This window comes from Natator depressus, chromosome 6 (genome assembly GCF_965152275.1).
Source record: "Natator depressus isolate rNatDep1 chromosome 6, rNatDep2.hap1, whole genome shotgun sequence".
NCBI lineage: Eukaryota > Metazoa > Chordata > Testudines > Cheloniidae > Natator > Natator depressus.
In genome coordinates this window covers 12,913,537-12,981,361 of record NC_134239.1, presented here as the reverse complement: position 1 = coordinate 12,981,361, position 67,825 = coordinate 12,913,537, and the positions used below count along the sequence as shown (strand labels likewise).

Here is a 67,825-nt window from a genome sequence, read left to right as displayed (position 1 = left end):
TGCAGAAGCCGAAAGACTATAACTTACCATGGCCGCCTGCAAGCCGAATTCTGTTGCCCGGCACTGCGTGTTTGATCTCTAACACCAAAGCCGTGGGCACTCAATATAAGATGCAAAATGCGACCTTGTACCAAATCAAGGTATGTAATATGAATAGTGTTGTTCACTGTGAAAGAGTATAGCCATTGTTCTGTAAAATGTATCTTCGCTCCCTTTTTTTCCCTCCAGAAGCTGCAAATGTTTCAAGCCTCCCTCCTCCGTCCCAAAGGCTGTCTCAGATAAGGCGGCAAAAAAAACACACGTGCGATGAAATGTTCTCTGAGCTCATGCAGTCATTCGGCACTGACAGAGCTCAGCAGAACGTGTGGAGGGACACAATAGCAGAGTACAGGACAGTGGCCGATGAACGTGAGGAGAGGTGGTGGCAGGAAGATCAGAGGAGGCATGAGGAAACGCTGGGGCTACTGCGGGATCAAACAGACATGCTCCAGCGTCTGGTGGAGGTTCATGAATGGCAGCAGGATCACAGACTGCCACTGCAGCCCCTGTTTAACTGCCCTCCCTCCTCCCCAAATTCCATAGCCTCCTCACCCAGATGCCCAAGAATCCGGGGGGGAGGCTCCGGGCACCCAACCATTCCACCCCAGTGGACAGCCCAAGCAACAGAAGGCTGGCATTCAACAAGTTTAAAGTGGCCTTTTCCTTCCCTCCTCCCACACCCCACCTGGGCTACCTTGTGAGTTATCTCCCTATTTTTATAATCAATTAACAAAAAATACATGTTTTTTAAATGACAGTGACTTTATTTCCTTTGCAAGCAAGCGGTGATCGAAGCGGGGAGGGTGGGTGACTTACAGGGAATTTAGAGGCAACCAAGGGGGCGGGTTTTCATCAAGGAGAAACAAACAGAAGTGTCACACAGTACCCTGGCCAGTCATGAAACTGGTTTTCAAAGCTTCTCTAATGCGCAGCGGTTCCTGCTGTGCTCTTCTAACCGCCCTGGTGTCTGGCTGCGCATATTCAGCAGCCAGGCGATTTGCGTCAGCCTCCCACCCCACCATAAACGTCTCCCCCTTACTCTCAGAGATTGTGGAGCACACAACAAGCAGCAATAACAATGGGAATACTGGTTTCACTGAGGTCTGAGCAAGTCAGTAAACTGCGCCAGCGACCCTTTAAACGTCCAAATGCACACTCTACCACCATTCTGCACTTGCTCAGCCTATAGTTAAACAGCTCCTTACTACTGTCCAGGCTGCCTGGTTATGGCTTCATGAGCCAGGGCATTAAGGGGTAGGCTGGGTCCCCAAGGATAACTATTGGCATTTCAACATCCCCAACACTTGTTTTCTGGTCTGGGAAGTAAATCCCTTCCTGCAGCCGTTTAAACAGACCAGAGTTCCTGAAGACGTGAGTGTCATGAACCTTTCCCGGCCATCCCACATTGATGTTGGTGAAACATCCCTTGTGATCAACCAGTGCTTGCAGCACCACTGAAAAGTACCCCTTGCGGTTTATGTACTGGTTGCCCTGGTGGTCCGGTCCCAAGATAGGGATATGCGTTCCATCTATAGCCCCACCAGTTAGGGAATCCCATTGCAGCAAAGCCATCTAGTATGACCTGCACATTTCCCAGAGTCACTACCTTTGATAGCAGCAGCTCAATGATTGCGTTGGCTACTTGCATCACAGCAACCCCCACAGTAGATTTGCCCACTCCAAATTGATTACCAACTGACCGGTAGCTGTGCCTAGCACAATGGGCTCCTGGTCCATGACTGGGGCGCTCGAGTGCTACCATAATACACCTAATAAATAATAATGCCCGTGACAATGTGGAGGCTGTAAGGCTCAGTTCTGCTCCTGAATGGTTGATGTTTTTAACCTTCAAAGCGAGGTGGGGTGGGGGGAGGAAAGGGCAGCGACCTGTGGGGAAAGGTTTATAAAACCACGGCAGCTTTGCCAGGTGGAACACTCGCTCGCCGCGTTGCTTGGGGATAAGCCAGGCTTCCAGATTTCCTCTTGACTCTTTGAGATTTCAAGGGACAGGGCGATTTCTACCCTCTCCCCCAGCTGAATTTCCCATCTCAAGTCACCAACACGACCCAACGGGGCTCTGCTGAATCCCCGAGGTGGAATTGCTCTGGCAAGCGTTGGGCTGCGTCCACTCTTGACCATAACCACAATGGACTGAATCCCAGGGCCCTTATCCAGCCGGTGACACTGGGGCATTTGCCTGGCTAAGGGATGTGTGAAATCTGAAGGCCCAACCTTACAGCCTCATGTTACAAGGTGCCCCGTATGGAGACTCTTCTTCTGCGGGGAGGCAGCGTTTACTCCACGGCAGAAAAATGAGGGGTTCATCCCCCTCAGCCCATCTGGATCCCCACCTGCATCAGGCCATTGGAAGACTGAGGCTGACTTGATGGCGGCCTTTACATTCTGCCCAGGGGAGAACAGCCCAGGTACCGACGGGCTCTCTAACCTGGTGGAGAAAGGCAGCACAAGAACCAACAGCTGGAAGGTTAAAGCCAGACACACCTGAGTTAGAAACAAGGCATGGATGTTTGCCAGGCTGGGTGAGTAACCCTGGCACAGCCTGCCAAGGGAAGGGGGGGGCCTTCAAACTCAGTCGGGAGGCTTTGGGGGAAGACGCTTCAGCCAGACACTTGTTACTGGGCGCAGGGCAGGGGGAAATGGGTGAACTTTGAGGCCTGTGATATACAGGAATTCAGACTCGATGATCTAATGGTCCCTTCAGGCCTTAAACTCCATGAGTCTCTGCAAGGCACTGCACACATAGGCTCGCCGGGTAGGTCTGCGCTGGATCTTGGGCTCCTATGGCTCTTCTCCAGGCCCCGGACAGCCAGCAGAGGGACACCTCAACCAACATCTGCCCCACAAGGGGCACCTCAGGAAAATCAGTGCGGTCTCTGGAGCAGTCTCCATGAAGCCGGTGGGGGGTGATTTGTGCCCCCTGTGACAAGGTGTGACTCACCACAGTGGCACCTCTTGCTGGCAGGTTGGTGCACCTTCTCCCAACGGTGCTTTCCCTGCTATCACATCTGCTCTCGGGTCCATCTCACGGCAGAAGGACCGGGGTATCCTCTGAGTCATGATCTGTGCTCCCCCCTTCTCGGGGGCCGGCAGGCAGCTGTTCAGTCACTTCCCCAGTGGTGAGTGGGGGGACTCAGACCCTGAATGTAAAGGTGCTGGGGGACCCAGTGGGGCAAGTGAAAGGTAAACTAGCCATTGCAAAGGGCAGAGGGAGACCTAGCATACCAGAGGGGAAAGTTTAGCGATGATGTGCAGGACCAGGAAGATGTGTGTCCCCTGTTGAGGGAGGCAGACAGAGAAAGGGGTGAGCTATGGATGCAGCTTAGGCAGCTGCAGGGTAGGAGACACCCAACCCCTTGAGCGATGCAGTCTTGAGGGGCATGGTTTGTGATGGGGTGTCTACCTCACACACTGTAAAAGGAGTTAATCCTGCATGCGAGCAGTGGATGTGAGTCCTCCAATCAGCCTAGAGAGGCTGCATTGGGCGCAAGCAATCTGGGAAGGGCTGCAGGGAGTGACCAATCAGGGCCCAGCAGGCTCACATAAAAGAAGCCCCTGGGCCAGAGGTGGTCAGTGGCTGTTGGGAGCTTGAGGAGGAAGAAGTGTGTCTCTAGCAGCCAGAGAGCCCTGCGGCACCATAGACAGAGCAGTGCTGGCGGGGACCGAGAGGGAACTCGCAGCTGGCTGCTAGGATGGACGTGCTGAGGCCCTGAGGTAAGGGTGAAGAAGGTGCTGGGGAAGTGGCCCCGGAAAATGTGCTGAGCAGTTGGTTGGGGCGCAGCATATGGTTGCCATCTACAGGGTCCCTGGGCTGGGACCAGGAGTCATGGGTGGGCCTGGGTCTCCCCTCCCTGCCACTGAGGAAGTGACTGGACTGTTAGGCGGGGATACTAACCCCCAGAAGGGGGAACACGGATGGCGACACGGCTGGAGGGCCGAGTCGCGAAGAGGGTGCTGTGGTTCCTGAGGGGGGTTGCAGGCAGATGCAGTGATGGTGTGCAAGCTGCAGATGGGGGGGCTGGCCTTGAGCTCCTCCCCAGCATGACCAGGAGGAGGAGCCAGTCAGGTGATGTGCCCTGTGACACCCCATCCCAGAGACAGCATCCCTCCAAGGGCTTGTTGCTTTGCATCCTTCTACCCTAGTGTGTCGGTAGCTGCGCTGGACACCCGTAGCCTTGTGCTTCACTGTCCTGTTCTGGGTGCCCAGCTGCTGCTGAGGTGTTTGCCTCAGACTGGTTGCCAGCCAGCCTCACCTGGGACTTGGGCCCTTCCTGGCCCTGCAGGATTGGGTGGCCCAGTGTTTGCAGGGCTGGCTCGGTGCTGGGAAATGAATGGCAGTGCTTCCCCCGGGGGCTGTGGCATTCACCACAAAGCATCAGCCCAGAGTGACAGGCCGGTGGCAATGCCCCACTAAAGGCTGTGGCCACAAACTCTCTGGAGGTAGAAACTGCACCACAGGATGTTCATTTTACCAGGGTTGGCCCTTTGGCCCGAGCCATTAGCAGATGTTTGGGGCCTTGTTTCTGTTACCATGGGTCAGTCCATGATGTGAGTCAAGTCTATTCTTTGGCATCTTGTGTATCTCCAAAGAATGTACACACAGTCCTGACAGCAGCAGGCAGCTTCATGGCCATAAATCCCCACACCTGCCTCTCCAACGGGCTCTCTGCCCAAGAAGCCCAGCAGGTCCTTCCTCTCAGGGCCATGCTCACATCTGCTGCTTCTGGCTTTCTCTGTCTCCAGCACACTCAGGCTTCTAAATGAACCCCTTGTCACAGGGACTGATCAGCTGCCTCCTGATTGGGTTTGAGAGGGCACCTGGGCCAGTCCACTGGGAGCTGCCTGAGGAGGAAAGGAGAGGCCCAGGAGCAGCAGGGGAGAGCAGCCAGAGCGAGAGGAGCAACAATACTGAGAACTCTGGGCATTGAAGGTGTAGCATTTTCCAGGCAATCCTGATTTCAGTTTCTGCGCTTCTTCCAGCTGTCAGGCCACTCAGGATCCTTCCCACCAATTGCCTCCAGCTGACCACTGTTGTGCACAGTGATCAAGCACAAGTAAGTGTGGGAAAATGTAAGTATTTTTAAGAAGGCAAAGAGAAAAAAAGGGCTGTTCTGTTATGTGGCCTAGTGGATGGTGCTGTGGACTGGAATTCAGGAGATATGGCTTCTATTTCTGGCTCTGCTGCAACACCTTGGGCAGGTCATATCCCCTCTCTGAGCCTCAGTTTCCCCATCTGTGAAAGGGAGATGCGAATTACTTTGTGAAATGCTTTGAAATCTCCTGATGAAAAGTGCACCAGAAACACTAGGGATGACTAATCTGGTCTCCAGCCCTAACTACAGAGCTCAGTCCCAGCTCTCAGGTGGTAAGGTGATGACCCTGGGATTACAGGCTGTGATGCAATCAGGCAAAGACCCAAGGAATCAGAGTTAAGGTTGTGCATAGTCCCTTAGCTCCGGCATCTGCTGCCTTGCCAGCGCTCAAGCTTAATGCAGTATTTTTTTTTTAATGGAATAAATAAAATACATTCCCCATTAGGCCCATCCTGTGGAACGCTCCCTAGGGATTAGGGCTTGGATAAAACAAATGGTGCTTGTATCCTGAAAGCTTTGGATTTCATCAGATACATTGTTCTGTTTCTGGTCTGGGTCATTGTCATCCAGATCAGACAAGGCTCCCGTTGTATATTTCATCGCTCTTCACGCTTCGCAGCCTTAATTCCCAGCACAGGTTGAGCAGTGACAGCCGCAATCTGAAAAATGAAGAGACTTCTCAGTGCCTCTATCTACGCATCCTGCCCTTATCCTACTTTTAACATTGTTCAGTTGGGACAATTCATAATAACTCCACAATTATGATGACATAAGTAGGGCTCTACCAAATTCACAGCCATGAAAAACATGTCAAGGACCATGAAATCTGGAATCCTCCATGAAATCTGGCTATTGTGGGGTGGCGGGGGGGTCGCAGTATTGCCTCTCTTACTTCTGCACTGCCTTCAGAGCTGGGTAGCCGTAGATCAACAGCTGCTGGCCGGGCACCCAGCTCTGAAGACAGGAAGAAGTAAGGGTGGCATGGTATGCTATTGGGGTTATAACTTCAATTCTTAATTTTAGCAGACAGTTTAACTAGGGCGATTTACAAATGTTAGTTGTACAGTACAATACTTGTGTATGTGCTAAAATAACGAGGAGTCTGGTGGCACCTTAAAGACTAACAGATTTATTTGGGCATAAGCTTTCGTGGGTAAAAAAAATCCTCACTTCTTCAGATGCATGGAGGGAAAATTACAGACACAGGCACAAATATATATCTTCATGTGCCAATATATATTTGTGTCTGTAATTTTCCCTCCAGGCATCTGAAGAAGTGAGGATTTTTTTTACCCATGAAAGCTTATGCCCAAATAAATCTGTTAGTCTTTAAGGTGCCACCGGACTCCTCATTGGTTTTGTGGATACAGACTAACACGGCGACCCCCCTGATACTGTGTATATACTCTATGAACACGGCATAAATAGCAAATTTTATGGACGTGACCAACCCGCAAGAAATGTGTGCTTTCTCCGTGATTTAAGTCGACCCTAATCCTAAGTAAAGCTGTATTGTTACCAGTGTAATGATCTGTACCTGCAGGGCGGTATTCGGACATTAGATGTCTCTATGCACTTTATAGAGTTCCAAATGGGGTGTGGGTCCTGGTAAACAACAGTAACAAAACCGGAATTCACACCAGGTGGAAGCCAATTTGTTTGGCACTAGTTGTGGCTGTTTTCTTTCTGTTTATGAATGGTTAGAAGTCCATGGATCACAACCACCGCTAGAAGGAGCTATTGTACGAATTTAGCATAATCCTGCTTTGTGCGACCAATGACACATCCCTGCACTGGTCTCTCACTTCCGGAGAGCGAAGAAAGGAGCTGCAGCTGGGCTCATGAGGCGGGTTTAGTCCATGCCCTCATTTCTGGACGGGGATTAAAAACCAAGGCGTGGTTCCTGCTGCCTTTGTCTTGCCAGCCCCTGTGTCCTCTAGCACTCTCTTCCAGTCAATGCACAATACAGCTGCTGCAGCTCCCCATGGCCAGTTATGGAGATGGATCTATGCACTTTACATGCAAGACCAGGCTGGGAAATGGCTCCAAGGCCTGCAAGGAACCTACAGGCTCTAGCAGCTGAAGAGCTATGCAGCAAGGGACTTAGACCCACATTTTCACAGAGACTTCAGTGCCCAACTCCCATTGTTTTTAATGTGAGTTAAGTGCCTAAAAATACCTTTGAAGATCTAGGCCTTAAAATATCATCCATGCATATGCCTAGAAGCTGCTGTGACCTTTGCTTAGGAGATCAATGGAGTTTTCTTGTGGTATTTGACTCTGTAGTGTAATCCTGGTTGCAGCTCTTTTTACGTACAGAAGGGCCTGGGTTCAAGCCCCAGTGGAACCAGCTGAGCCCTGCTGCCAGAGCGTAAAAGCCAATGCTGCAACTTTCTGGGCTGATTTTATATCATTGGGGGAGCCTATGTTAGTACCCACCCCTCTTCTCAGCCATCTTGATTCCCAGAGGCTCTTTCCCAGTGAAATGCAAGGGGGTACTGTGGCTGAGGGGATAGGGCACTTGACTGGGGCTGGAGAGACCTGGTTCTATGCTCTTGGCTTCCTGGCCTGGGGTACCTCCACGGCATCTCTTTGTGCCTCAGTTTCCTCACGTGTAGAACAGGGAGAATGATGCTGACCTGCTCTGGAAAGTGCTTTGACATCTGCTGATGGTCCATGCTCTAACTAGGGACCCCTGGCCTGTGCTGCCACCCTGTGGCCACTGCCTGCATTGCCTTTATCCCTCAGGCCAGCTGCAGCCTGGGTTCCTTGATGAGCCCAACGCTTGCTGGGCGGCTCCTGGTGTCCCTTCTGTGCCCCACAGCCTGGAGGGGCTGATCTGAGGTTGCAGGTGCAACCCAGCTGCCTGCAGACTGAGTAGCTCAGCAGTTAGCGCCTGCTCAGGCCTGGCTCCTGGAGGGAGCAGCATCACAGCCGCGCGTGCGGAGAATGACCTAGCGGTGTCGGTTTCAGATGGCTGCCCCAACCCCCTTCCCCCCCACCCCCACGTCTGGAGTGTTTTAGTTCCCTCTTGATACCAATAGTCTGGGCCTGTGGCCAGCAGGGAAGAAGTAAAACTGAGGTTTCTCTCCAAGACTCCCTTCCTGGCCCATTGGTGACACTTCAGCTGTGGGACCCAGGGGGAAGCTGGTGACAGGGGACCAGGGAGTTCTCAGGGTGTGGGCCCTGGGCTGGGACACAGGGCCAGCCTTAGGGGGGGTGATGAGGGCAACTACCGAGGGCACAGTGGTCAGAGGGGCACCATGTGCAGGGCAGAGGGGAGCACCCGGAGCAGTGACAGCAGGGAGCACCGTGCATGGGTGGTGTCTGGGGGAGCCTGCGGGGCACTAACCTCCCAAACTCACAGATGACGCATGGGGGGTGACACCCAGATTTTTCCCAGCTTCCTCCCCATGGAGGAAGATTGGGGAGGGAGTAGTGATGCATGGAGCACCTGGTGTTGCTGCTCTCCCGCCCCCCTCAAATATTCCTCTGGGCCCCCCTAAGGGGCTAGGGGTGGGAAATGAGCAGCAAACCCAGGGGCTCCTTGCATTCAGGTCAGTTTCCCCATGTGGGCACAGGAGGGGTTGGGGTGAAAGGGACACAGGAGAGGTTAGGGGTGAAGGGGAGCAGGAGGGGCTGGGGGAGAAGGGACACAACCTCTGCACTGCCCTCCTGTGTCCCTTCTCCCCAGCCCCTCCTGCTCCCCTTCACCCCTGCATCCCCTCCTATGCTCCTTCTCCCCCAGCCCCTCCTGCCCCTGCACTGCCCTCCTAAGGGAGAAGGGGCACAGGAGGGGTTATTCGTTGTGGTGGTGTGTTACCAATAATTTCAGGCGCACGTCTCCGCTCAGGTGGCTGAAGTGAGGCTCAGTACTCCCCATGACTGCTCCTCGCAGCTTTTCTGCACAAGCTGGGCCCATCTCCCCTCCGCCCGTCTGGGTTCTCGCTCGGTCCCTTGCTTTGCTCTTCGGAGGATGCAGAAACCTATCAGCGGGAGCCAGAGTTGATCCTGAAACCTTTACTTTGCAAGGAGTCCTTACACCCACACTCAATCCCACTGAATTCACAGGGGTTGCAGGATCCGTCCCCAGCTCCTGCTGGAGCTCAGCCGTTCAGCCTTTTGGAGCAGCTCTATATTTGTGTTGATTTTGTCTGCAAACATTTTGATGTTTTTCTGCTGCCCCGAGGAATAAAGAACAATTCAAGGTTCTACCGCACAGTCTTTGTACCCTGAAGTAAAACCACATATGGCAGACTCCTCTTGGCTGTATACAGCACCTATTGTGAGAGAAAGCATGTTTCCTTGCCGATTCGAGACAGACAGTGCAGATGCATAACATTAAAGCTAGAATGCATGGGTCTGCATTGGAGGAATTTCCCTACAAATTAATTCCTAATAACGATAATTCATCATAAGCACTGGAATCAACTTGTGCAATATTGATCAACCTAATCAAATTGTCTTTACAAAAATAATAATCTGTCTGCTATTAAACAATATGTCAAAGTCCATGGTTTTTGCACTAGTTTCCATATTTTGGTTATTGCTTTTTATTTTATAGCTAAGATAGAAGTTGCTACGTGGTCGCTAAGTTATACAATTATAGCAATGAAAGCCTGGTGAAGGAAGCGCTCTTTGTGTTCTCTATTGTGTTTCACTGATTGTTGTGACTCTGTTCTTTTAAGCCTTCATCTCTTGAGACTCCAATTCCACAGCTCTGGACAGTGGAACATCCTGTAGTAGATGAGGCAGGGCCCACCCTCTTTTCCTGGAAGGTGTGAACAGGTGCGCTGCTGTTTTAGGTGACTTACCTCCTACTTGGTTTTTAATTACAAATACAAAAACAAAATGGGTAAAATAAGTCTTTAGCCTGGTTGTTTAATATTTTAAAATATTAACTCTGCAATAACAGCCCAGCAAGAAGGAAAGCCCATCTCTGAACGACCCTTTCTCATTGCATATTAAACCCGCCAGACAGAGCAGATATAAGAGACAAGTTCTAGAAAGTGGCATCTTTGATGATGTCTAGGAAGCTCTGTTGTTCTGTATAGCATTTTGAAGTTGAAATTTATTTATTTTTTGCCCAAATCATGTGATGTGCTATCGTGTGACAACTTTCTTGTAGCTTAGCAGCTCTCTGGTCTTTTGCCTTCGGATGTGGCCAGCCAGAGAGCGGCGGCTGCTGGTCGGGTACCCAGCTCTGACAGCAGTGCAGGGCAGACGTAAGGATGGCAATACATCAGATACCAGGCCCCCCTTACTTCGCCGCTTCTGGGAGCGGTGCTGCCGGCAGAGCTGGGGGCCCGGCCAGCACCTACTGCTCTCCGGCTGCCCTGCCAGCACTTAATTTGTGGCGGGGCTGAGCCCCCGCACCTCTTTCAATACAAATTAAGCATTGGGAGGGGAGCCAGGGGTGAGGTGGGGATCCTGGGGAGCCCAGGGCACCTAAGGGGAACGGGGGTGCCCATGGGGGCCAGGGGCACCAAAATACAAGTTTGCCCAGGGTGCCATTTTCCCTACTCCCAGTCTGAAAGGTAGGCCTGGGCTTAACCTGAATAATGCTGTGATCTTTGGTGTACGGGACCATCTATCACACAGGCAAGCTTGCCTGGGTGACAGGATAGATAGAGCAGCTTAGCCAAGGGGCCTGTCTGTGACTCCCTGGCTAGGCTGTTATAATACCTGAGGACACGTGGTTGGTGACATCAAAGTCTCGGACTCCCAGCCAATTTGAGGTTTTTGACCTGCCCCTTAACAGTCTGCCCGGAGGTTGGTACTCACTCTGCAGCCATCGCAGGACAGCTTGGCAATGACCACGCCCCCTCTGCTAGGACACAGCACCCAGGGGCGCCTGGCACCAAGACATGGCCATGCCCCCTCTGCTAGAACACAGCATCCAGGGGGCCCCTGTCATCCAGACACGGCCAGACCCCCTCTGCTAGGACACAGCACCCAGGGGCACCCGGCACCCAAACACAGCAATTCCCCCTCTGCTAGAGCACAGCACCTGGAGTGTCGGGCTTGAAACACGAGTGAGGCCTCTGCGCCTGTTGCCAGGCCTGACCAGCATTGAGACCCGTATGTGCTACACACCCCCCCGAGATCCCCTGCAATTCAGATGTGACTGCACCTCTCCTGCTCCCATGCAGTCCCCATTCCCCGCTGGCCAGAGCCACAACTGCACGCCCTGCTCTATCGAATTCCCCCAGAGACCTCGGATACTGAGACACGGCCAAGTCCCCTGGGCTCTTGCAGCCCCACAACCCTGCAGCACAGAGCCGCAGCTGTAACCCCCCTTCCCCAGCAGGTCACTGGAGTCTGAGACACCCCATGGCTCCGGGCCCCAGCTCGTCTGCCGTGCGAGGGGTGCACTAGGAGAACCCCCTCACCAAGCCGGGTCCCCCAGCTTTCCACCCCTCTTGGAGCCCGGCTGCGTTCTGCCCTGGGACAGGGCTCGCCTGTTCTCGTCCCAGCCCCCATCACAGCACGAGCTTCTCCAGCCCTGCCTCCCGCCACATCTCATCCTCCCTGTCCCCTGCAGCGCCATCCGGCGCTGCCCCATTTATCTCCCTCTGTCGCCAGCACTGGCAGCTCCAATAAGTCCCTGGCAGGGCCAGCGCGTATTGAGCGCTGAGATGAGCAGGTGTGAGAAGAGGCGCCCCGGCGCTGACAGCAGCTTGGCAGGGGAAGATGGATGAGGACCGTGGCGGTCCTGAGCCTGGGGGCTGCGCACAGCCAGAGCGGGGGAGGGGGAATGATGGCTGTTGGTGGTGCTGCTTAGTGGGACAGCAGGGAGCGTGGGGGGTGAGCACTGGAGCAGGGCTCAGACTGGGCACGGAGGAGGGGGGGCTGTTGTCCTGGCTGGGCCTCAGGGGGAGGGAGCTGGAATGGGGGATCTGGCCTGGCAATTTATCCAGGGGTGGGTGGGTGCCCAGCACCCGAGCTGGGCTCCCGGCTGCACCAGAGTCTGTCTGTGCAATAGCTGGGCCACCTGCCTGGCCTGGTGACACCGGCCCGTGGGGCAGGGTCAGGGGGGGCAGTGACATCTGTTGTGATAACTGGGCCCCTCTAGGCCCCCCAGCACGTGGGCAGTGGCCGCTCGCTGTCCCTCTGTGCCCACAGGGCATGTGCAGTGCCCACCAGCCACACAGGGCACAGTCAGTACGGGTGCTGCCCAGCCCAAGAACAGCAGGGCGCAGCCGACTCCACCCGCAGGATAACCAGCCCCTTCAGCAGCCCCAGTGTCAGCAGCACAGACCCCGTGGGGGCTCTGGGAGTGACGAGGGGCCAGGGCAGGCTGGGGAGTAGCCCAGGGATCCAGGGTAGGCTCCTACTGGGCCGGGGCATCAGGCTGTGACACATCCTGGCTCAGTTTGGCCATGGCAGGAGCCTCCAGCCGGCCCTAACCCCTGCCCTGGTCCCTCAGCCACTTCTGCAATGGCCAGTAGCCATCTGGGGCTGGGGCCCCAGCCAGGCCTGCATGAGGCAGCATCCCCCACAGCCTGGCCAGGCTGGACTTGTCCCAGTGGGGGGCAGGATGAATGGGATGCTCCAGCTCGTGGGTGACCGAGTGCCACTGCCAACGACGTGCGGGCAGAATCCCCCGCTGTGCCCGTCCAGTGCAGCAACCCGCCACCCCAGCTCTGCTCCTGGCCCCTCGTCGCCCCCAAGTCCTGCCCTTTGCCCCCAAGTCCTGCCCTGTGCCTCCCCAGACTGTTGCTGCTGGGGGCTGAGCCTGGGAGTTGTCCACTCTGCTGTGTGTGGGTGGGAGGGGGTCTAGCAGGGCCCCCAGGGACCTGTGCTCAGCCAGACACTTCAGCCCAGAAAAGCTGGAGCCAAACAGGCTTGGCCAAAGGGGTCTGCCGGGCTCCTGGTACAGTCAGGGCTTGGCACGGTGATGAGCTGACAGCCTGGCAATGGGCGGGATGGTTCTGCTGAGATCACTGACTGGCGGGTCGATGGGCAAGTGTTACTGGGGATGACACTCCCCCCCGATGTTTCTGGGGGTCACTCTGTGGGGACGAGGGCTGCGTTGCCAGGAAGGAGTGAGCGTCTCCTGGGATGCTGGGATCCCCTGGGATGCCATTGGGCCTGCCTCCTGGCCTCCTGACTGGCCCAGACGGCACCGCTAACTCCACTGGCTTCAGCTAAACCCTCACCAGCCCTGGGGTGAGAGCCTTGGTGAGGTCCTTTGGTCACCTCTCCCTACCTGATTGCCGGTCTCACGCTCCTCTGTCTAATAAGCATCTGGCTCTGCCAGACAAGCCAACACCACCTTTAGCACCAGGGCTCTGATCCTGTGACCAGCTCTAACAGCCGGATGGTGACACAAACTGCCAAACCGCGGCTCATGAGCAGTAAAAGTGTGGCTCGCTGAGCCTCCCCCCCCCCCCCCCGCATTCTCTGCCTAGCAAACTGCAGGGAGGGGGGAAGCTCGGGACTCCTGCCCTGCTGGGTGGTGGGGCTAGGGGTTTCTGCCAGAGACGACTAGTACCTGCTGAGCGTGGGGGGAGCACAATTTAAAGATCCCCCGTTCCCCCCAGCTCAACAGCTGCTGCCCTGGGGGAGGCAGAGAAGTGGGGATGGGCATCTGATTTCAGATTCGCAGCTTCTCCTGGTTGTCCCAGCAGAGGGCAGAACCCACACAGCGCGGAGGGAGGGTTTTTGCATGAAATGAGTTTCCAGTTTAAATTTCCCAGCTCCAGACAAAGCACAGTGCTGGAGGGGCACCATTTGTCAGTGTTGATGTGGTGACATTTGAGACCAGGCTGGTGTTCAGCATAAACAGGGAATCGTCTAAGCTCCAGGATAAAGTACGTAAGTAGCACCAGGCCAGTGTGAGCTTCAAGCTTAACAGCTGGTTTCAGAGTAACAGCCGTGTTAGTCTGTATTCGCAAAAAGAAAAGGAGGACTTGTGGCACCTTAGAGACTAACCAATTTATTTGAGCATAAGCTTTCGTGAGCTACAACTCACTTCATCGGATGCATACTGTGCATCCGATGAAGTGAGCTGTAGCTCACGAAAGCTCATGCTCAAATAAATTGGTTAGTCTCTAAGGTGCCACAAGCTTAACAGCTGTTAGCAATAGTGCTCAAAGCACTTCACAAAGCAGATCGTAGCATTCTCCTCATTTTACGGATGGAGAAACCGAGTCATGGAGTGGGAAAGTGACTACAGCCTGCCGGCAACAGAGCTGGGAACAGAGCCCATTCCAGTTCTCCAGCCACTAGGCCACTGTCCTCTGATGTCCCCCGGATACTTGGGTGTTGTTTTGTTTCTGAGTGTGATGGAAGCTGCAGATATTAGCGGGGCCAGCTGAAGATTTGTGGTGGTGGTTGAGTGCTGCACAGTGCGTGACACAAGGAGGGACGTCCCAGGATTTTAATGGTTGGGGGGTGGACGTGGGTGTAACTGACTCACCTGCCTTGTTACACAAGGGAGCATTTGCACTGGAGTGTCGTTGCTTTGTAACGCACGGCACTGTGCAGTCCTGGGGATCAGTACTGACCCAGCCACCCCGCTTGGCTTGATTGCTGTTAGTTCATTGGCTTTAGGAATTGAGATCTGCCCATGTAACTTCTTGGGCTGCGGGACGAGCGGCTCACCACGTGCCATCGAATAGTGACAAGTGTCAGAAGTACCAACCTTGCCAAATAACAGCTGATTATAAAATGGCTTTTAGGAAAAAGTCTGGTGGATGGTGGGCAAATGTCCCAGGGGGGTTATTTAATTAGTTCCTTGGCTGATGGGAGATCAGAGGGGGATCAACAGAGCCGGGAAAGGAGAAGCAGGAAGAGCTGGGGAGACTGCAATTGCGATTGAGGTTGGAAGGGGAGGCCAGAGCTAGGCCAGCAGGGGGCAGCAGGCCGGGATCGAGGGGCGGCATAGCTTGGGGGAAGGGAGTCCAGATCTGGAGTAACAGGGTGCAGTGGGTCAGAACTGAGGGGCAAGGGCTGAGTTGTGTGGTTGGGAGGCCAGGACTGGGATAGCAGGGGAGTGGGTCACTGTAGAGAGGGTCTAACATACTCTGTCCCTTCCACTGGGCCTAATTCTGCTCCCGGTGATGCCGGCTCAGTCAGCACAGCCGCTGGCATGGTTACCCTGGGCCCTCTGGCCGCGTGGGGATGGGGAACAGGCAGCCCCTCACCATTCCTCCCACCTCAGGCCAGGGAGCCGGCCGGTCCCCTCATGGCTGGGTTCATGTCCCGTGCTCTGGGGCTGTGCAAGGAAGAATTCATTCAGTTCTGAGCGGCAAAGCTAAGCCCTACCCCCAGCAGGGAGGTCAGCGCCCCTCCGGCTCGGGGGATATTGGCTGAGTCCAGCCCATGCTCCAGGGCAGCTGCCCCCAGTGCCCCCCTTGCGGTACGCTCATCAATAGCTGATGGCGAAGCTGCTGCCCGGGGCGGGGGGTTCTCGGCTCCTCTCGCCCTGGGCCAGCCAGTGCCCCCCAAGGAGCTGCTCAGCTCTGCACCACGCCACGCTCGGTGAATCTCCGCCCCCCGAGCAGGAGAATAAAATCGCCAGGTCCAGCCCGGAGGCTTCAGAAACCGAGTTACAGCCACACTGGGCCGGGGAGACGGGCTCTGGCCAGGGAGCTGGAGCAACGCCCACTGCACTGATGGCAGGTAAATCCGGCTGGGGACTCCTCGGCTGGGAACCCCTCGCTGACATTTCCCGTTGGCCCATTTACCTCCCCGACTCCAATCTAGCTCTTCCCCAGGACGAGCCCCGGCAGCCTCGCGCCCCCACTCCGCCCGGCTCCCTGCACCAGGCTGTGGCATTTTGCACCTGTCCAGCCTGCAGTGAGTTACGGGGTGTTGAGGGACTTGGCTACAAACGGTGGGTGGACAGGGGGAGATCCAGGGGGGATGGGTGTGCAGTGGTGTGAGGGGAGTGTGCACATAGGACCCCGGCTGCAGCGATCTGCAGAGCCTGGCTCGGGGCGGGCTCAGGCCCTGCCCTCTCCATCACTGGCTGAGCTCCAGAGCCTGTTGATCACAAGAGACCCACGTTCCTAACCCCTAGAGCCTAGGTACCGCGTTTAGGGGTCGCTGTGCAGGGTTATGACAAGGTGGCTTCTGTGGTGTGGAGCAGATCGGCTGGGTGTTCTGGGTCCCTCCCACCACTCGGATAGGGCGTGGGAATCATTACAGCTCATAGAATTACTGACAGCGTGTACTGAACACAGGTACATGTTACATACCTGTACGAAGCATGTGCATGTGAGGGGGGAGCAGAGGGAGCTGGTGGGTGAGAACAAAGGGGGAGCTGCGAGCCAGGACTCCTGGGTTCTATTCCCCTGATGAAGGGGCCAACAGGCTAAGGGAACTGGCAGTCTCTGGCCTGGCTGGGGCCGGTGTATAGGGCTGGCTAAAATACCAGCTGGGTATGAGCAGGAGGCCAAGCTGCCAGGGTAGCAGGCTGATGGGGCAGAATCCCAGCATCCTGGCTTGGAGCCTGCGGGGAGCAGCCCTGGCTAACGGCCTCTCCGTGATGTTAAAGTCCAAACACCAGCAGAGCGGGGGTCACCCAGCTCCAGGAGCTGGAGCTCAGTGGCCGGTTACTGACTGCCTGGGGAGAGCAGAAGGGGATGGGGTCTCAGGAAGGAGCAAGCATCCCTGGGAAAGGGGATTTTGCTACAGAGAGGGGCTTGGTGCGAGAGAGTGGGAGGGGCAGGGGCTGGGGCTTCCCGAAAGGGGGATCGGGGTGATGAGAGGTGCTCAAGCCCTTGGACCAGCAATGATGCCGGAGATGAAGCTGATGGTCAGTGAGCGCAGTGGGGGCCACTCCTGTGCATGAGGCACTTTGCAAATCCAGCTGGATGGGGGCCTTGCATCAGCAGAGCATTATGGAAGGAGCCCAGGGCTGGGCTTGTGGAGGGCTGCAGATTTGTACTGAGGGGCACTGGCGGAGCTGGCGGGGGTGGTGGTGGAAGCCCAGGGCCGGGATAGCAGGGGGCTGCAGGGCGGGACTAGGAGGAGCTCAGGGCCAGGACAGCAGGGGGCTGCGGGGAGCTCAGGACCAGGATAGCAGGGGGCTGCGGGGCAGGATTAGGGGGAGCCAAGGGATAGCAGGGGGGTGTGGGTCAGGGATGGGGGGAGCTTCGGGCTGGGATAGCAGGGGGCTGCCAGGCAGGACTCAGGGGAGCCCAGGGCTGGGATAGCAGGGGGCTGTGGGTCGGGGGTGGGGGGAGCTCAGGGCTGGGATAGCAGGGGGCTGCAGGTTGGGACTGGGGGGAGCTCAGGGCCGGGATAGCAGGGGGCTGTGGGGCGGGATTGAGGGGCAGCATGGGGGGGTATCAAGGGGCACTGCCATTTCCCCAGTTCACAGGTGCTTTGGGGCCCACCAGAAGATGCCTCAGCTGGTTTCTGTGTCCATGTCCCAGCCCCCTGATGCCCATAGCCACAGGGGCTTGGCACTGATCCTCTCCCCTCCTTTGCAGCATTCCTCACAGCCAGTCTGAGTGTCCTGACGTCAGACGGGGGCCCCTTCGCCTCTGGCCCCGAGTGGGGCAGTCCCATGGGGGCTCCCTGCCTGCTGGGGCCCCTGCCGGCCTGTGGCAAGTTCGGTGTCCCTGCTGGGGAGGGGGCCGCGGGGCTCGGGGACAGCAGCCAACCGGCCAGGAAGAACCAGCATGTGTCCAACGTGTCAGTGCAGCTGGAGATGCGGAGCCTGTGGGAGGAATTCAACAGTCTGGGCACCGAGATGATTGTCACCAAAGCAGGGAGGTAGGTGGGCATTGCCCAGACACGGCAGCGCAGGGACCCCCTTGTACCCTGCTACTTTACAGCCCCTGGCAGAGGCCATGCCACCACCAACACTACCCCTATGGCAGGAGCTGTGCCCCCATGTCCCAGTCTGGTGTTCTGTGAGACCCCGTCCTGGCTCCATGCAAGGGGATCCGGTGCCATCCCCACCCTCCTGGGGGTCTGATCTGGCCCCTTGCAGCACCAGGCAACGTGGCTCATTCCCTGCCAGAAAAGCCGCTCCCCCGGTGCTAAGGGCTGGCGGCTGGTGCCACACATCACGGCTGCCCAGGGCCCCGTTGCAGGGCCCAGCCCCACAATCCTTGGAAATATGGGGGGAGGTGGGTGGAACAAGGACTGCCAGGAGCCTGGATGGCGCCAGGAGCCAGCACTCCCTGCCTGGTTTGGCTGGGCACTAGAGGGCTGGGCACAGAGGGGGGCACCGGGGCAGACTGTGGGTGTCAATGGGGGCTGGGTGTCTTGGGGCTGCAGAGGTGCCGGGCCTACTGAGAGGGGCTCCGAGGATGGCAGTCGGGGTGGAGTCTGCCCCCACCCCATGCCTGGTCCTCCAGCTTCTCCGTTCCAGTCTGATATTATAGGGGACATGAGCTGCTGCAGCAGCGTGATGTTCCCAGGGGCGGGGGGGCTGCTGGGCAGCTCTGCCCCCCACCAGCAGTGCTGCCCCTCCCACTGAGTGCTTCAAATGCACCTGCCCCCCAGTACCCTCCCACCACCTCCTACTTCCCCCCGACTCTCCCCACTGGCCCTGCCTCAGCCTCCCCACTCCCACTCATTCTCCTGCTCATGCTTGGGTTCATGTTGCCCCACACTCACGTTCACTCCCACCTACACGCTACACGCCCCAGTCCGTGGGGATCTGCACACATCCGCCGGGCTGGGCAGCCTGGCCCCTTTCTCCCAGCCCCCGTGTGTCACCCTGCTGGGCCCCTTGAGCGGGGAAGAGGCCTGAGACAGGGCAACCCCAGTGCCCCATGTGACCAACACCCCCAGCCCCCCACTTGCAACAGGTTGACCCCCAACCCTTTGTGTGACCAGGGACCCCAGCGCCCCTCACTCTGTGACCTATAACCCCAGCCTCTCCCCCTGTGACCAATGACACCAGGCCCTGTGCGATGGGGAGACCCTAGTGCCCCACCCCCGTACAACAAGGGCAACCCCAGCGCCCCATGCCCTCCCCTCTCCTCTGCCACAGGAGGATGTTCCCCACCTTCCAGGTGAAGCTCTCAGGGCTGGACCCGCTGGCCGACTACGTGCTGCTCATGGACTTCATGCCCCTGGACGACAAGCGATACAGGTGGGGGGTATACAGCTTGGGGGGGGGGGGGAAACAGGTCCTGCCCAGCCCACCACCACCAGAGCCTGGAGCAGAGCAGCCTGCGTGGGGGGCGGAGGGCAGCCCTGTGCTGGGTGTGGTGCCCATAGATCTGGCAGCTCTGCCCACCCCCACCTGCCTCCTGTACTCCAGCTGCCCCAGCCATGGCCTGCGTCGGCCTCCCCCCACTGCTCAGTCACATACCTCCACTCACCACTGTCTCTCCCGGCCCCACAGAGCAGGATCCCAGCCCCCACGGAAATGTGCTAGAGCCCAGAACAGGAACTGGCTCCCCATGGCTAGAGGGCTCTGTAGGGGTCAGGAGGAAGCTCTGGGGCCCAGACTACCCTCGTCCATGCAATGAGGCCTCTATCTGAGCGGGGGGACCCCGGTGCTCAGGTCCTGCCTCTCCCTGCAGATACGCCTTCCACAGCTCCTCGTGGCTGGTGGCTGGCAGAGCGGATCCGGCCGCGCCCGGCCGCGTCCACTTCCACCCCGACTCGCCCGCCAAGGGCGGCCAGTGGATGAGGCAGATCGTCTCCTTCGACAAGCTCAAACTCACCAACAACCTGCTGGACGACAACGGCCACGTGAGCCACCGTGCCAGACCTGGGCAGCGGGCGCGGCCTCTGATCCAAGGCCACGATAGGGGACTGGTTGGTTCACGGGGTGGGGAATGGGCACAGGGCCATTCCCCTCTAGGGGCGCCGCTGCCGGATCCAATCCAGCCCCAGGGCGGCTGGTGGGGCGGCCTGGCTCAGAGGGGGCAGGGATATGGCACCGTTGGCAGGGGCAGGAGGCTGCTGAGATAACATGCATGGGACACGGCCCTACAGAGTGGAGGATGGGGCAGGATGCCATGGGCTGTGAGGGACGGGGAAAGGTGGGCTGTTGGACTGGGGGTGGGGTGGGGGTTGCAGAGCTATGCCATAGGGTGAAGGAGGGGGTGGGATATGTTGCTATGGGCGATGGCTGTCCCAGTGCCCATCTCAAGCATGGCTCTTCTCTGGCACACACAGATCATCCTGAACTCCATGCACCGGTACCAGCCCCGCTTCCATGTGGTGTACGTGGACCCACGCCGGGACAGCGAGCGCTTTGCCCACGAGAACTTCAAATCCTTCACTTTCGCAGAGACCCAGTTCATGGCGGTGACAGCCTACCAGAACCACCGGGTGTGTGTGCAGCCCAGAAACTGGCCCCACCCTTCAGGGCACTGAGCCACCCAGCCCTGGGCCCCAGGGCTGGACATTATAGTCCCCTCCCTGTGATCCCTGCTTGCAGGGGTCCCTCCCCCAACACCATCTCTGTGCCACAGTGCCCTCTGCTGGGGAGGGCAGGGCCAGGCAGTGCAGGCTCTGCCCCCTCCTGGGGGGTCACAGTGCCCCCTGCTGGGGAGGGTGGGGCTGAGTGGTGCAGGCTCCTCCCCGTCACTGCTGTCACAGCACCCCCTGCTGGGTGGTGGCCTTATGGCTGTTTCTGATTTCATGCAGGGGGTGCAGCGTCTCTCTGCAGGATTCCTGTCCCACTGTGCCTAGGGAGCTGCTGATCTGGGTGGGTGTCCCTGAACTGCTGCCAGCCCCCTGGGGTAGTGGGGGTCTCTGGCGCTGGTTTTGGAGGGCTGCTTCCCTCACCCCGCCCCCTCTCTCTCTGCAGATCACGCAGCTGAAAATCGCCAGTAACCCCTTTGCCAAGGGTTTCCGCGACTGCAAGCCAGACGACTGGTAACTGCCCCTCCAGCACCCTCCCCACCCAGTGGGAGATGGGAGCACTGATGCCTCCCCTCCCCGCATAGGGTCCCACTGTCCTAACTGCTGGGGGGGGCAGTCTCCCTCCCACCCCAGGGCTCCTCCACTTGGCAGCATGTCACACGCCCAGCTGCAATGCCCACCCCTGCAGCCCATCCCAAAAGAAGAGGAGGCAGGAGGGGCAAGTGATGGCCGCAGCCCAAGGGGCAGGGGTCCACAATCAGCCCCAGTCACCTCCCCAGCAGCTGCCCCCGCTCCACTACATACCCCAGTGCCCACTCCCACCCAGCCCCCCACCAGCCACCCCCTGAATCAGTGCAGGATGGTTTGCACATGTACAAATTAGTTCATTAAATAGTTTGCACCCAGTCTCCCAGGGGAGCTGTGTTCTGGTGGGGGAGGAGCACCTCTGCCCATCCTCCTGCCCCCCCCACCCAAATGTCTGACCCCAGCTAAGCCTCCTCCCCATTTCTCACCCTCCCCCTTCTCATGTGCAGGCCTGGGGCATCAGGACCTCTGCTGGGAACCTTGGCCCGCACGCGGGGGACAGGCACCTCCTCCCAGCTTAAGGACATGCGGAAAGGTAACCCCCACCCACAGGGCTATTAGCTCTGACACCAGGGTGCTCCCCCACCCCTAGCCCTGCTGGAGAGCATGCGGGGGCAGGGCTGTTACATACAGCTGGCTGGGCACACACTGGGGCTGGAGGTGCTGGGCTGTGGGGAGTCGTAGGGGCTGTGGGTGCTGGAGGAGCCCCACCCAGGGCCCCTTCACCACGTGCAGCTGGGCAGGCCATGCGGGCAGGGCAGGGCTCAGGGAGCCACAGACGGGTGCTGGGGCTCTTGGGCTCAGCTTCTAGCACTGGCTGAGGTAGGGGGCAGGGGAGAGCCGAGGGAGAGGGTGGGGCTCTGGCAGAGGCAGGGCTTGGGGACCTTGGCACAGCAGCCCTGCCGTGGCTGTGACCCGCCCTCGTTCTCTGCTCTCTCCCCAGGGCTGCCGGGCCGGCGCCGTGTCAGGGGGCAGCTCCCTGCCACCCTCCTGCGAGAGGCCACCCAGCTCCAGAACCCCCCACTCGTGCCACTCACCGGAGCCCGTGGCTTCCAGGACAGCTCAGCTACGCGGTGCCCTCTCCCGCCAGAGCTGGGGGCCCCCCTGTACAAGCCCCTCTCCTACCACAGCATGTACGTCGGGGCCAAGCCACGAGTGGCACCTTACCCACTGCCTGCCAGCCTCCACCCATTCAACGTCTACAGTGCCAGCCCCCCCGCCCTCAACTACGGGCAGCAGTGATAGGTAGTGGGGCTCTCCCCCCGGCTGCTTGGGGGGCGCATAGGACCCACTCTGACTCACCCCCAAGTACTCAGATGGCTGCCCCATGGTGAGACCCAGCTGCAGCGTGACACAGGCAGGCTCCAGCCTGAGAGCCTCGCTAGGAGCCCCCCTGCTTCCCCACTCACAGTATCCCTGGCCAGGCTGGGCTCCCCATATCCTAGCCAGCTGCTCGAGGCGGGGCTGCGGGGCTCCCCTCCCTCTCCGCTGCTGCAGGGCCGGCCCCCCGGGCCATGAGCTGCCACACAAGTCTCCCCAGCTTGTGGCCATTAAACATCCCTGCACAAGCCTTTGGTGTTGGGGGGAGCCCTGAGCACTGCCCCGGGAGCGGGAGCCGCAGCTCATGCCCAAGACACAGGGCAGGGCGGTGCCCAGAGCACATAGCACATGGCTGGTCAGATCCTGCCCCCCTCCCGCTAAGGCAGGAGCTGCCTTCAGCCCCCCCCCCCCCTCCCAGCCAGTGCTGACCAGGGGGCAACCAACACAGCCTTGGCCCCAGCTGGTCTGACACATGATTCACACCCAGGGGTGCTGGACCAGTTTAGCGAGGGGAGACAGCGCCAGCTGGTGCCAGTGTAGGGTAACTGCAGCAAGGGCTGTGCAAGGTGCTGCTCGAGTGAGATCTGCTGGGAGAGCTGCCCAGACCGAGGGCAGGGCAGGTTCACGCTCCAGAGCCGGGAGCTCAGCTTGCCAGGCCCCGTGAGCGCCACCAGAGGCCCAGTGGTTTACAGTTACACACTGACAGGGACGGGGCTGTTTCACTCTTTAATCGTACAAAAGACAGGACAGAAGTAATCTGTGCCAAGGCAGGGAGCACCAGGCTCTGCAGACAGCGGATGACAGCACCAGACCGGAGGGGAGGGGAGGGGCAGGGGGGGAGGGGAAACAGCACCAGGCTTAGGGGCGCAGTGGCCAGTGTAGAAGATGCAAACCCAAAGAGAGGCCCCTGCCCTAGGACAGGGAGGGGGCACCATTCCTTTGAGGTGGGGGTTGCGGGGGGGGGCACGTGGTGCCGAGGGCCAGGCTGGCCCTACTCCCAGCTGTCGGGGGGGAAGGCGAAGGGGCTCAGCTTGTACCCGGTGCCCACGTAGAATTTGTTCTGGAATTCCACCCTGCAAACAACACAGGAGGGGGCGGGGGAGTCAGCGCAGACATCACCCCCCACAACTGACCACAGGCCTCCCCCATCCCAAGGGAGGTGCTGGGTACGAACACCGGGCATGCCCAGGGGCTGACCCACCCCAGACCCGCCCGTCCACCACAACCCAGAGTCCAAAGCCGCTCCCCCCTCCCCCCGCTGGGAGTACGGGGGTGGGGGGCTCACCAGTGCAGGCGCAGGGCATGCAGGAAAGCCGACAGCCCCTCCATCACCAGCAGGATGGCCACCGTCAGCACGGCGAAGAAGGCGAAGACGGGCACAAGCAGCACGCCGCCCACGTAGACGTGCATCAGGAAGCCGTTCCGCATCACCATGGTCCACAACACCTCCGACAGCTCTGCAGGGGCACTGGGGGGGTCAGAGCTGGGCATGCCCCCCTTCACCGACACCTCCCACCCCACCTCGCCTCCCTCCCCTGCATCCCCCCACCCTGCCCCTCACAGGCCTCCCTCCCACCTCCTCCCTCCAGGGGTCTGCATGAGGGCCCACAAAGCATTTGTGGGCCAAGTTCAGCACAGGTAGGAGGCTGTGAGACCCCTCCTCCTCCCGACTCACGTGCATGGGCCAGGCTGAGCGCCCACAGGCGCAGGTAGGAGGCCGTGTTGGAGATGCAGCCCAGGCAGTACTCGATGGTGTGGATGGCCTGGTGCATGAAGACTTCAGAGAATTCAAACTGCGGGAGACACCAAAGCAGTGGGACGCGGTGAAGGGCAGCACCCAGCCATGGCACCATGCCCGAGCGTAGGGCAGCACCCAGCCATGGCACCATGCCCAGCCGCGGGGCGTAGGGCAGCACCACACAGGGGGAGCAGGGCGCCATGTCCAGCCACTCTCCTTCAGCTTTGGCACACTGAGCTAACCCCGGGCCCAACCATAAGCTCTCTCTGCCCCTTGCCGTGGGCTCAGGCAGACACATACCATCTGGAGCTCACTCAGCTGGCTGTCAGGGGGACAGCCCACAGGCTACATGGGAGCCCAGCCAACCAGCAGTGCCCTTTTCCACCCCCTGTGCAGCGAGAGAAGACTGGGATGGGGAGGGGGGACTAATCCCGTCCCTGACGCTCATAGCTTCAGGGTCTCCTGCCCACTCCAGGGCCACTCTGTGCCATGCTGGGGGGATGGGCAGCAGCTGGTCAAGCCCCACCCCTCCGAATCGCCCTGCCCCCACCCAGTGCAGGGACATTTCAGTCCCACAGATCGGAAGGTGGCCGGGGCCAGAGCTGCTGTGGGGCTCCCCCATGCTGAGTGGGACTGACAGGACAGCGGGGACACTAACTGTCCCGGCACCCAGTGGCGTTAAACCCATCCCCCTCCCCAGCCATCAGAGTGCCACAGGGATCTCACCTCAGGCTCAGGGCCATGCCCGCCATGCTCCACGTCGGCCTCCGTAACGTTCACCGAGTTCCCCGGCTCCTGCGAGCTCAGCAGTGGCTGATGCTCCCCGGCGTCCCCAGGTGGGCCCAGCTGTGCAGAGCCCAGAGCCACACATCAAACATGGGGGGTGAGGGACACACTCCACTGATCACAGCCCCCGTCCCGCCCCACGGCACCTGCAGCTCCCTTTGGAGAGGTCCCACAGAGCCCCACAACCCTGCCACCAGCCCAGCCCTCCAGGGGCCCCCAGGGCCCCCGCCCAGCCCCTTACCCCAAGATGAGGGCGCCCCCTGCGGCGGTGCTGGCACCACAGGTACACAGGCCTGCCCAGGAGCAGGACAGGCACAGAGGCCAGAGCCAGGACGACCAGGACATTCTGCACCGTCACCTGCAGTGGGGAGAGGGTATAAAAGACTGACTTTTACAGTGGCTGCTGCTCTGTGCTGGGGGCTGACACCAGCACGGGCAGGGAGCCCTGGCTGTGGAGGGGCTGCCCAGCTCCAGGGCCCGTGGGGGGAGATTAGACCCGGGGCTGCAGGCAGGGTGGTTTCTGTGTTGCAAAGCTCTGTAGCTCTCCTGCTTTGCTCAGAGTCAAATGGCCAGTTCAGCACATGGCTCAGTCCTAGCCTGCCCCGAAGGGGCTAACTGAGGAGCTGGTTCCAGGGCCCAGCCACCCGGGCTGTGCTGCGTGTGCCCAGAAAGGGTGGCAGACGTGGGGCCGCCCTGGGTGTGGGACCAAGAGACCCAGAGCTAGGACAGTGACCCGGCTCTGCTCAGCCCCAGGGGGTGAGCGGCACTTGAGATCCGGAGGTTGGGTCCCACCACACCAGCCTTGGGTCTGGCCAGGTGTGATGGGCCTATTGGTCTGATCTGGGGGCCAGGTGGGAACCGGACTGGGTGGGGGCAGTGGAAACCAGCTGCAGATGCTGGCCTGGTGTGGGGGTTCCCCCTCCTGGGCAGAGCAGGGAGCGGCCATCAGGGGTTCCCGTTCCGGGAACAGTGGGGGCTGGCCGTCGGGGTTCCCTGTCCCGGGCGCAGCGGGTGGTTGTTCGGTTTACCCATCCCGGGGGCAGCGGGGGCCGGCCAGCGTCCCCGTCCTGGGTGCAGTGGGTGGTTGTCGGGGTTACCTGTACGACTTACCTGTCCCAGGCACAGAGGGCGGTTGTCGGGGTTACCTGACCTGGGCACAGCAGGTGGTGTCGGGGTTACCTGACTCAGATACAGTGGGCGGTTGTTGGGGTTACCCGTCCTGGGCACTGTAGGGGGGGTTGTCGGGGTTACCTGTGAGGGTTACCAGTGTCGGGCACAGTGTCTGTGGTTGGGGTTACCTGTCCCGGATACAGCGGGTGGTTGTCGGGGTTCTCAGTGAACAGAAACATGTCGATGAAGTGGATGAGGATGCTGGGTGCCAGCAGGGAGTTGACAGCACTGAACGTGATCCACTTGTAGAAGATCATGAAGACGAGGTAGCCAAAGAGCGCCAGCAGGAAGAGCGCCTCGGGCAGGAAGACCAGTGCCACCTGGTACTGCTGCCTGAAGTGCCTGTGTGCCAGCGAGAGGGGAGTTGGCCCAGGCCCTGCATAGTCGGGCTGCCTGCCCCCATGGAGGGAGCAGCGACCCTTGGGAGGTGGCCCGGTGCCCTGCACCGCTGCCCTGGTTGGAGCCGAGAGCAGCAATCCTGACAGGCAGGATCCCAGCTGCCAGGGGTTCAGGGTGTGCCCTGGGGGACTGGGCAGGGGAGTCAGATAGCGCAGCAAAGTTGCGGACACACCCCTTCCTGGCAGCAGGAGCCCCAGAGCTGCCCTGGCAGGCTTCCTCCCCAGCCTGGCAGCACGGCCAGCTCATACCTCACAAAGCCCCAAGGGGCTAGAACAAGCCCCCTCTGCACTGGGCACAAGCCCCAATGCAAGCCCCAGGGGGCCGCTCCTGCACAGAGAGACAAGTGGCACTGGTGGAAGGCCAGCTCAGAGGAGTGCCACCGTCTGCCCGAGGGACTGGGGTTGGGGCCACGCCCCAGGGCAGGGAAGGCTTGAGGGGGAGGGGTCTCTGTCCCAGTGCAGGGCTGCCAGCAGGCAGGGCCCCAGGCTCAGGTGCCAATCCTTCCCCCCCACACCAGGGCCAGGATTTCCCGCAGATGCAGATCCCCGAGCATAAGGGAAGGGTGGGGCCAGATTGGGGGATGCACCAGGCTCTGTAGCCCATTCCTCAAGGGCACATGGCCTGCCGGGCCGAAGCGAGGGGGCACAGGTGGGCAGCATGGGTGGGTGTTGGCAGCCCCCCAGGCAGCGGCGACTCACAGGTGGTTGAAGACACCGAGCAGCACCCCGAAGCTCATGTGGATGATGCCCAGAATCACTGACATCTTCATCTTGAAGGAGTTCAGGAAGTTCAGGTGGTTGTTGGCCAGGCTCCAGACCTGCAGCCAGGTGAGAGGAGGCGTCTGAGCTCCCAGTGGGGGGAGCAGGGCGGGGGGGGGCAGTCGGCCAGCACGTCCCCCCATCCCTCCCTACTCACCGGGTCGATCCCGAAGGGGTAGGGCCCCTTGAAGACTCCAGTGACGTTGGGGTCCAGGGTGAGGAAGGCGTGGCTGGCTAAGTAGTCGGAGCTGTGGGGACAGGGGGGTGTCAGTGCTGGGGAGAGTGGAGGGCACATACGGCTCTGCAGGTGGAGCAGTACGTGGGGAGGCGTGCTGACGCAGGGGAGTATGCAGGGCAGGTGGCAGGGACAGGGCACATCGGTGTGGGAAGCCAGGAATGGGACGGAGGGGATGGGGATCCCACAGGTGAGTAACGGGTATGGGGGCAGGGGAGCAGGCTGGGGTGTGAGAAGAGGGGTGGGGTTGCAGACAGGGTCCTGGGGGATGAGCAGCAGCCAGGTGGGGAAGCAGGCAGGGGTCCCATGGAGGGTAGTGAGCAGGGTACCAGGCAGGAGAGCAGGCAGGGGTCCTGGTGCAGGGACGACAGAGTACCAGGTGGGGGAGCAGGCAGGGGGTGTGAGAAGAGGGACCCAGTGGGGGATAGCTGATGGGGGCAGGGTACCAGGTGGTGATCCCATGGGGTGGGAGCAGGCAGAGATCCTGCGAGGGGAGCAGGGTACCAGGCGGGGGTCCCGCAGGGTACCAGGCCAGGTACCAGCTGAGGGTCCTGCGGGGGGAGCAGGGTACCAGGCAGGGGTGCAAGCCGGGATCCCATGGGGGGGAGCAGGGTACCAGGCGGGGGTCTGGGGGGTGGGGGGGAGCAGGGCCCACCTCCAGTTGGAGTGTTTGACCATGGTGGCCACACTCCAGGCGGAGGGGAAGATGGCGGTTGCCTTGCTGAAGCACTCATTGTAGATGAAGCCGGTGTAGACGGAGAAGGCCCCCATGAGCAGAATCAGGTAGCGCCCCTCAAAGAACGTCTGCCAGATCTGGGGACAGACAGACAGATGGAGGCACAGCTCCGTAACAGCCCAGCCCTCTCCCACCCTAGCAGTCCCCCCCTTGCTCACCTCGTTGCGCGCCTCCCTCAGGCGGGGGCTGCTCTCAGCCAGCACCATCCAGAGGGCAAAAAGGAACATCAGCAGCCCGTGGCCCACGTCCCCGAACATGACAGCAAACAGGAAGGGGAATGTGATGATGGTGTAGGGCGCTGTGGGGGCAGGGAGCACATCAGAGAGAGGCCCTCCCACCCCACATGGACTCCCCCTCCCCAGACCACCCTGCCACACCCCAGACACAGGACCTTTCCCCTCTGGGGGGGCGCTGGCTCCGATCTGGCCCCAGGGCGGGGCACTGGCCGACTCAGGGGGGCTGGGGATGGGACACAGGACCTTTCCCCTCTGGGAGGCACTGGCTCCGATCTGGCCCGAGGGCAGGGGACTGGCTGGCTCAGGGGGCGGGGAATGGGCCATGGGGCTTTTCCCCTGTAGAGGGCGCTGGCTCCGATCCAACCCGAGGACGGGGAGGTGGCCCCGGGGGTCCCTTACCCGGGTTCACCTCCTGGTAACTGGCGACCCCATAAGCGTCGACGATGCTCTGGAAGCCAGTGGTGAACTTGTTGGTGCGGATGAGGGTGGGAGGGCTCTCAGAACTGGGGATCCGGTGCACGAACGACTCCACCCCTGAGCCGCTCTTGTGCTACAAGGGAAGGCAGGCCTGGGACCAGGGAGCCTCGAGGCAACACCAATCCCACCCCCCCCTCCCCACTGCCCCCTGGGGAGCAGGCAGGGGCTGGCTGGGACTAGGGCACAGCCGGAGGAGGGCATGGCAGGGCAAGGCATGGAGGGAAGTGTGGCATAGTAGGAGGGGGTGGGGAGAGGCTAGGGACACACCGACGTGGAAGGGGTGGGCAGGGGAGACACCAACCAATCCATGGGGGGAGAACATGGACTGGCACAGGGGGTCGGGGGGGTGGAGGCATGAAGCGATCCATAGTTTGGGGGTGCGGGTGGAGGCACATACCATTCCGTGGGGAGGCAGGGGGGATGGGACGGACATGTACCAGTCCATGGCGTGGGGGAGGGCAGGCGGAGGCACATACCGATCTGGGGGGGGGGGGTGGCCTGTACCAATCCGTGGGAAGGTGCATGGGGGAGGACATGGACCAGTCCACGGCATGGGGGAAGGGGAGGCGGAGGCACATACCGATCCGTGGCGCAAGGCCTCCTGCACCTGTGGCAGGTCACGCACGGGGCACCACACCTCGGCGATGAGGCACTTCTCAATGACGTTGAAGCTGCACTGGTTGAGGATGAGGTAGATGGCCTTCATCTTCTGCACCTTCACGCGCCAGGCCGGCAGCATCAGCACCACCTTCTGCAGCACCTGGGACAGGTACTGCTCCGTCTCCCCCAGCACCTGCCGCGGGGAGGGAGGTTCACAGGGGCAGACACCAATCCCCCATTATCCCAACACAGCTGGGGCCCCCTCCCCAATATTTCCCCTCCACTCTGGTAGGGTCCTCAACTGCTGCCCACCTCCCTTGCAGCCTGGGACCCTTAACGCTGGAGGTCGTTGAGCGGAGAGTGTCCCCGGGGCCCCCCCGCAAGCCTGCCCATCTCACCACGGTGAGGTCGTTGAGCAGGGAGCGTCCTCAGGACACACACCCACCCCCGCAGCTCCCCCATGTCACCACAGTGAGCTTGTTGAGCGGGGAGCATCCCCGGAGCCCCCCATCTCACTGAGGTGAGGTCATTGATTGGGGAGTGTCCCTGGAACCCCCCCCCATCTCACCGTGGTGAGGTCGTTGATTTGGGTGAGCAGCCCACTCAGCACCTCCAGCCGGTCGGCCTCTCTGTCGGCGTAGGGATACATGTGGCAGTGGAAGCTGGGAGAGACACACACAGGTGAGTGGGGGGTATGTTGGGGGAGAGGGGGGCTGAGTTATGTGAGGGAGAAACCGGACAGCCGGGGGGGGGGGGGCGGAGGAGGGATTGGGTTGGGTTGGAGGCACAAATAACTGCCATCAATCCTGCGTGTCCTATGGCCAAGTGGAGTCATGCCAGCCGGCTGAGGGGGGCCCCGGCATTCTGCTCCCACTCCCCCCCAGGGAGCAGCCACACCAGGAGGTAGGGGAGGGGCTGCCCCCAAGACACCCCCCAGACACCTAGCTCCCCAGACAGGAACAAGAGCAGCTGCGATGTGGCACCAGGACCCCTCACACGGCAGCAGCAGGCTTATAGAGCGCCGGAGCTTGGGGGCAGGAGTGGTTGGGGGGTGACGGGGCAGGCGGGGGGCAGCACTCACCAGTCCGAGATCTTGCGGATTTTCTGTCCGATCTGCTCCCCCCAGTAGGAAATGAGGAAGATAACCCAGGTGATGCTCTCACCCTGTGGGGGGAGTACATTACTCATGAGCCTCAGCACAGCACAGGGTCACCTACAAACCAACCCCCCCATGCTCCCAGGCTCCAGAGAAACCCCCCCATCCCCACCCCACTCAGATCCACCCACATCCCCTCCAGGCCTGCCCCCCTCACAGACACCCAGACCTGCTCCGACCACCCTTGCTGCATCCCCACTTCCCGCCCCACACTCACTGTGGCTGGGTCCTCCATGGGCTCCGCCATCTCCACAAAGTTGGCGATGAGGTACCCGCGGCAGGCGCGCCACAGCAGCCGCTCAAAGGAGGTCACCCGCCACGGGTGGATCACGCCCGCCACAAAGCTGGGGGAGGGGAGAGAAGAGAGAGCCAAGGGGGAGGAGGGGCGCTGGCATCCTAGGGCAGAACAGCCCCACAGCGCCCAAGGGCACCACGGCATCCATGACAATACCACAGAACCCGCCGTGTCCCAGGCACAGCCCCGCTCTGCCCCCCACCCCCACGTTGTCCCAGATGGGGCCTGCCCCACAGCTGCTGCCCCATCTGTAACTCATCCCGCCCGCTCTGGAACCAACTCACTTGATTTTGACATCGAGTCGCGGTGCTGTGGACGGGTTGAGCAGGGGCTCCTGGTCTGAGAGGGCGCGGGGCCGGGCAGGGGAGCCCAGTGACGCCTGCCACACAGGAGAGAGACCATCAGGGGAGCTGCCCAGCCCAACGGGGCCCCCTCCTTCCCCCTCCCCCAGGGAGCCGGCACCACAGTGCCCCCCTCCTTGCCTGGCAACCTCTCCGTTCTCCCCCAGGAATCCACCAAAGGCCTCCCCACATACACCAGTGCCCAGCTCTGGGGGTGACCCACTTCACCCCTCCCTAATCCCCAACCTCTAGGACATCCCCACTCCAAACATCCCCTCTCTGCCTCCCAGATTCCCTTCCATTCTGCCCCTCTATACCTCAAAGTAGCACCCTGGAACTATCATATTCTCTACAGTCATATAATTATGATAAGTTTTGTACATAGTATGTCTTGTGAGGTATCATTTTAATAATCTTGATCTGCTGAATATGAATACCGTTGGATTGTATGTGCCACCGTTGTGTGCGAAGTTATGAAGCATTGCTACATGTGTTACTGAAATACTTTGTGAGATGCCCCCAGCCAACCTTTCAGTTGCAACAAAGGACCAGCCAGACGTGCTGATGGCCCATTAAAGGGAATCCACTCTCCCAAGGGCCATCCCAGAGACTTCTCAGAGAGAGCATGTATGCAGTGGAGACTGCTTGACCAGTGGAGACTGCCTGATCCCCACGTCACAGCAAAGCAAGCTGGAAGAAGCTATAAGAGAGGGACAGTGACATCATCACTTGGCCTCTTTCTTCCAGGAATTGACTTGAGCTGGGAGGGGAAATATCTGGAGGACAAAGACTTTGAACTGAGGAGGGTGGTCCCAGGCTGGAAAAGAGTCCCAGCCTATGCACTGAGGATCTGTAACCTGCTTGTACCATCGGTCAGGGTGAGACACTGCTTGATTCAAATCCTGTTTAGTTTGTAGAACTTAGACTGCAAATTTATTTTATTTTTATTTCTTAAGTAATCAACTTTGATCTCTGTGCCTGCTACTTATATTCACTTAAAATCGATCTTTCTGTATTTAATAAATCTGTTTTATATTTTACCTAAAACAGTGTGCTTTGGTTGAAGTGCTTGGGAAATCTCAGCTCAGTTTAAAAAGGCTAGTGTGCGTCCACTCCACATAGAGGGAGTGACAAACTACTTAATGAACTTGCACTGCCCAAGGGGGCCTTGAACACTGTAAGACGGTACAGTCCTGGGATGTAGGGCTGGAGCTGGGGGGAATTGGCTGGAACCTCTCTATTGATGGTTCATGAGTGGCTGGGAGATCATTCAAGTAACTCAGCTGGGGGCGTGTCTCTGCCTGTGGATGTCTGTGTAAGTGCAGTGCCTATCCAAGTTTTGTAGTTTGACATCAGCATCACAGTGTGAGAGGCAACCCACGTTGGTGGAACAGGGCTCAGCAGGCCCCCAGTCCAGGTTACACCCCAGGGACACCATCACACCCTCCCAGCCCCCCAACCCCAAGACCCTTTACTCCAACTATCCCCTCCCTGCCCCCCAGGCCTCTCTACTCTGCCCCTCCTCTGCGCCCTCCAGCCCCCTCCTCACCCCCAAGGCCACTGCTCTGGCCCTGCAAGAGGACTCACCAGCTGGCCGGTGAAGCGCTGCCCCTCGCGCAGGACATGCGCATACTCCTGCAGCTCCCGCAGGCGCCGGCCCAGCGACTCCCAGTTGCGGCTCACTTCGCGTAGCTCCTGGGCCAGCTGCTCGGACTGCTCCTGGATGTGCAGGGCATCACGGGGCAGAGGGGCTGGGGGGCTTTCAGGGCAGGGCCCCAGTGCCAGCCCTGCCTTCCGCAGCTCCTGGTGCAGGAACGCTGCACAGCAGGGACATAGCGCCCATCAACACTACCCGTGCAGAGCCTGCCCCCAACGGGGACCCATCTGGAGACACCCCTCTCCCCAGTTTCTGGCAGTTACAGCCTTTGGGACACCCAGAGCATGGGGTTGTGTCCCTGACCATTTGGGCTAATAGCCATTGATGGGCCTATCCTCCATGAACTTATCTAGTTTTTTTTTTAATCCAGTTATATTTTTGGCCTTCACAACATCCACCAGCAACAAGTTCCACAGGTTGACTATGCGTTGGGTGAAGAAATACTTCCTTTTGTTTGTTTTAAACCTTCTGCCTGTTCATTTCATTGGGTGACCCTTGGTTCTTGTGAGATGTGAAGGAGCAAATAACACTTCCTTATTTACCTTCTCCACACAATTCATGATTTTATAGACCTCTATTATATCCCACCTTAGTTGTCTCTTTTCCAAGCTGAAAAGTCCCCATCTTATTAATCTCACCACATACAGAAGCCATTCCATGCCCCTAATCATTTTTGTTGCCCTTTTCTGTACCTTTTCCAATTCAATATATCTTTTTTGAGATAGGGCGACCACACCTGCAGGCAGTATTCAAGATGTGGGCGTACCATGGATTTATATAGAAGGAATATAATGTTTTCTGTCTTATTATCTGTCCCTTTCCTAATGATTCCCAACATTCTGTTTGCTTTTTGACTGCTGCTACACTCTGAGTGGATGTTTTCAGACAACTATCCACAATGATACCAAGATCTCTTTCTTGGGTGGTAACAGCTAATTTACATCCCATCATTGTATACGTATAGTTGGGATTATGTTTTCCACTGTATATTACTTTGTATTTATCAACAATGAATTTCATCTGCCATTTTGTTGCCCAGTCACCCAGTTTTGTGAGATCCCTTTGTAACTCTCCACAGTCTGCTTTGGATTTAACTAACTTAACCCCACACCACTGGGCATCTGCCACCACAGACCCCCTCCATCCCACCACTCCAGGCTCCCATTCCCACGTGCAGCCCCTGCCACCCCAGAGAGACCTCCTCCCCATAGGGTTCCCACCTGCCTAGAGCCTACCCTCCCTTCCCTCCACACACATGCTCTCCACCACCCCAGAGCCTACCCCCCCTTCCCCTCACCCCATGGTGTCCCCAATGTCCTAGATATTCCTCCAAGTCTCCCTGTCCCCCAGAAGGAGCCCCCTCCCCCAGGGTGGCTGGGCACTCACTGAAGGTTTTCTCCATGTCCTCGCAACGCCGCACCTCACCCACGAAGCGCCGCTGGAAGGCGTTGACATTGGGGTTGAGCTGGGGGAGCAGAGACAGCACATCAGAGCCCAGCTGCAGCCCACCCTGCATAGGGCCCCGACTCTGGGCGGCTAGGCAGGGACCAGCCACCCCAACAGCCCTGACCCCTCAGTCAGGGACCCCAACTCCTGCCCCATTGGGACCAGCTGCCCAGACACCTCCCCAGTCAGGGTCCCCAACTTCCCCTACCCCCCTCAAGAGCGCCCCAGTGACAAACCCCAATTCCCATTGCCCCCCATAGGCACCAGATACCCTGGCTTCCCCATGCCCCCTTCCTCTCCTGCTCCAGGACCCCGACTTCTCCCAACCACCCCCCGACGGCCACCTCCCCCCACCCCACCCCAGCCAGTGACCCTCCCCTCTGCTCCCCATGTCCCGCCCTGCACATACGTCTCTGAACTCCACAAGCCCCCTCTCGCCCAGCTCGCTGACGCAGGCGTAGGCCGAGGCCGACTGCAGGAAGAGCTGGGCCAGGCAGACCTCCTCGCTGCGGAACATGGAGCCCATGGCGCTGCCGGGGGAAGGGGAGAGTCAGGCACCTGGCGGCGAGGGCAGGGGCACAGAGACCCAGCCCCGCACCGCAGGAAAGAGACCCCTGCAGCCATGGGGAAGGGGGCTGGTGCGAGGGGCAGCGGAAGCCATGCTGTAGCAGGCAGCCCAGGCGTGAGGATGGACTCCTCGCCTGGCAGGGAGGAGAGGAAGTGGTCTGTGCCACCGGCAGGAGCTGGAGCTGGCAGAGATGGGCGGCAGGGCCACAGCACTCCCAGCAGCTTTGGGCATGGCTGGGAGCCCTCACTCCAGCTAGGAGGGGCAATTGTGGCTCAGACTCCAGCTCCCCAACAACCCAGCCCGGCCCCCAGACAGGCACACCAAGCTCCAGCCATCTGTCCCGCTGGCACCTCAGCAGCCATCCCAGCCAGTCGCTCACCTCAGGGATGGCCTTGCAGCTGCGGGGGGCACGCGGCGCAAGGGACCCACCCAGGGAACAAGGATCCGCAGCTCTGCCCACGAGACTCCCGGCAGCAGCTCGGCTGAGTCACCCCGGACTTTTTTGACCTCGGAGGTTGCAAAATAGTTTCCAGTAGTACCATCCCCCTCCATCCCAGACCAGCTCAGCCTCAGCTGCGCCTGAGTCAGGGCTGGCCGTGCCGCTCACCTTTGGGGCTGACACAGCCAGAACCCCATGGCCCAACAAGGGGCAGGGGAGGGCACATGAGGCCCTTGCTGCCAGGCAAGCGATTTCGGGAGAAGAGGGTCAAATGGGCTCGCTAAGGGATCCGGAGCACCCTCCACGCCCCATTGCAATTGGAGGACAGCCGGGGCCCAGCAGCAGCTCTTGGGGCAGGGGGAGGAGGGGATCCAGGCCTCAGGCTGGGCCCAGCTCACTGCAATAGGGCCATGCCAACACTCCAGCTGAAAGCAGGGAAACACAAGCGGCCTTGGGGAGGGAGTCCACTGCCTGCACAGGGTCCCGGCCGCGCCAGGAGCGGGTCAAGCAGCCCCCTGGCGTTGAACCACACCCAGCCCACCTTGAGGCATCACTGGCTACTGCCTGCTGCGAACAGGACTCCAGTGGGATCCCCAGCCCAGGGGACACAGCTGCGCTGGGGGCAGAAAGGCCCACGTTTCTGAAGTGGAGGCGTTTGGGCTGGCTCTCCCTGCCATGCAGGACTCGGCCCCAGGGTTTGTCCGTGCCGCCCTCCCCTCTCTTCTTCTGCCTCTATGGGGCACCAGTGCTGCAGCCAGCCCAGCCGCAGCCAGCTCCCCCAGCCTCACAGACAGGTAGACAGCGCCACCGACTGTTCCTTCCAAGCTGCCTCCTTCCATCACCTCCCAATGACACTGGCCCAAAGCTGGCAAGAAGACCATTATCCCATGGAGCAGCCCACGCTCCCAGCATGCTAGCCCAGGGGTAACACTGTACATGGGAGATGTTAGTGTGTCCAAGCCAACGTCCATCCCCTCCAGAACCAGGCACAGCTGGATTTGGGAACCCACAGAACCTAGTGCTAGCCCCAAGGATACAATTAGAGCGGCCCATAAGTGGAGCTCTCTGGGGGCCTGTCTACACTGCCACTGGAGATGCAATTCATAAGTAGCTGTACACACTAATGCAGGAACCTCTACCCAACCTAGGAATCACCCCTCCATCTGCAGGGTATGTGACAAAGTGGGAATTTTCTGTAATATTTTTAATTAAGCCCATGCGTGCCTCAGTTCCCCCATATTTCATGTTGTTACCCAGAGGGCAGGGGAAGGACTGTTTGCTCTCAGGACAGGCTAAGAGACTAAGGCCTGGTCTATGCTACAAAGTTAGGCTGAAGTAGGCCGCCTTGCATCAACCTAGTTGTGCATGTGTCCAGCCTTTGCTCCAGCTTGGCTGGGCTCTGGCTGACCAGAACGGTCGATGCTTTAACCTTCAGTTCTCTCTGCTGACCTAAGGCCGCCCCATGCTATGTAACAGGTGACAAATAAACCCACCTGGTTTGCCAACCCTGAGTGTCACTGCAAACACTGGCTGAGGTGCATTAGTCCCTGAAGAGTGGCCTAGTCTCTCCCAGCCGTTCAGTTCAGCTAGACTCACCAGGCAAAGCTCATGCTGTGAAACATGTGTGCTGGAGCCCCAGAGGTTCACCGGAAGGAGGCATTGAGGCCTACCCCATGCACTAAGATTGAGACCCCTTGAGGGCTGGGCAAACTGAAGGGTTCGTTCCAGAGATTGTTTCAAAACTGGGGGCGTAGCACCGATGCTGTTGATCTGTGACAGCGGAGACGTTCCCTGCGACTCCTGTGGCATGGCCAGAGCACACGGGTGCCAGCTATCCTGGGCACAAGTCTTGTATTGCCCCATTTCAACCACACCCGCATGCCACCCCACTCAAGCATTAGCCCCCATCTGGAACATGCCCTGCCTCATTGACTGCACAGGAAGGCAGCACCCCAACCATGCTAGAGCGTGGCTTGCCATGCGTAGCACTGCATTCGTGGTAACCCTGGAGCAAGGACACGGGCCCATCTAGCAAGGAAGCAGCAGAGGAAGGCCGCCCCAGTGGGTAGCGTGCCCACCCGGGCCACAGGTTCCAGTCCCTGCTCTGACACAGGAAACTGACAGCAATAACTATTGGGGAATGGCTCCCCACCGGGCTCTGCTTTAGAAACGCAGCAATATACCCAGAACCAAGTGACGTTTGCTCCAGAACAGACCACCGCTGGGGTGGGAGCCACTACTCTGCAATAGCGTCTGCCATCGGCATCCCCATGTAGACAAGCCCTGAGTTACCGAGCCTCAGCGCCCCCATGTCACAGGGGTCCCAGCCCTGCCCTGCTGCACTAATCCCCCCGGGACGCACGGATGTGACAGGGACGGGGCATAGGTAGGCTCGGTAACTCAGGGCTTGTCTGCTGCGCACAGCTCAGACACAGCCTGGTCCAGAGCGGGACACGAGCCCCACCGCAGAGACTTGACTTGGGTTCTCCTTGTGTTGTCCCCAGTGCCCCAAGCTCAAGGGGCCCCAGCCGCCCCAGGAGGGGCAGGGGCATCACAGCTCTGACCAACCACCAGCTGTGGCTACCGAGGGCCCCAGGCTAGGCCAGACTCCCCGCTCCGGCTGGGATGGGCCCAGGGCATAAGTGCTGGAACTAGGGGGGGTGCCGCATCCCCTGGTTTGAAGTGGTTCCCATTATATACAGGGGTTACAACGTGGTTCAATGGCTCTCAGCACCCCCACTGTACAAATTGCTCCGGAGTCTCTGACCCAGGGCAGCTCTAGTGGAAGCCCTGGGAGGGGGCCTGACTCCCAGCCCCTCGGTTTTAGGGATGGGGGAGGGCGATCTCCCCCCCCCTTAGCCAAGCTCTGCTACCCCAATGCCCAGCCAGCCCCACAAGCACCGGGGGCGGGGGGACCCCCTGCCTGGAGCCAAGCTGTGCCCCAGCCCCGCAGCTTCGGAAGGGGGGGCAGTGGGTCACCCCACTCCAGGGGGCTCAGAGGAGGGACAAGAGACCCCCCCCCGAGCCGGGACGGGGTGAGGGGGAGCCGGAAGTGGCGGCAGCAGCACGTGGGGCCAGGCCCCGCCAGGCTGTCCCATCACACCCGCCACCCGCGCGGTGCGACCCGGCCGCCAACCCGCCGGGGTCCCGGCGCCGCCGGCAGAGGGGCAGAGCTGGGGGCGCCCCGGCTCCTACCTGCGCTGGGCTCCAGCTGCTAGTCCCTGCTGGGCTGGAGGGAGACGGGAGGCCGGGACTTCCTCCTCCCCTGGGCGGGCTGCTCCCGGGCCGGGTCAGACCCACCCCCGGGACCTCCCCCACCGCCAGCTGCAGGAAGCTCCGCACCCCTCCCGCGCTGCCTGCCCCAAGCGCGCCCCAGCCGCGGGGCAGGGGGCACCGTACGGGGAGCTGCCCCCCACTCAACCCGCCGAGCCTCACTCCCCCTGCATCTGGACTTCCTCCCCCCTGCGGCGAGCCCCACCTCCCCTGCATCCAGACCCCCCTTCCGCCGAGCCTCGGCCCCACTGGACCCCCACCCAGACCCTGCCAGCCAAGCCCCCTCCCCCTGCATCCGGACCCCCTCGCACCCAGATCACGCGCTGATCCACCTGCACCTGGGCCACCCCGGTGAACCCCACCCCACTGAGCCCCAACCAGCTGCACCTGGACCACCCAGCTGAGCCCCTGCCCCCCGCATTCAGACCCCCACTCCCTCAGCACCTGCACCCACCCAGTGAGCCCCCTGCACCAAGACCCCCCTACTGAGCCCCATACCCCCCACACGTGGAACCCCTGCTGAGCCCCAACCACTTTGACCTGGACACTCCCCCCCCTCCGGTCCCATTCCACCTGCACCCAGACCCCCCACTGAGCTGCCTGCACCCAGATTGTCCCACACAGATTCTCACCCCACACCAAGCCCCTCCACCCTTGGATCCTGCCAGGCTGAGCCTGCCTGCCCCACACCTGGATCCCTCCACATCAAACCCTCCCACACCTCTAAACCTGGATCACTCCCATGTCCCATCAGAACCACCGTGCATCTCCCTCTCCCCAGCAGCCAAATCACCCCACAGCTGAATCCCCACCCCCAACACTGAACCCTTTGCACCTGGATACCAGCCTTCCAGGCCAAAACATACACCCTGCACACCATATTGTGGAGTGGGATGGGGGGGCTCTATAGGGGGTGCTCTCCCCTCTCAATCACTGCTGACCCTAGTATGGCAACATACATGGCCTAGAGCACAAGCCCCTGTGCAACTGGACACCCACACACACACCAAGGCCCCTGCACCGAGCCCCTGAGCCATCACACCAGTTACATGCAGGGCAAAAGCCCGTGCAGACAGAGATCCCAGATGTAATAGCAGGGCACCAGGCCCTGTTGCGGTGGCTTCCTGGATCTCACTGCCCATGGGCTCAGCTTGGATTCACTCCCAGCTCTCTCTCACCCCCTCTAAGCAGGATCCAGGCCCCGGGCACTAGTGCCAGGACTCACACTCCCAGCAGGGTCTGTGCCCTGAGGTTCGTGTGACCACCCCCCCAGCATGGTGGGATTCCTGCCCCAGGGTGTTGGCATCTCCACTGCCTCGAACTCCAGCTAGATCCATGTGACGGTGTTTCCATAGTATGTATGGAAATAGCTACTTCAACATAACATGTGACGGCCGATTTCCCCAGGACACTTAGTCAACATTCCCAGTGGCAGAAGCCAGATCCCATGATCCTAGCCAAGGGGCTGGCATCGCTGTTTCCATGCCCTGCCTGACTCGGGCCCTCTCTTCCCTGCCTCATCTGCTTGCTCCAGTGGGTATTTCTGGGGCTTTTTCTATCTGCAAGGTGACCCCTGCTGCCCTTCCCCTTGAGAAATGAACCACTACTAATCTCCTGTGTCCCCAGCCTGTCTGTGAGGCCCCCCTCCCCATTTCTCTTGGCAGGCCAGAGAAAACACCCCACCCTGAGCCGGCGTGCCAGGCTCATGCAGGGCAGTGCCCATGCAGACAGAGATCCCAGTTGTAATAGCAGGGCACCAGGCCCCATTGTGGTGGCTTCCCGGACATCTCTACCCACTGCTCAGCTTGGCCAGAAGCCCCTTCTCTCTTGGTGCAAATAGTACTGCTACAGCCCTAGTCCTCGTCCTGTGTTGTAAGCACTGCAGCCCCACCCCCTAATTCTGTGTCGGGGGGCCCTAGAGGAATCATAGAATCTCAGGGTTGGAAGGGACCTCAGGAGGTCATCTAGTCCAACCCCCTGCTCAAAGCAGGACCAATCCCCAACTAAATCATCCCAGCCAGGGCTTTGTCAAGCTGGGCCTTAAAAACCTCTACGGATGGAGATTCCACCACCTCCCTAGGGAACCCATTCCAGTGCTTCACCACCCTCCTCGTGAAAAAGTTTTTCCTAATATCCAACCTAAACTTCCCCCACTGCAATTTGAGACCATTGCTCCTTGTTCTGTCATCTGCTACCACTGAGAACAGTCTAGATCCATCCTCTTTGGAACCCCCTTTCAGGTAGTTGAAAGCAGGTATCAAATCCCCCCTCATTCTTCTCTTCCACAGACTAAACAATCCCAGTTCCCTCAGCCTCTGGGGTCCCTTGGGGAAGAGGGCCTTGGGCAGGTGCAGTGACTCCCAGGCAGCACCCAGAGAGGGGAAACGCTGAGCTTTACAGCCCTGCCTCTGGACAGGAAACAAGCTGGATCTGGGCTCCTGCCTGAGGGGTCATCGGAGAGCATGGAGGGGCCTCCCAGCAAAGGAGGAGAGCTGGAGCTCGGTGGGGATGCTGGGCTCATGGGATCTGGACTCTGCTGGGGAATGGGGTGGGAGAAGCGGGGAAGCTGGCTTTTCAGACTTTTCTTGAGGGCAGATAGAGCCTCACTTGGCACCAAGCTCCCCTCCCCCTTTCGACAGCACAAACCACAGCTACTGAACCCCCCCCCCCCCCGCCGCCCCCACACACCCCCACACCTGTTCCATCCCATTTCTGGGCAGGGATCAAACCTGGGACTCCAGGGTCTAACCACAGTAGCCATTACTGCCTGGGCTTGGAGGCCACTGGAGCAGGCTCAACAACCTCCCCCGTGGGGCCAAACCCATGGTCGGGGACAGAGCTCCACACAGGGCCTGTTACATTCCCAGGAGGATGGCAGCACCCACCCTGCAGCGAGGGAAAGCACCAGCAAAGCCGTGCTTGGAAAAGACTGGTGTATTAATGCACGCTCCCTCCTGGCGGTTGAAGTAGCTGCCCAGAGTACAGGGAATGCTGCCCCACACGGATGGGGGCCAGCAGGAGTTTCAGAGCCAACTCAAGGAGGCTACAGCATCTGCACTTCTCCAGGGCCCCCCTCCCCTCCAGCCAACTTAGGCCTGCCGGGACACTGCATTTGAACCAAGCATCCCAGCACCTCTGCATGATGAGCGTACTGGGGCAGCTGCAGGGTTTGGTCATGGCCCAGGCGTGATGCTCTATACCTCAGGGGAACACCCTATACCCCCATGTTCATCTTTATAAAATGATTGTGTGGTATTATCCAATGCAAAGTTTGTCATGTCGGGTGTCTTCGGAAGGATCATAGTGCACCGAGCATGACTGTTATAGTGATGTTATAGTAATTGTAACAGTAATGTTATAGTAAGGTTATAGGTTATAATTTCATGTATATAGTTATGAGGCTAAAAATGATTCCTCATGGCTTAAAGCAAGCCCATGCAAAACTCTCCAGGAACAGAGAGGCAGTTCACACCTCCACAGGGCATGGATGGGACAAACCCAGCCCAGCATCACAGGAACAATGGACAGTGGCTCAGGCAGCAACAAAAGAATCTGTTAGACCCTTGAGGGAGTCACGCCCTTCCTTTGGGCAGTTTGGGACTGCGATGAGGTAATGCTCACCTGACTCTGAAGGCGTGGGGGACAAAGCCAAGAGGAAAGAAAGGACATGATAAAAGGGAGAGACATTTTGCCATGCTCGCTCTCTTCCACCTCCATCTTCAGACACCACCACCACGAAACGACCGAAACGCTGATCAAAGGGGAAAGCCTGACTGAAAAGCCAGCGTGTGATGAGAAGCATCTCTTTAAGGACATTGAAAGTGTTAAAATCAGCTTAGAATGCGTTTTGCTTTTATTTCATTTGACCAAACCTGACTTGTTGTGTTTTGACTTATAATCACATAAAATCAATCTTTATAATTAATAAATCTGTTTGTTTATCCTACCTGAAGCAGTGTGTTTGGTTTACAGTGTGTCAGAGACTCCCCTTGGGAGAACAAGCCTGGTACATATCAATTCCTTTGTTAAACTGACGAACTCATGTAAGCTTGTAGCGTCCGGTGGGCATAACTGGACACTGCAAGACAGAGGTTCCTAGGGTTGTTTCTGGGACCAGAGATATTGGCTAGCGTCATTCGCTTGCAAGTAGCGGGGAGCAGCTGACATGCCAGAGGCCGTGCGTGAACAGCCCAGGAGTGGGGGTTCTCACAGCAGAGCACGGTAAGACTGGCTCCCAGAGTCAAGGATTGGAGTGGCCTAGCAGATCACTGGTCCAGACAATACCAGAGGGGAACATCACATCAGGGAAGGCAGAAACTACAACCCACGGGGACATCTCATTCCCAGCTAGCACTAAAAGGGGGGCAGCTGCAAATCCCAGGGACAGAGCAAGTCTGAGGGGCCGGGTGAGGTGAGACCTGGGGGCAGGGGACTCACCTGGGCCCTGTGCAGCATACTGGGCCAGGTTTGGAGGGGGGAAACAATCTGATAGCAGGATACGCTTGGGGAGGAGTGTGCCCACAAGGAGGCCAGGCCTGGAGCAGCACAGGGCCGGCATCCTGGAGCAGGCTGATGAAGCCTCTCGCTGGCCATGGGTCCCCCACCCTAGGCACTAATGAGGAGGATTAGAGAAGGGGAGAGGGGCTGGTCTGCAGTCCCCCCTCCTTCCCCCAAGGGAGGGGTGTCTCCTGAGCAGGGGCAGAGAACCCCCTTGGGCCCCTGTAACTGGCACTTTCCAGCAGGAAGGATTCCCCCTCCCTTCCCATTGGTTCTGGCAGGCTCAGAATGGGAGTGACAGACCCAGGTGGGTGTGCTGCAGCTGGTACCTTGGCTAAATGTTTGCAATCCCACCAAGCTGAAGTGGGCACTGGGGCTGTTCAGGTCTGACCCTGTTTGGTATGATTGGTGGGGGGATGGGGGTGCTGCTTTGACTTGGCTGACCTCCCCTGTGATGCTGACAGACCAGGTGCCACCTCATGCCAAAACCCCTAGGCCTCAGCTAAACCCTGACAAATACAGAGCCACTCTGGCTCATCTGTGTGTTGTACTGTTAAAATAGGTATTAGAGTTACAAAAGTGTTTCGTTAGAGAGTATAAAGTGCTTGTAGATTGCTGCATCCTGTAATCTCACTTACACCTGTATCCCATGTGGTGATATTTCAGTGTTGGCTCTGTAACTGGAAAGCACCGGACAGGTGAAAAGCATTACCAACTGCAAGGTTCTAGTTTGCTACAGGTGTTATCTCCGGCCCAACAACAGCTCCCAGACTGCTGCGCTGGGCATCGCAACATGGGGAGTAGATGGCCAGCCCTCTGTGGAGAAAGAGATGGTTAGGGACTATTTAGAAAAGCTGGACGTGCACAAGTCCATGGGGCCGGACGAGTTGCATCCGAGAGTGCTAAAGGAATTGGCGGATGTGATTGCAGAGCCATTGGCTATTATCTTTGAAAACTCGTGGCGAACGGGGGAAGTCCCAGATGACTGGAAAAAGGCTAATGTAGTGCCAATCTTTAAAAAAGGGAAGAAGGAGGATCCTGGGAACTACAGGCCAGTCAGCCTCACCTCAGTCCCCGGAAAAATCATGGAGCAGGTCCTCAAGGAATCAATCCTGAAGCACTTACACGAGAGGAAAGTGATCAGGAACAGTCAGCATGGATTCACCAAGGGAAGGTCATGCCTGACTAATCTAATCGCCTTCTATGATGAGATTACTGATTCTGTGGATGAAGGGAAAGCAGTGGATGTATTGTTTCTTGACTTTAGCAAAGCTTTTGACACGGTCTCCCACAGTATTCTTGTCAGCAAGTTAAAGAAGTATGGGCTGGATGAATGCACTATAAGGTGGGTAGAAAGTTGGCTAGATTGTCGGGCTCAACGGGTAGTGATCAATGGCTCCATGTCTAGTTGGCAGCCGGTGTCAAGTGGAGTGCCCCAGGGGTCGGTTTTGTTCAATATCTTCATAAATGATCTGGAGGATGGTGTGGATTGCACTCTCAGCAAATTTGCGGATGATACTAAACTGGGAGGAGTGGTAGATACGCTGGAGGGCAGAGATAGGATACAGAGGGACCTAGACAAATTGGAGGATTGGGCCAAAAGAAACCTGATGAGGTCCAATAAGGATAAGTGCAGGGTCCTGCACTTAGGACGGAAGAACCCAATGCACAGCTACAGACTAGGGACCGAATGGCTAGGCAGCAGTTCTGCGGAAAAGGACCTAGGGGTTACAGTGGACGAGAAGCTGGATATGAGTCAGCAGTGTGCCCTTGTTGCCAAGAAGGCCAATGGCATTTTGGGATGTATAAGTAGGGGCATAGCGAGCAGATCGAGGGACGTGATCGTTCCCCTCTATTCGACATTGGTGAGGCCTCATCTGGAGTACTGTGTCCAGTTTTGGGCCCCACACTACAAGAAGGATGTGGAGAAATTGGAAACAGTCCAGCGAAGGGCAACAAAAATGATTAGGGGTCTGGAACACATGACTTATGAGGAGAGGCTGAGGGAACTGGGATTGTTTAGTCTGCGGAAGAGAAGAATGAGGGGGGATTTGATAGCTGCTTTCAACTACCTGAGAGGTGGTTCCAGAGAGGATGGTTCTAGACTATTCTCAGTGGTAGAAGAGGACAGGACAAGGAGTAATGGTCTCAAGTTGCAGTGGGGGAGGTTTAGGTTGGATATTAGGAAAAACTTTTTCACTAGGAGGGTGATGAAACACTGGAATGCGTTACCTAGGGAGGTGGTAGAATCTCCTTCCTTAGAAGTTTTTAAGGTCAGGCTTGACAAAGCCTTGGCTGGGATGATTTGATTGGGGATTGGTCCTGCTATGAGCAGGGGGTTGGACTAGATGACCTCCTGAGGTCCCTTCCAACCCTGATATTCTATGATTCTATGAAGGCCCAGAGACACCAGACAAACCACTGTAGAACATCAGAAGACAAAAGGCTTTGTAAATTGCTTCCCCCCACCCTCCATGAAAAGGAGACTGCAGCTGAATTTGCAGCTGGAAGCAGAAAGGGTTCAGGGGAAGGAATAAAAGGCCCTCAACAACGAGACATTGTGTTTCATACTACTTGCTTCTGAATGGCAAAGACTACCAAGCGTAAGTCAAAGATCCCCAGTGCTTGGCCTAGGTTAGCCCTAAAGGACATAGAGAGCTTGCTTATTATAAGAAGCTTCTATTACCTTTTGAAACTTATAGCTGTAACTAATTTGTGTGTATGTTTACCTGCTTTAACTACTTCCTTTGCCTAGTTAATAAATCTTTAGACAGTTTTTTCAATAGGGTTGGCTACAAGCATTGTTTTTGGTGTGAGATCTAAGGTGCAGTTGCCCTGGGGTAAGTAACTGATCCTTTCAGACTGGAAGAAAGCTGAATATTGTTGTGACCTTTGGTGTAAGGGACCATCTATCACACAAGCAACCTTGCCTAGGTGGCAAGATAGAGCAGTGTAGCAAAGGGGAAGGTCTGAGACTCCCTCGCTAGGCTGTTACAATGCCTGAGACGTTCACACTTGATAGGTGAAATCTAAATCCAGAACTCCCAGCCCATTTGGGGTTGTGCCCTGCCTCGTAACAGTCTGCCCTGAGGTTGGTACTCATGCTGCTCAGCCTCTGCAAGTCACCTTGACACCCCAAGCTCCTGGGGGCACTCATGAGGCAAGACAGACATTGCCAGAGGAGACTAGACCTCATCTCTGCTGGGCAGCGAGAGTCATCCAGGGGGAGTATATTCCTGGCCACCACTCACCCAAGTGCAGGAGTCAGCAGGTCTGTGGGGAGCTGCCCCTCTCTGCTACCAAGTCCAGCTCAGTCAACGGGGGCCCTGCTCTAGCTCCATGGTGCTCAGGGCAAGCAGCCCCCTGCCAGGGCAAGGGATGATAGCAGCACAAGACAGAACCAGGGCCAAAAGGGGGCAGGGACAGACCACTGCCTGGCTCAGTGTTTGGCAGAGTTCCCCCAGCATGCCTAAGCCTATTTCTCACACAGCAGGGCAGGGAGGGGCAGTACTGGAACAGCAGGACTGGGTGCCAACCCTGGCTCTGTCCTTGGCTCCTCTCCCTGGAGTTGTGGGGAAGGGTGTCCTCGCCCACCAAACACTGGGCTAACTGGAGTGAATGTCCTATTGCTCCCCTCAACAGTCGCTCTTCCCCCCTGAGCGGACAGCATTACCCACCGTTCTCAAGGGCGCTGGGAATGAGCCACAGCCAGTTACAGACCCACTGTGATGCGTAGCACTGGGACAGCAGGAGGGAGGGGTCATGTGTCCCCCACATCCCAGTTCCTTAAGCAGAGTCCCCTCCCCTGCTCAGGGCCTCAGTTCCACCCACCCACCACCATGCAAACGTACAGGAATGAGAGCCCCTGAGTGAGGGGTTATTAGGTGGGAGAGGGTCTAAGAACCTGGGTTGGGTTAGGTGCCCCCTAACCACCCACTCACTCCCCCCTGTACCCCACACCCTGAAGCCCCATTCTCCCCCAAGGCAGGCGCAGAGGAGCTGTGGCAGTGGGTGTAGGCCCTTTATTGCAGGGGTGGATCTAGGAAGCAGGCTGGGCAGTTCGGGGGGCCCAGCTGTCACCGGTACAGGTAGTCAGCCTCGATATTGGCCGCGATCTCGGCCTCCCACTTGTCCCCATTGTTGAGCAGTTTCTCCTTGTTGTACAGCAGCTCCTCGTGTGTCTCAGTGGAGAACTCGAAGTTGGGGCCCTGCAGAGACCAGGAGAGCAGACAGTTGCCACCAGGGCCTCGCCCCCAAGACAGAGACTCATGGACGGACAGACTCCATTCCTCCCTTGCCCAGTGCAGAGACCCACCTGGACCTCCCTCCCTACAGAGACCCGCAGAGGCCAAGGTGTATGAGGGCAGATCTGGGGAGAGACTGCATGCCTGGCTCCCCCGGACACCAGCCCCACGCGCAGCCGGCCACATTCACCTCCACAATGGCATCCACAGGGCAGGCCTCCTGGCAGAACCCACAGTAAATGCACTTGGTCATGTCGATGTCATAGCGGGTGGTTCGGCGGCTGCCATCAGCGCGTGGCTCGGCCTCGATGGTGATCGCCTGGCGGGGGAGGGGAGAACACGGTCATTCCCTGCCCCAGCACCTCCGCTCCAAACACACTGGGGAAAAGCAGGTGTGCTGCCTACTTGGCTGAGGGCAACACCATGCACCACAGGCAGCTGGAGACTCTCCGCCCTGGAATGGGGCAATGGGGGGGGGGGGGGCACACACTGAGCTTTTGCCAATGGGACTGGAGGAAGGGCTGGAGCCGCTGCCCGGACAGAGTCAGGACCCAGCTGTGTCAGCACCCATGCAGCACCTCTCCCTCCTGGGGTCAATGCAGCTCTCACAGCCCCAAACACAGGACATCCAAGCTGGGCAACAGGCTTGCAGAGGGAACCAAATCAAGGCCCCCTGGGGATGAGATCCTAGGGAGGGGAGCAGAGACCAGGGGACCTCATCACACAAGAGTGCCTTACCTGGGCTGCACCATGCCAGAGACAAGCATCAGAAAGGGCACTGGGGCTGGGAGGTGCGACCCCACATGGGCAACCCCTGGGGCGAAGGGGAGGCTCACCTGGGCAGGGCAAATGGCCTCGCAGAGCTTGCAGGCGATGCAACGCTCCTCTCCAGACGGGTAGCGGCGCAGGGCATGCTCCCCCCGGAAACGCGGGCTCAGGGGACCCTTCTCAAAGGGGTAGTTGATGGTGGCAGGTTCCCGGAAGAGGTAACTCAGGGTCATACCCAGGCCTAGAGAAAGAGCGAGGGGAGGTTAGAATCCAGCTGAGGAACAGCGAAGACACGAGCATCACTCAGACCCTACACCATCTCCATATGGGGCCCCCCCACTGCCGTCTCACTGGCACAGGGAGGCATCCATGCCTATCAGACCCTCACAGCCCACCTCCCCCCAGTCTCAATCCCGACAACCCCCACACCAGGTCCCACCACAGCCATCCCACTCCAGGTCCTGCCATCACAGCCCACCCCAACAGAGCCCAGGGCTCACCTCGAATGAGCTCTGTCCACAAGAGGGTTTGAGCAGCCCGGTCGGTGATGGATTTCATGTCCGATTTCAGCTCCTGTACATTCACATACTCTATAGGGGAGACATAAATCATCACTCCCCTACACAGACCAACATGAAGGGGCTGGGACAGGCACCCACCCTCTGGATAGGGTGCCCCGACAGCACCTGAAAGGGACTCTATGGCAGCTTGGGGGATGGAAGAGACCTAACTTGGATCATACATCCCTTGGAGGAAGGGACTCTGGGTGCAGTCCCCTGGGGGACAGGAAAACCAGGCTCATCCATGCCCTCCAGAATGGGCTCTGGATGCTGTGCCCCCAAGGAGAGCTCTAGGGGCAGCCTTGGGGAGGGCCGGAAGCAGTACTTACTGTAGGACTTCCTCGAGGCTGTAACACTGAGCAGCCGGGTGAGACTCAGGCAGGGTGGTGTCCCTGGGGAACCAAGGAGAAAGGTTAGAGAATGCTTCCAGCCCCAGCGCCATGGGGCAGCAGAGGGAAAGAAGGCTCAGCCCACAGCCCTACAGCGTGGGGGAGCTGGTGGGTCTCCCCTGCTGCTGCAGGCCTTACCTGTGCAGGAAGCTCGGCATATCATCCGCAGCGCCGCCATGCTGAGCCCAGGGCAATCCTGCAGCACAGGGAGGAGAAGGCAGTGTCAGCCCACACACTCAGCGTTGCACCTACCCAATACGGGCCAGCCCTGCCCACCAGCCCCTGAACCCTGCAGACAGGACTAGGGGATGGCAGTACAGGGCACTTTGCCACAGGGGTCCTGCAGCTCCCCTCTCCCGGGATGGGACCCAGGCGTCCGGGGGCCGTAGTGCAGGGCACTTTCCCACACTCCCCTGCTCCGGGACAGGGACCCAGGCATCCGGGACGGCGCCTCACGGGGCTGAGTGACCTAGGACCCATCCTGGCGGCATCTGGGTCTGGCAGACAGCAGCGAGCTGAAGGGACCCAGGCGTCCTGCCCCGCTCAGCTGCCATGCGCATGCGCAGCCGCCTGCGCCCCTGAAGGTCCCAGTGACCCGAGCGAGGCCGGGAGGACCGACCCCGGGGGGAGGCTGCCAGGCATGGGCCGGGGGCGGGGCCGGGGGGCGACACTCACCCCCGTGGGGACAGCACCGGGCACCCCTACTCCGCTCGGCTCCGAGTCTGCTGCGAGCGGGCCAAGCCTAGGCCGGCGAGCGCTGGGGCCAATCAGCGTCCAGCTCGTGTCTCATTGGCTACGGGGCCGGGAGGGAGGCGGGGCACGAGTTCTGATTCCGCCGTGCGGATATGACGAAGCATCTCTGCGGTTAAATGATTGGCGGAGGGATGGGATTTAGGGCGGGATCACTAGTGGCGGCCTCGGTTGATTGGTGGTTGTGAAAGGTGTGGGGCGGGGTCACCTCTGGACGGCCAGTCGAATTGGTGGAAGGGAGGGGGCGTGGCCACGTCCAGAACGGCCAGGTGGATTGGCGGAGTGGTATGGGGCGGATTTACACACATAACGGACCCGCGGATTGGTGGAGAACTGTTGGAGGGACATAGGGTCCTCCCTATGACTGAGTGGGGTGGGGCGAGGTTTTTAGCGCACGCGTGGACGCAACGTGGGGTTTGAGGCGGCCTGGGCCTAGTGGGATGGGTGGTGTTAATTCAGAGTAGTAGGGCCCTGTGTGGACGGGCCTACCCGGTCTCACTTCGGTTTAGCAGCGTCTCGGGAGGGTGAATCTGTGGGGCCTGTCTTTTTGCTGACCCAGTTTAATTGTGCGTCTGCAGTTAATCCGGATTAATCTTTCTGTGCAGACAAGGCTTGCATCCCCTGTGCCTTGGTTCCCCACCTGCAGCACTGGGGTGGGATCCACAGGGCTGTACTGCACTGGAGACTGTGGGGTGGTTGGACAACAGGGGCCCAGGCAGTGCCGCAAGGAGAGGGACCATGGAAAGAGGGGGAGGCACCATCCTGGGGGGAAAGAGGGGGGATTGTTGCTGAGGGTGGGAGAACCCCTTGGACCCCCAGTGGCAACAGGGCTGCCCTGTGTGATTCGTATAATCAGCCTGCAGCCAGAGGGACCTTTCCGTTTGGATGTGGGACTCACCGTGACAATGAGCGTATTGGGGGTCATGCCCTTGTCCAGGCCAGTGAGTCCGTTAGAGCCATGTTTGCTTCCTGTTGCTTTAGCAATGTGAATAGAGCTTGCACACGTGTCCCCCTTTGGGTGCTTGGCTTTCTGGGAGCCATTTGCAGCCCTCTGAAGTGTGACTTCCAGAGGGGCTGTTCCTGGGAGTGTCCATGCCAACCCCCAGGCTTTAGTGGGAGATGAAGGTTCTCAGCACCCCTTGAATAAGGCCTGGCCTTGCCTGAATTTGCGGACTTTTTGAGGCACTAACACAATGAGCCCTTGGCTCAGTGAGCACCTACACAATCTAGCTCTTGTGGAACAATCAGTGCTCCCATGGCTGTCCCCCAAGGCACTGGGATCATTTCTTTGCGGGTGCCTGCAAACTGCCGTACATCGCAGCTGTGCAGCAGTTCATGGGAGAGGTGCCCCAGGCGATGCTTTGCTGCGTGTGGCTGGGAGGAATAAAAGCCAGGGAAGCAGGGCTGCTCATGCAGGCCCCCTGGGCATGACAGCAATGGCCAGTGTGTCTAACACATTAATTGTGGCCCAGATCGGTGTGCTGCATGCCGGGCATGGCAGGTGAGTCAGGTGCCCGGAGTGAGTGGAGGGTGTGTGGGCTCTGTGCTGTGGCTAGAGGACATGCTCAGCACAGTGTGAGCAGCTAGTGCCACACACCACAGTCGGCAGGGTTCAGACGGCACAATTTTCCCTCTGTGCCAGCCTCGCCTCTGACACTGCGGCCGAAAGCCATAAGGCAGCGCTTACCTGGCCCCTTCCTGGCTAGACATGAGCTGCTGGCCTGGGTGAGACTTGCATTAGAGGAGAGAGGCTGAGCAAGTGTGTGAATATTCAAGGCTGCAGTGGGGTCACAACCTGGCCCTGCTGCACTGGGGGTGAGAGGATAAACACACAAAGGAGTGTGAAGTGTCCAGATACTGCAGTGACTGGATAAGGACCTGAGATAGGGAGTGCAGCTGTTTACCCCAGTGCAAATCTCCTCTGACTTGAGTTGGGTCCCTAAGGACCGGCCCTGGGACAGGGGACATGCCCGGGACAGGGAGGGGAGCTGGTGGCCACATGGCTGTGTATCCCAAATGATCTCCTCCAGCCTGCGCCAGGAGGAGCCAGATGGGGAGATCAGGGCCAGTTTCCCTAAGGCTCCTGCCTTCTCTTTGGCCCTCATGTGCCCTGTTGCTGCTCACACCCCCTTGGGAGCCCCCTGGGAGGGAGTAGCACCCCCTCAACCTTGGGGAAGCTTTTGGGTGAAGGAGCTCATCCCTTCCCAGGGGCCTGTGCAGTCCAGGAGCCATCCCTTGTCTCCAGGGGATAGCAGGGTACCCCGTCCTTGGCAGGCAGCGGCTACAGTCCCTAAGGGGTGCTAGGGACACTAGGAGGGATGTGCTGGGATAGCTATCCTGATAGGAATATCATGACAACACCACTGTAGCCAGGTGGGCAACCCCCTGGGGAAATTCCATTTGCCAGTTCCATGAGCAAAATAAACTATAGTGGCAAAAGGATTTGGATGGTTTTGCTGGTCTAGCTGGGTGTGCGCCAGGGCTCTAGCTGGTATAGAAATGTGAAGAAATCACCCCCATAACCCACATTGCTAGGCCAGTGTACATTTCTAGGGTCACTCTGGCCTCAAAAGAGCTTTGGCCAGCTCCAGGTGTCTGGGAACGTGGGCAGGTAGGTGGCTGCATGATGGCCCCACATGGGGGTGCTGCTAGCCTGGTGATTACCAGGACACCAGCGCTCACTGCTAGTGGGAATGGCCCATGCTCCCAGCCTGGGCACCCACCTCTCCATGCCTGGACCTCTCCAGGAAGGGGCTGTTTGCTGTGTGCCCCACACTAAACCCCCTGCTGCAGCTCTCTGCCCCCCTCTGCTGGCTGCACTGGGTCACAGGGTTAGGGCTCTGCTCCTGTGCCTTCCAACCACTGGCACTGGGGCACTGGTGCTTCCTGAACCTCCTGGAGGCTCTGTTCCACCCCCAAACGCTGCCTCCCTTTAAATGAGGCTCTGCTGACCCCTGTCAGTGGCCTCCTTCCCAACCCGTTGCAGGGCTCCCGAGCCTGGATAACCCCCTACTCCTGATCAATGCTGGAGTGACTGACTGAGGCACTGCAGAACCCAGGCATCCTGAGGCCAGTCCCACGCAGCTGTAGTCAATGCTCCCCTACTGGTTGGCAAACATGGGAGGAGCTGTGGGGTGGGGTGCAGGGGGTGCCACATGGGGTGGGCTGAGAGCCCATCCAATTTAACTGCTTGCTGGGTGGGGGGGGGGCACTCAATTGGGAGGAGCTGTGAGGACCGAGCAACGGCCAGGGGCTAGAACATGAGCAGGAGGGAACCTGCTCCAATGCAGCTGACACCCTGGGAGTCATCACACGGCCGTGGGAACACACATACACACACACACCCTGGGTGGGGCAGGTAACAAGAGCTGTGGTAATGTGGGACAGGACAGCAATCTGGGACAGCCAGTGCCAGGGGGCAGCGTGCCACAGGGCCGGGGATTCCCTAGCTGGCTGGGGAGCAGTCATGCTGGCAGAGAGCATGCGGCTGGAGGCAGCTGTGGGGTGGAGCTGCCCAGGACAGAGCTGTACTTGCTCTGCCATGTTATCCTGGGGTGGGCGGGCAGGGCAGTGATGCTTACCATGCCTGCTGGCCAGTGTGGATGCCAGGCTCCCGCTAGGGGCAGCATAGGCAGTGGGTGAGTCCTGCTCTGGGCCCAGGAGAGGAACTGGATGGGGCCTCTCCCATCCCTGTGGATTCCAGCTCAGGCGACCTTGCCCCAGGCGCCAGGGCTGAACCCTGTAGACTTTGGTACCTCCACACAAATAAAACTAACCCTTGAACAAGCATCAGGCTCATCACGGCAGGGTGATGCATCAGGAATACCAGGCAGCTGGGCACCATCAGCGCAGCAGTTGTTGCAACCCCCCGGCAGGGAGCAGGCTGGGTGCTGTGCAGAGAAGAGGTAACGCCAGCGAGGCTGGGGGTTCCTGTGCCCCTCTTACTCAGGAGCCTGGTGGGTCAGCACTGCGTGAGTGTGGAGGAAGGTAACCCCGTTGGGGCATTGTCATCTGTGGAGATCCTTGAGGAGAGCACCCACAGAGAGACATGGGGGCATCAGTGCATGGAGGGCAGCAGGGCAAGGGGACTGCCCGGCCCACGCACACCTTGGCACTGACCAACTGCCCCTGCTAATGCAGGCCCGGAACAGACTCTGCCTCTGTGCTGGGAGACTTGGGCAGGCCCTGGCATCCCGTCCCTGTGCCCAGCAGCTCTGGAGAGTGGGTGCCTTGGTCCCTGTTCTCTGGGGTTTCCTGTTGAGACCAGCCGGGGTGGGACACTGGGGCACTGTCATTTATCCAAGGGCCCAGTCCTTCCCCTGCAACACTCAAGTGAGGCCCCTGGGCCCAGCCCACCCTTGGGGGTGTCCAAGTCAGGGTAGCAGAGGCACTCTGCTGAGAAGGACTTCGAATGGACAGAGAACCTGGAGCAGAGCAACCCTGTGGGGTCTCTCAAGCCCTGGCCACCCCAGGCCCCCTCAGTGCCGTCCCCTGGGCACCCCAGGCCCCCTCAGTGCCCCTCCACCCCATCCCCTGACAAGTCCAGCCCTGCTCAGTGCCCCCTGCAGCCAGCCCATCCCTGCTCAGTACCCCCCCCCGCCCTCCTCTGGTCAGTCCAGCCCCCTCAGTGCCCCCCAATTCTCTGTCAAACCTGGACCCTCAGTGCCCCCACCGGCCAGCCCAGTCCTACTCAGTGCCCCCCCATCCCCTGGCAAGCCCAGCCCCGCTGAGTGCCCCCCCATCCCCTGGCAAGCCCAGCCCCCTCAGTGCCTCCGCATCTGCTGGCCAGCCAGGCCCCCTCAGTGCCCTCCTTCCCATCCTCTGACCAGCCCGGCCTTGCTCAGTGCCCTCCCATCCCCTGGCCAGCCCAGCCCCGCTCAGTGGCCCCCAGCAAGCCTGGTCCTGCTCAGTGCCCCCCCCCCCCATCTACTAGCCAGCACCACCCTGCTCAGCTGACTCAGGCTCGTGGGGCTTAGGAGTGGGGCTGTACAATTGGGGTGTAGCCATTTGGGCTGGGGCGTGGGGCTGGGGATGGTCCTGGAGCCCAGGCTCCATCCCCAGCCTGGGTATCTGCCCTGCTATTTTTAACTCCATAGCCTGAGCCCTATGAGCCTGAGTCAGCTGTGGGTGTTTTATTGCAGTACAGACATGGTGTTGGGACAGCACCTCTGCTCTGTATGAACGGGACCGAACTCCTAGGCCCAATCCAGCAGGCTGGAGAAAATGAAGGGTTCACAGGATGCATTAACCCTTCACCCCCTCAGCCCCAGCAGGGTGCCCCCCCCACACCATGCCAGGTGTAACATTTGTGGGGTATTTCCTCTTCCCTTTACAGCTGAAAACACTGTCCCCCCTTTGGCCCCAGCGGTTCATTCAGGCCTTGCCAGGCTGTTTCCATTAGAAGCAGAAATGGAGGCTACGCATCAGGGCTGTTCTTTGGTGCAATCCCGTTTCTGCCCAAAGAACGCAGGCAGAGTCCAGTCCCCTGCGCCCAACAGAGATAAACAGGAGGCAAGTCCCTGCTCAGAAATCCAAGTCTGCCCCTCCAGTGAGCTCCCTGCCCAAAGGCAGCCCCGTCTCTGCTTCCTCCAGGGCCCCACTTTCTGCTGCATCTCTTGCAGCCTGGCTGCTCTCTTCGCTCACACACACACAAACAATCCATTCCTCTTTTTGCTCCCCAACATTTGCAATCAATCCAATGGAAACCCCTTGGCTTGTGATTAGCTTTGCTGTGAGCCTCATTGCCTTCCTATTGTTTCCAGCTTATCACCCCACAAAGGGTTCAATGCCGTGAGGTTCATTGCCTTGGACAGTGATTTCCTGGTGTTTCCAGCTACCACTACACAAAGGGACATTTAATTGCTCCATTTCTTTGGCCTGAATGACAGGTGCTTAGCACAGCCATTGACTTTAACCAGTTCTATGACTTTCTATAGATCAAAGACACGTTTGTTGAAAGCCACCAACACCTTCCAGGGTAACAACATGGACGCAAACAGAGACACCCCAGGGAAGGCACCCACGGGTAGCGACACAGGCAAGACGGACTCCAAAGCTGCTGGGTGAGGGGCCGAGTGCCGAGAGACACCAAGCTCTGTGGGTCACCTCAGCTGTGGGGTGCAGAGCCGAGTGGGTGGGCTAGCAAGTTTAAGGCTTGGGGCAGCCAGACCCCCCCCCCACCACCACACAAAGGGGGCCCAGGCCAAGCCCTGCTGACTGTAGCAGGGTTAGGGCCTAGGAGGGCAGTGGCAGCGCTGGGCTCTTGCGCTAAGCCACCAGTCCCTGCCCCTCCGAGCATCTTACTGGGGAGAGCACCCAATGGCAGAGTCTCCTCCCAACCAAACCAACACCCAGCACAGGCCAGGCAGGCCCATCCTCACACTGACAGCAGGGAGCCACGGGCCACAGGCCAGTAGGGTCACACCTCTGCGGGACACTGATGGGAGGATAAATCCGTGCTCTGAACAACTGCAGGACAGAGCTGGGATAGAACCCAGGAGTCCTGGCTCTCAGCTGCCCCCAGCCTCTAACCACTAGACCCCACTGCCCTCCCCAAGCCAGGAAAGGACACCAGAGCCCTAGCCCCCAGTCCCTGCCACCACTCTAACCACTAGACCCCACTCCCCAAGTGGGGCTACAACCCAGGAGTCCTGGCTCCCAGCCCCCCGTAGAGCAGGAGACCTGCCTGCCCCCTGCTCTTACCCCCACTCCCCTCCCAGAGCAGGGATAGAACCCAGGAGTCCTGGCTCTCAGCCCCCGCCAGCGCTGCTGGGCGCTGACGGCTCTAGGTCTCTGCCCTGCCCCGGGGGGCGGAGCCGTGGCCGCATCACCCGGCAGGAAATCACAGCGAGCGAAGGGCCACAAGATCCCACCCCTGGTCCAGCCCCGCCCCAGCCCGGCCAATCACCTTCCTCCGCCGGCGGGCCGGTGCCCAATCGTCATCAGCATGGCGGGAAGGGGGCGGGGCTGTGCCAATCCCAACAGCCGCGACAGGTACGTGGTACGGAGGGGATCCGGCACCGGGGGCGGGGCCTGCTGCGGGGGCGAGGTGAACAGGCGCTGGGGGCGGGGTGAACAGGTGCTCGGGGCGGGGCCTGCTGCGGGGGCGGGGTGAACAGGCGCTGGGGGCGGGGCCTGCTGCGGGGGCGAGGTGAACAGGCGCTGGGGGCGGGGTGAACAGGCGCTGGGGGCGGGGCCTGCTGCGGGGGCGAGGTGAACAGGTGCTGGGGGCGGGGTGAACAGGCGCAGGGGGCGGGGCCTGCTGCGGGGGCGAGGTGAACAGGTGCTGGGGGCGGGGTGAACAGGTGCTGGGGGCGGGGCCTGTTGCGGGGGCAGGGTGATCAGGCGGTGAGGCCGGGGCTTGCTTCATGGGGCGGTAGGGGGTAGAAGAGGGTTGTGGGATTGTGCCCAAGTCAGGGCTGCCCCCCCATCCCTGATTTCACTGAAATTCCCATCCCTTTGGGCCCCTCTGGGGCTGGACCACTCCACTCCCCATCTGCACCCCCCCCCCCCAAGAGGGCAGACCCCCCCCCACTGCCTGTGCCCCCCCCGACAGGGGTCAGGGTTGGGGACTGTGGGGATGGGCATGGTCAGAGGCTCAGAGGCCGTGGGGATGGGCAGGGACTGCAGGGGGAGCGGGGCTAGGGGCTCAGAGGCTGTGGGGATGGACAGGGGATGCAGAGGGAGGGGGTTAGGGGCTCAGAGGCTGTGGGGATGGGCAGGGGGAGAGGGGTTAGGGGATCAGAGGCCTTGGGGATGGACAGGAAGTGCAGGGGGTGGGGATTAGGGGCTCAGAGAGTATGGGGATATGTAGTGGGTGCAGAGGGAGGGAAGTTAGAGGCTCAGATGCCATGGGAATGGGCAGGGGGAAGGATCAGTGGCCGTGAAGGTGGGTGGGGGTCAGCGGCTGTGTGGATGGAGAGTTGGGGATGAGGGGGGGACTCTGGGTCCTCCCAGGACAGGCTGACCTATCCCCTCCCAACCAGCATGAACCCCTATGTGGGTTTGGTGAGCAGCCTGCGCGCTGCGTGGCTCACGGGGAAGACGCGCGCTGCTGAGCACCGGGTCTCCCAGCTGGAGGCGCTGGGCCGCTTCCTGGATGACAAGAAGCAGCCTATCCTGGATGCCATGGCCTCGGACATGCGCAAGGTGAGCCGGGCGGGGCTGAGCCGAGAGCCCAGCGCAGGGCAAGTGGGGGGCAGGTCTCCCTGTAGGGAAGGGTTGGAGGGGCAATGGGGGTCTCCCTGGGGATCCCCACAGCACAGAGAGCAGGAGGCGCACTGGGGTCTCATCTGCCCAGGTTCCTGGCCCACCCTGCTCCTCACAGGAGCCGAGGGCTGTGGGTTGTGCATTACGTGAGGTGACTGCAGCATGTGGTCCCCTCTCTCCTCCCCTGGGGGCGGGACTGTGTGTGTGCAGGTGGGCGTGTTTTGGTAGGGTCTAGTTAAATGTCCTTGCTGCTCTGGGTTCTGTCAGTGAAGGCCACTGGGAGCAGCACCTGGCCCTTGGAGGGGAAGGCTGGGACGAACCTTAGTTCCCAGGACAGTTCATTCCTTGGGCTGTGACTGGCCCTGGAGGAGGCTCTGTCTCCTGCACAGACCAGCTTTGCCTGGTGGCAGAGAGTCCCCCTGGCCCAAGGAGTGGAGCTGTCAACTCCGGTCCCCCTCCCAGGGCTTTAGGCTCTGTTAGATACGCCAGGCCCAGGCCATGGAGTGCTGAGACGCGCCCGACCCAGCCCTGATCTCTCTTGTCCATGGGACGCCAGTGCATGGCGAGATTATTGGGTGAAGGGCTCCTGGCAGCCTGTGGCACTGAGGAGACGTGCTGTGGTGACCTGCATCCACTGGCATTTCCTGCGGGCGGGACGGCTCTGTGCCCAGGCCTGTCACGTTGCTTGGGGCCAGCTGGGAGGTGACAAAGGTGAGGAGATCGGAGGTCAGAGGTCGCCCACCGTGATGGGTCTGATCTCTCGGCTGTCCAGAGCTGGCAGAAGGCCTCATGCACCTAGGCGGCTGTGTGAGAGTCTAGTGTTGGTGAGGAGTCCAAGTGCCTCTGGCCCGGGGACCACACTGACCCATGGAGGGACTGTTTGCCAGGGGAGATGGCACTGCATCTGCCCCCACCCCAGTGAGCTTCCCCCAGCTGGTCCCACCCCTGCCCCACGCCGCCCTCAGGGTCTGTAGTGGTGGATAGGCAGAGCTGTGTGTCCCAAGCCTTGGTGGTGTCATGGATTCACAGGGTCTGGTCTATGCCCCAGTCTTTAAACAGTTGCTCGGAGGAGCCCTTCTGTGCACCAGGCCCCCAAGAGGTCCCATTCCTCCTCTAGGGCCGGTCATGCAGCCTCACTGCCTCCAAGACGGAGCCTCTGGGCTCCAGCCCTCCTGCTTTACCCTGAGAGCTCTGCCCAGCATGTCCCACTGAGCCAGGCTCCTGCTCAGAGCCGTTTAGCCCTCGGGGATCAATGCCTGTCAGGATCTGCGGCCATGCCAGGCAGCCCTTTCCAAACCAGGTAGCCTGTGTCACCTGGAATCCAGGGTCGGCAAGGCAGCAAAGCATAAGCGGGGAGGGGGGTGTAGGGCAGAGCTCACACTGGTGGAAGCCAGAGAGCCAGCCCCTCACCCTGTAGCCCCTGTGCCATGCCCTGATCCTCTGAGCTCCAGCTACACTCGCTCTCCCCTCATCTGTGCTTCTGTTTCCCAGTAGCAGCCGCAAGCCCAGTCTGTTAACACTGTCCTCCCTGCTCTGGCTCTAGACCTGCTGTCACCCTCAGGAGCCCAGCCTGCATTGGCCTCCCTGCCACTCAGGGTTAAGGGCCCACTGGCTGGGCATCCGTAATCTCCTCCGGGGCCTCCGTTCCCAGGGGCAGGCTCCATTCAGTTCACCGGAGCAATTCTGCTCTCCAGCCAGCTGGCTATGGGATTCAGGCACCTCCAGTGCCTGGCAGTAGGATGCACTGAGGCACGCAGCATCCAGCTCGAAGTAGTGGCAGAATGGGCATGGCCAGGATGGGGGATGAAGCTACTGCTGTTCTGTGCCCCCAGCCCCCCTTCGAGGTGGAGCTCTCTGAGATTATCTTGGTCAAGAACGAGGTCAACTACGCACTCAACAACCTGTCCAGCTGGATGAAGGACGAGGGCGTGGACAAGAACCTGGTAAGGAGGAGACGCATCCTCTGGGCTGAGCAGGGAGAGAGAGGGGACATGCCCCTCCCCCAAGTGAAATGGGGGGAGAAACACACCCCCAGGCCTAGGCCTGTGGCGGCCGGGAACAAGCACCCAAGGCTGAACCGGGACCTGCCCCCATGGCCGAGCCAGGGCTCCTCTCCCCACGGCCCAGTTCACTCCCCCGCCCCTCAGGACCTGGGACCTGCTCCCCCAGATCCTGATGCCGAGGCTTTGTCTTCAGGTGACTCAGCTGGACACGGCCTTCATCCGGAAGGAGCCCTATGGGGTGGTGCTGATCATCGGGCCCTGGAACTACCCCTTGCAGCTCATCCTGGTGCCCCTGGTCGGGGCCATCGCTGCTGGTGAGTCAGGGAGTAGGGACACTTTCCCACTCCACATTGTCCCTACCCCCCAGCCTGAAACCTGCTCCAGGCAGAGCTCCCACCCCCAGCATGGTCCCTACTGTGATGGGTTCTCCCCGGGGTGCCACCTAGAACTGGAATATCACTGAGTCCCCTGACCCACCAGCCTGGGCTCCCTCTCACACTGTACTGCTGTGACAAACCACAAAGCCCTCCAGCCTGCATTTTCACCAGCATTCACACAGGTAGGGACACACCCAGCTGCAATTACACGCAGGTTCTCTAACCACCAGCTTCCCAGCCTGGGACTGCAGAGCAGTACTGTCCTGCCCTGGTAAATCTCGCCAGTATATGGGTTTAATAGCAGGTCCGCCTCAACCTCAATATGAAGAGAGCAATGCATACTTGTGGTAACCAAGTAGAGATTTTCCCCAAGCGCTCCAGTCAAAGTTCATGGGTTTAGATTAAAACAAAAACAAGTTTATTAACTACAAAAGATATATTTAAGTGATTATAAGTGATGGCAAACAGATCAAAGCAGATTACCTAGTAAATAAAAAACACAAACTAAGCTTAATATACTAAATAGATTGGATATGAATTAGCAGATTCTCACCTTGAGAAATAGTGCAAGCAGGCTGTAGATTTTTAAGGGGCAAGCTGCACTTGCTTTACAGTGTGGAGTCCCCAGGTCTTTCATACACAGGCTAGAAATCCCTTTAGCCTGGGGCCAGCACTTCTCCCGGTTCAGTCTTTGTTCCTGGTGTTTCCAGGAGTCTTCTTGTGTGAGGAATGAAGAACCCCAGATGATGTCACTCCCTGCCTTATTTCAGAGTAACAGCCGTGTTAGTCTGTATTCGTAAAAAGAAAAGGAGTACTTGTGGCACCTTAGAGACTAACCAGTTTATTTGAGCATGAGCTTTCGTGAGCTACAGCTCACTTCATCGGATGCATAGCATATTGTGGAAACTGCAGAAGACATTATATACACACAGAGACCATGAAACAAAACTTCCTCCCACCCCACTGTCCTGCTCGTAACAGCTTATCTAAAGTGATCATCAAGGGAGGGCCATTTCCAGCACAAATCCAGGTTTTCTCACCCTTCCCCCCGCCCCCCCCCACAGACACACATACAAACTCACTCTCCTGCTGGTAATAGCCCATCCCTCTTTGAAACCTCTCTTTATAATGCGCATGATAATCAAGGTGGGTCATTTCCAGCACTAATCCAGGTTTTCTCACCACCGCCACCCCCCCCCCCCACACACACACACCCCCCTCCAAAAACCACACACACAAACTCACTCTCCTGCTGGCAATAGCTCATCTTACAATGTGCACAGCAATAATCCAAGTTTAACCAGAACGTCTTGGGGGGGGGGGGGGTTGTAGGAAAAAAACAAGGGGAGATAGTGCCGGGTCGGGGTGCTGAGGCAAGGCCCTTGGGAGGGGAGGTGTCTGTGCTGCTCACTGACGTCCCGCCTGCCCCACCAGGAAACTGTGTCATCATCAAACCCTCCGAAATCAGCAGCAGCACTGAGAAGCTCGTGGCTGAGATGCTGCCCAGCTACCTGGACAAGGTAAGGAGCTGCCCCCTCCCCTGGCTCCACACCCATCTCCTGTTCCCCAGGCGCTGAGCCACTTCTGCACACCTAGCACCATGCCCAGCCCCCTGCCCCATGCCAAGCTGGCCCCCATGCCCCAGCCTCCCACACCCAGCTATCCTCTGTGCTCCCCAATACCTTGACCACTGCATCCCCGCACCCACTGAGCTGCTCCCCAGTGCCCCCTTCCCCCCCAATGCCCCGTCAGTGCCGGTAGCCAGAGTGATGGGGACAGGGCCACAGGGAGCAGAGAGGGTAAACAGTACAGTAATGGGCAGGAGTGGGACAGAGTAAAGGGGGCAGGATGAGGATCACCCCAAACGCCCTCCCCTCTCCGATTGCAGGACTGCTTTGCTGTGGTGACTGGGGGCCCCACGGAGACCACCCAGCTGCTGGAGAACAAGTTTGACTACATCTTCTTCACTGGTATGTCCCGAGTGACCCAGTCCTCCCCACGGTTCCCTCCCCTTCCACACCAGAGGGCACCATCCAGCCCCCCCTACACACATCCTCTGCCTTCCCTCTCCCAGTAAGCTCCCCCCAGAGCCCATTGCCAGGGCACACACTTGGGGCCCGGCCAGTGGCTCTGGGCCCCTCGGGGTTCTCCTGACTGGGCCAAGAGGAGGCTCTCCGGGGCTGGGATCCCAGCTGAGTGACTCTCTGAGGCCCCTGAAGACGGGGGCTGAGAGTGACTGGAGCTCCCAGCCAGATGCAGGGTCCTTCCCCCTCCTGGGCGAGGCCGAGGCTGCCTGCATCCCAAGGCCCCTGGTGCCCCAGGCCGGGTGGAAGAGTGGCAGGTCTCTGCCCTGATGCGTCTCCCCAACCCCCGCAGGCAACCCCCAAGTGGGCAAGATTGTGATGGCAGGTGCGGCCACGCACCTGACGCCGCTGACGCTGGAGCTGGGGGGCAAGAACCCCTGCTACGTGGCTGACGAGAGCGACATGCAGAATGTGGCCAACCGGCTGGTCTGGGGGCGCTGCTTCAACGCGGGGCAGACCTGCGTCGCGCCCGACTACGTGCTGTGCAGCGCGGAGACGCAGGAGAAGCTGCTGCCCGCCCTGCGTCACGCCATCACCCAGTTCTTCGGCCCCGACCCCCGGGAGTCGCCCGACTTCGCCCGCATCATCAGTGACAAGCAGTTCCAGCGCATCCGGGCCCTGCTGGGCAGCGGGCGCGTGGCCATCGGGGGGCAGACGGACGAGAAGGAGCGCTACATCGGTGAGGGCTCTGGCCAGGGTGCGGGGCTCTGGGGGACCCATGTCAGGGAGCTGGGTTCTGGCCTGCGGATCCAGGGGGAGCCCTTATGGTGGAGAAATGAGCGCTGGGAGCTCTGGTGGCAGGGCAGGGCCTGTGGGGAGCTCTGGTGCCAGGGCAGGGCTGGATGGGGGCAGACCCATGGCAGATGAGGGCTGCCATGTGCCCCTGTGCAGTGAGTGATGCCCCCTCCCCACAGCCCCCACGGTGCTGGTGGACGTGCAGCCGTCGGAGCCTGCCATGCAGGAGGAGATCTTCGGGCCCGTCCTGCCCATCGTCACCGTGCCCAACGTGGACGAAGCCATCGCCTTCATCAACAGCCGGGAGCGGCCGCTGGTCGTGTATGTCTTCGCCGCCAACAGCAAGGTGCGGGGCAGGGATCTAGGGCTAGTTCTGGCTGAGGACTCATGCCTGGGCCCACAGCTCCATGCTGGAACCGGCCTTTCATCCATTCGCTGCTGGGGCAGTATGACCCCACCACCTTGGGGCCACTCTCCACAGGAGGATGGCTCTGCTTGGCTCCCCGCACTCCTCCCGGGCCTGGTCACCCCTCCCAGAGGGAAGCAGCTGTGTGGGAGGGGCTCCGGGGCATCTGATGTGGCAGCACTGGGGTAGCTGCGGGTGGGTATCCGTCACAAATGAGGGCTTCCTCACTTCCCATCTTTGCTTCCCCCTAGCTGGTGCGCCGGGTGCTGGAGCGGACGAGCAGCGGAGGTTTTGGTGCCAACGACTCCGTGATGCAAATGACGCTAATCTCGCTGCCCTTTGGTGGGATTGGTACGTCTGGGCCCCCAGCCTGCCCCTGTTCCCTGCCCTCCAGCCTGGGGCTGGGCCCCGTGACTGAACCGTGCTCTATGGGCAGGGATCGTACGCTGGGGGTGGGTCACGCTGGGCCCTGTGACTGAGCCATGCTGTGTGGGCAGGGCCCAGTGGGCTGGGCTCATACCGTGGGGGGGGAGGTGTGGGCAGGGCCCAGTGGGCCGGGATCATACCGTGGGGGTGGGCGCGGCTGGGCCCTGGCCTGTGCCCGTATCCGAGCTCTGCTCTGTTTCTAGGGAACAGTGGGCTGGGCTCGTACCACGGCAAGTTCAGCTTTGACACCTTCTCTCACCACCGCGCCTGCCTCCTGCGCAGCATGGGCCTGGAGACCATGAACTCCCTGCGCTACCCACCCTACAGCGAGCGCAAAAGGGGGCTGGTGCTCTCCACCTTCAGGATCAAGCACACGGGCACCTGCACCCTGCTGTGATGGGCGGCCCAGCCCAGCCACCCAGCACCACACAACTCATGTGTTGCCTGACTGCCATGCCGGGGAGGAGCAGCTGGCTTGAGCTCCCGAGCTGACCTAGGAAATCTGACCCCCCTTCCATGGGTTAAAGACACTCTCCAGCCTTCCTCTTTCCATACTGACGAGGGAAGAAAATGGTCTGGAATGTTTAAGGCTCAATGTGCTAACACAGCATTTCTCAAACTGGGGTCTGTGAGGATACCCCAGGGGGTCCACAGGCCCTGCTGATCAACTCTTCCCTGTTCCTCCCTCAACTCCTCTCCCTCCCTCCCAGTGCCTCCAGCACAGCGGGGAACAGCTTGTGACGAAGTGGGACTGTTCTTAATGTTTCCTCTGAATAGTGTGGGGGTGCCTCAGTTTCCCCTATGCAGTTCTTAAGTATCTAGGTGGTGCAATAAGGGTGTATGATCATTGCAGAGCCCTAGAGGGCAGGTGTGTGCAAGGGTCTGGACACAGAGAATGGCCGACACCCTGTTTCCTGGCAACTGATGGCCTGGCCCTTCCCCCCTGCAAGGTGAGAGCTAAAGGGTTGGAGAACAAAGGAATCAGGTGACCTCCTGGCCTGGGAAAGGAACAAAGCCCAGAGGAGGGGGGGCTGGAGGGAGTTTCAGTTTTGGGGCTGGCTGGGACATGGAGTGAAGTGCAGAAGTGGTTGTCTGGCTCACTGCCCCCCAAAATGGACCCAGCTGAGGGGTCCTGTTCTCTGCACCTACAAGCTCTGTTTTAGACCATGTTCCTGTTGTCTAATAAACCTCTGTTTTACTGGCTAGCTGAGAGTCACGTCTGACTGCGAAGTTGGGGTGCAGGACCCTCTGGCTTCCCCAGGACCCCACCTGGGTGGACTCGCTGTGGGAAGCGCACGGAGGGGCAGAGGATGCTGAATGCTCCGAGGTCGGACCCAGGAAGGTGGAAGCTGTGTGAGCTGTGTGTCCTGAAGACAGGCTGCTCACAGAAAGGAGACTTCCCCAGAGTCCTGACTGGCTTCATGGGGAGTAGTTCCAGAGCATCACCTGGGGACTCCGTGACACAGCTGTTTAGTGGGGTGCAGGAAATGCTGGGAGGGAGCAGGGAGGAGAGGGGATGGGGTGCACTCGGGGGAGGGGGCGGAAAGAGGCAGGGAAGATGAGGGGCAGGGGCGGGAAGAGGTGGGGCCTTGGGGGAAGGGGTGTAGTGGGGGGTGGAGGCTAGGGCTGAGCAGGGGACTTGGGGGTCTGCAAAAAAATTTAAATCTAAATGGGGGTCCTCGGGTTGCTAATGTTTGAGACCTGCTGTCCTAACAGATAAAGCACAGGGTATTTAGTTGGTGTCCGCTACAACCACCAAATCACACTAGGGCTAGCCCCCCTGCCCCGCCTCTTTTGGCTGAGGCTACAGCCCCGCTTGCTGGTCGCAGCCCCGCTGTGGCCTAGCCGGGCTGGAGGGGGAGCCAGAGAACTCCGCCCCTCCCCCTGTGGCCCCGGCTGCACAAGGTTTGAGGAGGCTTAGCCTCTATTACGCACTGCCCATGCACTAGGGAGTAGGATGACCAGATCCTTACACATCTTAATGTGTCGGGAAAACACTGCGTGATCATGGGGGACTTTAATTTGAGTGCCATATGCTGGAGGTGTCCTGCTGTCAGCACGGAAACACCCTTGAATTGCAAAACGTTATAGATGACAAGGTCCTCACTCAGAAAGCATTGCTGCCAACATGGGGGAAATTCTTTATTAGCCCTTGTCCTGACAGATAAAGAGGAACTGATAACAGAACTGAAAATGAATGGGGCTTAGATGTAAGTGATCATGACTTGATCACATCTGTGATGTGCAAACAGAATAAAATCTGGACCACTAATATATGATACCTGCTTCTTTAAAAGGATCTCTCAGGCTGGATTGTGTAAGACTCATTTCTGTTCAAGAGCAGGTAACAGGGATCTCTCACAGACACCTTCCTCTTATCCTGGAAGGCAAACAGATGTATGTTTACCCTCTGGTGCTGCTCAAAAATCAAGAAGGATCGTGCTTGCATGATCCCTTATAGCACTGGCTTGGCCTCAGTTCTCTACTCTGCTGACCCCGTCCGCCAGACCTCCCTTGACACTGCCTCCAGAACTAGACCTGACCTCACAAGAGCATGGTCGCCTGCTGCATCCCAACCCAGCAGCTCTTCATCACACGCTATGGACACTCCATGGTTGACTCCGCAGGAGGCCTACTGTTCAGAGAACATGCAAAACATTCTCCTAAACAGCAGAAAGCCTTCTGCCTAGATAATTTACGTGTGAAATTGGACGCGGTTCTCCTCGTGATCTCAGAATAAAAACATGTTCTGGACTGTTTGTTGTGCCGGAAACAACAAGGCCTGGCTGTTAGTTCTGTCAGAGCTCACTAGCAGTTATCTCTGCTTTCCAGCCACCAAGTGCAGGTCACTCAGGATTCTCCAATTGCATGTCCGTTGGGTACTTAAAGGGTCTGGACAGACTCTCTTACCAGGTGGCGGATTCAATCCTTCCTTGGAATTTAAATCTACTATTATCAGGGTCGAGGGGTCCACGCTTGGAACCAATGGCTGCCTGCTCTTTCCACGAAAGGGGTGTTTGGGGTAGCAATTACCTCTGCGAGAAGAGTGGGGGAGTGTGAGCCTTGGGAGCTGACCCTCCTTACCATACCATTTAGGCCGAGAGGAGAGCCCTAAGTAAGGGAAGCTCACCTGTGGTGGAACAGGAGAGGCGTCTATAAAACCAGGCGGCTGGTGGCAGAAAGAGGCTGCAGGGAGGAGAACTGCAGTCGCTGTCCCTGGGATAAGGAGAGAAAGGGGCATTGGCCCCAAGAGGAAGGTTTGGCTAGTAGACCAGGAGGACATAGGGGTCTAGCTAGGGTGGACAATGCAAGCCTGGGACAGGCACGGTAGGGAGTACTCTAGGGGTGAGGCAGGAAGGTTTGGGGTAGTACAGAGCTTGGCTGCTGGAGACAGGACCCCTGGACCAGAACCCAGCATAGAGGGTGGGCCTGGGTTCCCCTACAGCCCCTGAAGGACTGGCACGATCCAGGCAGTGATCGTGAAGACTGTCTGGGACTGTTCATCCCAGTCACTGAGGGCGCATGCCTGGGAGGCTGTGGAGGACTTTGTAGAACCTTGGAAGAGGAGGACCATTGTGACGTGGCTGGAGGGCTAAGCCATGGAGACGAGGCGCTGCAGCTTCTGAGGAGCAAGAGAGGGGCCCCAGAGCAAGACAGCAGGCCAAGGAACAGCAAGAAGAGGGCGCCAGGCTGAAAGAGCTGAGCCCCAGAGCAGCCAG

At 59.1% G+C, this 67,825-nt stretch overlaps 4 protein-coding genes across 5 annotated transcripts; 2 read left to right on the top strand and 2 right to left on the bottom strand.

Annotated features, from left to right (window-relative positions):
* Positions 1-15,535: 15,535 nt before the first annotated feature.
* Positions 15,536-20,961, top strand: TBX10 (T-box transcription factor 10). Its single transcript, XM_074956633.1, has 6 exons — positions 15,536-15,779; positions 17,597-17,882; positions 19,114-19,215; positions 19,652-19,823; positions 20,253-20,408; positions 20,890-20,961. Exons 1-6 carry the CDS (start codon positions 15,536-15,538, stop codon positions 20,959-20,961), a joined length of 1,032 nt encoding a protein of 343 aa, XP_074812734.1.
* A 2,239-nt stretch (positions 20,962-23,200) lies between these two features.
* On the bottom strand, positions 23,201-38,673 carry TCIRG1 (T cell immune regulator 1, ATPase H+ transporting V0 subunit a3). Its single transcript, XM_074954500.1, has 20 exons — positions 38,582-38,673; positions 34,789-34,909; positions 34,320-34,398; positions 32,864-33,093; positions 31,220-31,314; positions 30,858-30,984; positions 30,566-30,648; positions 30,053-30,146; positions 29,465-29,677; positions 28,807-28,957; positions 28,330-28,469; positions 28,091-28,248; positions 27,358-27,448; positions 27,141-27,259; positions 26,172-26,385; positions 25,115-25,231; positions 24,814-24,933; positions 24,025-24,142; positions 23,635-23,806; positions 23,201-23,422 (listed from the first exon to the last, which is right to left on the bottom strand). The coding sequence occupies exons 2-20, from the start codon at positions 34,903-34,905 to the stop codon at positions 23,341-23,343; spliced, it is 2,520 nt and encodes an 839-aa protein (XP_074810601.1). The 5' UTR covers positions 34,906-34,909; positions 38,582-38,673; the 3' UTR covers positions 23,201-23,340.
* Positions 38,674-47,163: 8,490 nt separating this feature from the next.
* NDUFS8 (NADH:ubiquinone oxidoreductase core subunit S8) lies at positions 47,164-49,931 on the bottom strand. Its single transcript, XM_074956827.1, has 7 exons — positions 49,793-49,931; positions 49,256-49,313; positions 49,058-49,120; positions 48,669-48,758; positions 48,237-48,409; positions 47,591-47,719; positions 47,164-47,364 (listed from the first exon to the last, which is right to left on the bottom strand). Exons 2-7 carry the CDS (start codon positions 49,293-49,295, stop codon positions 47,233-47,235), a joined length of 627 nt encoding a protein of 208 aa, XP_074812928.1. The 5' UTR covers positions 49,296-49,313; positions 49,793-49,931; the 3' UTR covers positions 47,164-47,232.
* A 3,623-nt stretch (positions 49,932-53,554) lies between these two features.
* Positions 53,555-65,450, top strand: LOC141989901 (aldehyde dehydrogenase family 3 member B1-like). 2 transcript variants are annotated; one of them, XM_074956826.1, is made up of 11 exons: positions 53,555-53,838; positions 55,804-55,929; positions 57,853-58,015; positions 59,908-60,018; positions 60,272-60,392; positions 61,890-61,975; positions 62,344-62,425; positions 62,832-63,218; positions 63,454-63,620; positions 63,932-64,031; positions 64,310-65,450. In XM_074956826.1, exons 2-11 carry the CDS (start codon positions 55,853-55,855, stop codon positions 64,501-64,503), a joined length of 1,488 nt encoding a protein of 495 aa, XP_074812927.1. In that variant the 5' UTR covers positions 53,555-53,838; positions 55,804-55,852; the 3' UTR covers positions 64,504-65,450. The 2 variants fall into 2 exon arrangements, with proteins under 2 accessions (XP_074812927.1, XP_074812926.1); XM_074956825.1 differs by lacking the exons at positions 53,555-53,838; positions 55,804-55,929 and adding an exon at positions 56,806-56,860.
* The last annotated feature ends 2,375 nt before the right edge of the window (positions 65,451-67,825 follow it).

Coding starts and splice junctions, on each gene's coding strand:
- TCIRG1 (XM_074954500.1), bottom strand. CDS start 34,905: ATGGGCTCCATGTTCCGCAGCGAGGAGGTCTGCCTGGCCCAGCTCTTC. Junction 34,399..34,788: donor GGCTTGTGGAGTTCAGAGAC/GTATGTGCAGGG, acceptor CTGCTCCCCCAG/CTCAACCCCAATGTCAACGC. Junction 33,094..34,319: donor GGACATGGAGAAAACCTTCA/GTGAGTGCCCAG, acceptor CCTGCTGTGCAG/CGTTCCTGCACCAGGAGCTG.
- LOC141989901 (XM_074956826.1), top strand. CDS start 55,853: ATGGACGCAAACAGAGACACCCCAGGGAAGGCACCCACGGGTAGCGAC. Junction 62,426..62,831: donor TGACTACATCTTCTTCACTG/GTATGTCCCGAG, acceptor CAACCCCCGCAG/GCAACCCCCAAGTGGGCAAG. Junction 63,219..63,453: donor CGAGAAGGAGCGCTACATCG/GTGAGGGCTCTG, acceptor CCCTCCCCACAG/CCCCCACGGTGCTGGTGGAC.
- TBX10 (XM_074956633.1), top strand. CDS start 15,536: ATGGCGAAGCTGCTGCCCGGGGCGGGGGGTTCTCGGCTCCTCTCGCCC. Junction 17,883..19,113: donor ATTGTCACCAAAGCAGGGAG/GTAGGTGGGCAT, acceptor CCTCTGCCACAG/GAGGATGTTCCCCACCTTCC. Junction 19,824..20,252: donor TGCTGGACGACAACGGCCAC/GTGAGCCACCGT, acceptor TGGCACACACAG/ATCATCCTGAACTCCATGCA.
- NDUFS8 (XM_074956827.1), bottom strand. CDS start 49,295: ATGGCGGCGCTGCGGATGATATGCCGAGCTTCCTGCACAG. Junction 48,759..49,057: donor AGCCTCGAGGAAGTCCTACA/GTAAGTACTGCT, acceptor TCTCCCCTATAG/AGTATGTGAATGTACAGGAG. Junction 48,410..48,668: donor GTGGACAGAGCTCATTCGAG/GTGAGCCCTGGG, acceptor CTCTTTCTCTAG/GCCTGGGTATGACCCTGAGT.